We start from the raw sequence: 62,870 nt of genomic DNA, 5'->3' as shown, positions 1-62,870 counted from the left end.
TGACACTGTCTAACCATCTCATCCTTTGCCGTCCCCGTCTTCTTTGACCTTCAATCTTTCCCAGCATCAGGGTCTTTTCCAGTGAGTGCTCCCTTCTCATTTGGTGGCCAAAGTATTTGAGCTTCAGTTTCATTATCTGGCCTTCCAGGGAACAGTCAGGGTTGATTTCTTTTAGGATTGACTGATTTGATCTTTTTGCAGTCCAAGGGACTCTCAAGAGTCTTCTCCAGCACCATAGTTCAAAAGAATCTATTCTTCGGCGCTCGGCCTTCCTTATAGTCCAGCTCTCGCAGCCATACATGACTACTGGGAATACCATTGCTTTGACCATGCGGACTTTTGTTGGCAGGGTGATGTCTCTACTTTTTATCATGCTGTTTAGGTTCGCCATCACTTTCCTCCCAAGGAGCAGGCGTCTTTTAATTTCATGGCTGCAGTCACAGTCTGTGGTGATTTGGGATCCCAGGAACGTGAAGTCTGTCACTACTTCCACGACTTCCCCTTCTATTTGCCAAGGAGTGATGGGACCGGATGCCATGATCTTAGTTTTTTTGATGTTGAGCTTCAAGCTCACTTTTGCGGTCTCCTCTTTTACCCTGAGCAAGAGGCTCTTTAGGTCCTCTTCACTTTCTGCCATTAGAGTGGTATCATCTGCATATCTGAGGTTGTTGATCTTTTCCCCAGCAATCTTTGTACTGCTCCAACCTGCATTGTATATCTGGTCAGACAAGTCAACAGCTAAAATGGACTGAGGGTCAGTGTGGAAAGGAGGCGGGGGCGGGCACCAAGATTGGTCAGTGTTTAGGGCAGCAGCAAATCCGCCACTGCCTGTAAACTGAGTTAGTGTGAGCTAGCTCACAGTTCTTTTAGGGATGTACTAAAAGGAAGGACGGGATTGCCCATTGGAAACAGTGGGAGACGCTTAGACCCATTGGAAATAATGGGAGCCAGGAATGCCAATTGACTTGCATTGGCTCCATTGGATAACATTAGAGTACAAGTACAGTTGTCCTCAGTACAGTCCAATCTCCTCAGAGTCTAATGGGGCTTTTACCCAATTTAAGTATACATAGGATTGCCACCCAGCCTCCCCTGTGTTAAGTGCAGGGTGCACCCCACCTTAAAGGGAAGGACTTCAGTCAAACAGACTCGAGGCCCATCATGGTTCTAAAGAGAGAAAGACCCTACAAATTGAAACAGGAGCAGGGGAAGGGAGGCAGATCACAAGATCTCTTTTTGAAGGAACCGAAATAAACGAATGGAAATGCAAGCCCAGAAGTCACAGGGTTTTCTGATTCGGAAACATTAACTTGAGACCAGGAGAAAGTGCATCCACGCATCCTTTAAACGTATATCCTTTTTTCAGCTGGGGTATGCTTCCTATACAATTCAAAAAACGTACACCTTTCCTATTGCCATACTATGACGGGGAAGGCAAGTATTTGGTATATGCTCAAAGACATGGACTGGGGAAGAGTGGCTTTCCTTCTGTGCACAATATTTTGTCATTTTGCTTGGGTGCATTAAAAATGTATTTACACTGATTTCAGATTTTGTGTAGGCCAGGACTCCTGTTTGCAAATTTCCCCCCTTCCATGGGCCTGTGTTGCAAAGGCAGGTGGACCCTTTCAGCAACTGCCAGCAATGCACCTGTGCCCTCTTTGGTGTACTGGTTAGGAGTGCGGAGTCTAGTCTGGGGGAACCGGGTTTGATTCCCCACTCCTCCACATGCAGCTGCTGGTGTGACCTTGGGCCAGTCACAAGTTCTTTCAGAGCTGTTCTCTCAAGAGCAGTTCTCTCAAGAGCTCTCTCAGCCCCACCTACCTCACAGAATCACAGAATGTTAGAGTTGCAGGTCATCCAGTCCAACCCCCTGCACTCTGCAGGAGCATAGCCGAAAGATAGCCCTACAACATACCCGAAATATGGTCATCCAGCCTCTGCTTGAAAACCCTACAGACACCAGGTGTCTGTTGTGGGGAGGGGAAGGAAAAGACTATAAACCACTCTGAGACTCCTTTGGGTACTAAAGGGCGGGGTATAACTCCAAACTCTTCTCCTTCACTCCTCCCCCAGATATGCCATGGCTGAGTCCTAATGTTAACAATCTATTCTGGAGGTCAGCTACAGAAAGTGTGAAATGCATGCTTTGAAATTCCAGTTAAACACATGGAACTGCCTTATGAGTCAGACCCTCAGGTCTATCGGAGTCAATCAAGTTTACTTTGGCTGGCAATGGCTCCAAAGGGTCTCAGGCCAAGTTCTTTTATGTCACCAACTACTTGATCCTATTCCCTGGAGATGCAAGGAACTGAACAGGAGATTTTTTCTTATATATATTAAACTGTTTAACATAAGAACATCAGAGAAGCCAATGTTGGTTCAGGCAATGGCCCATCCAGTCCAACACTCTGTGTCACACAGTGGCCAAAATTCCAGGTGCCATCAAGAGATCCAGCAGTGGGGCCAGGACAGTAGGAGCCCCCTCCCACTGTTGCCCCCCCCCCAAGCACCAAGAACACTGAGTATCCCTTGCCCCAGCCCGAGAGTTCCTATCTATACCTTGTGGCTAATAGCCACTGATGGACCTCTGCTCCATGTTTATTGAAGAGTAAAGTACTTCATCTTTCACACAAAGAGTGGATGCTCTGTCACTGAGTCATGTGGCCCTTCTCCTGTTAAACAGATGCGTGAAAAGCACTCCCTGTGGGATGCTCACAAGGCCTCCACACATTTCAGGGCCCAGCAGCTCCTTGCATTCTGAAGAGACGCTGAGGCCTTTGCACAAAATTTAGCCACATTCTTCCACTTTCCCCCCCCCCACTCTAACCTTCACTCCGAACTGGCTCTGGTTATCCTGAACACTGTCTGTCCGTCTCCCTCTCTCCCACACTCCTGTGCTCTCACATTAAAACTCTGGTTGTAAGCAGGAGTGGGAAAGGTCTCATTCATCTCCAGTATTCTGGAATATTGCTGGGGGGGGCACACAATCTGCCACACATATTAAGTGGGTTACAGCAAGAGATGGTTCCTTCCAAGCACCCGCAACTTCGAAAGGAGTCTGACACTTGCCAAAGGCATAATACAGCCCGGGGAACAATCTCACCCTGACATCTCACAGCATATGGCCCTTCAGCACCTCCACACGAAAACTGCCTTATACTGGGATCAGACCCTTGGTTCATCAAGGTCAGTATTGTCTACTCAGGCTGGCAGCAGCTCTCTCCAGGATCTCAGGCTGAGGTCTTTCACATCACCTCCTGCCTGATCTTTTAACTGGAGATGCTGGGGATGGAACCTGGGACCAGAAGTCATTTCGGGGGGGATCGCGGGGGAACGCAGTTCCCCCGGGTGAGGGGCGGGGCACATGGCGAAGCCCTGCCCCTGCTTCCGGCCGCCCCGCTTCCGGCCCTCATTCAACCAGGAGGAGGCAGGAGAAGAGGGAGGGTAAGTTGCTTCCTCCCCGCCTCTCCCCACCCCTGCCTGCCTGGAGCCAGGGAGGGCCTTGGCGGGGCTTCCTCGCACTTCCTCCGGCCTTGCAGGTCCACTGCCGGGCCCCTGATGTCAGGGGGTGTGGCATATGCTAATGACCCCTGCCTGGGACCTTCTGCGTGCCAAGCAGATGGTTCTGCCACTGAGCCACAGCCCCTTCCTTTTCAATTTGCTCTATTATTGCTTGTCATGATCATTACCCCCTCTTCTTCCCCAAAAGTCCTTGCAACTCATTCTCCTTCATCCTTTCATCATCCATTCCCCTACAACCCTCTCCCATGTGCCCCCATACTGAGTCTCTGGTGCGTTACATCGTCACCACGAGAGAGCAAACAGACTTCATTATGAGATATAACGGAACATGCCAGCGTATTTGTTCTCAAGTAAGGAGTTCGCTTTTATTTAAGATGAGTACAAAAGAAACAGGATTAAAGTTATTCCGTTGGCGCTTACATAAAATTGTTTATGGCAAAATACCTCTGTTTTAGTTGATACTTTAAAAAAAACCACACCCTTAAAAGGTCCTTATCTTTGATAAGCATAGACACGTCTCGTACGCAACCAAATCGGCTGCCATGTCGACACACAAATTAAAAACCAGAACTCAACTTTGCAAATACGTTGGTGGAATGGTGTGTACAAAAGGAGCGTGTAATTGTTGTCTTAAGAAAACCTATTCTAATTCAAGTAGTCTTGCTGTTTGAATTCAGCAAACAAGGTACTAGAAATCTAAGCTGCAATACTGGAGGGGGGAGGGGGGACACTGAAGCCTCTGCTTCATTTCAAGAAAATGATTGACAGCTAAGCAGGCATCTAAAATTACTACCAGGACTTTGACTGAAATCTTTTAACACTCTGTAAGAGAATCGCAGGTCGTGGTCCTGGAACAGATATTTTACTACATGCTAGCAAACAGACATCTCCCGAAAGAGAACCAGGGCCAGAATTTTCAAGCTCTTCAAGGAATACAGAACACAGGGCAGCTTCCCCATTTTTCAGTGTTGAAAATGTGCAGTGTCAAATGAATTCTTGTTCGGACCAGAGGGAAAGCTGAACAGGAAAAAAAAATCTTCCCAATTTCTAAGATGGTGTAACAAAAAGTCTTAGCAATCCCCTAGAAAAAACACTGAAAACGTACACGACTTGTTTCTTAACTGCTTCCGGATTTGCTTCGCTATGAACTCGCACAAAGGTGCAGTAATGTTAGTGGTACTGATAAGGGAAAGAAAGGGTTTGTTCAAGACACTAAGCCACTCCCTATAGTATTTTTAGGAGCAGAAATTGGAGGCTTAGAGTTAGATGTTTCAAAGGTAATTTGCGCATGCTCGTGGGGAGGGGGAGGAGAATAAGTTAATATTTTGTGCCCACTTACAAGAGGTCCCGTACTTGCAAAATTCAAGTGAAGGAGGTATATTCATATTACAAAGGTATTTGGCTGAATTATAAGGCAATCGAAGGGGGAGATGCGCTTTTCTACAGTGAGCTGTACAAGGATGACACCCAGGGACATGATTGTTTTTACAGACCACAGACTTAGTGCCTGCAGCACACCAACTATGTAATCTCTTTATTAAAATGTAAAGAAATGCCTTGAAAAGAGAAAGGTGTGAACTTGTATCCTTCACCTTTATAGAACTTGTTCTGAAACTCCACCCTGTAAAGAAGACAAAATAAAAAAAGACACATTAGAAATCAAGGGAATCATCCGTGCACACCCTTTCTCCGCCAAAACTACAATGCAAACAGACTAAATCTTATTTAGTACAAATAAGATTATTAGTACAAGCCATTCTGCAATAAACTTCAAATGGACGAGAGGAGAATACTGTAACTTGCTTTGGGCCCTCACTGGGAAGAAAAGAAGGGTGTCAATGAAATAAACGAACAGAATCTACACCATGCGGAAATGTTTCAAACAACCTTTTTTTAATTTGCTGCAGAAAGAGTATTTTTATTACAAAACATTAATCGTTTTTCTTTTTAAGAGATTGCATGAAAGACCCCAAACGTTTTTGTCACAAGCCACCCCCTTTTTTTTAATGATTATAAAAACACAAAGAAATACATACCAGTGAAGTCGAATCGCATGTAGAAAGGCTGAAAGACCCTCCATGACTAAAAGGATGAATATTGTTAAAACCATAAAGATGGCTGAAAGGGGGACCAGGGTGAGGATCCCGTAAGAGGCATCCACGCGAAGGCCGATCCGCAGGACCATGGCCCACAGCACTTCGGATAACTCTGGGGAGGGAAAGGGTTCAGAATACTCACTTTAGTGAATGTTAAGCAGTCCGTCTGCTTTGTCGTTAGTTTTTATGCTATGGAAGCACATGGTGTATTATCGTATTTTTTAAAAAAAATTCAAAAGCCAAAGCCATGTCATACCAATCAAAACAACCCAGCACAGCATGCAAGCTTTCGCACTCTTCAGAATTCTTCAACAGGGCAAAATGGGGGAGGGGAGCGCCTCTCAGGGAGTCTAACGGGGGATGAAGCTGGGAAAGAAAGAAATGAAGCTAAAACTGATGGAGCAGAGGTCCATCAGTGGCTATTAGTCACAAGGTATAGATAGGGACTCTGGGGCAAGTGATGCTCTGTCTTCTTGGTGCTTGGGGGGGGGGTCAACAGTGGGAGGGCTTCTAATGTCCTGGCCCCACTGGTGGACCTCCTGATGGCACTGGTATTTTTGGCCACTGTGTGACAGAGTGTTGGACTGGATGGGCCTTTGGCCTGATCCAACATTGGCGTCTCTTATGTTCTTATGAAGCAACCAGGATCACGGGTCATCATAATAAAGAACAACTTCCCATCTGTCCCCTATTTAGGGTGTACCAAAAATCAGCAAATACAGATGATTACAAAGTATCTCAAGTAATATTTTTTTCGGCTTTTATATTGTTTTTTCTATATTTCTTATAAATTATACACCGTTATATTAATTATCATATAAACATTAACATCATATATCCAAACATCTAAGTATCGTCTTTTTTATATATCACAGAAGATACTGCACAACCCCTTTATTAATACCCGTCCTCCTTAATTGTACAAATGTTTTAAGAGGGAGGACTCCTTTAAGTCCATTTTGAATGAGTGCTCATTCTTCCTCCAACTGAGGTCCAGATATCCTCCCGTTTCAGGGTCTTCCTCGGGGAGTTCAACAGATATTTCCAAGCACAAGATTGCCAAATACTAACATAAAAGGCAGCGAAAACAGAACAGGTTACAATACTAGCAGTCTCATGATGAACAGAGACTCAAGAAAGTGAACGGTCCTTACCCAAGAAATGTTATGCTAGTATTTGGCACTAATTCAAAATAGACTTAAAGGAGTCCTCCCTCTTAAAGGGGGGGCTTAAACAAAACAAATTACTTGAGATACTTTGTAATCGTCTGTAGCACGGTATTTGCTGATCTTTGGTATTTCCTACTTGCCGTGGGTCCTATTTTGGTTTTGTGAACTGCCCTATTTAGGATGGCCGCCTCTAGGCCCTGGAAATTCCTGGAGATTTGGGGGGTGGAGCCTGGGGCAGGCAGGGTTTGGGGAGGGGAGGGACCCCAGCAGGGCACAGGGCCGCCGCGTCCGCCTTCCAACACACACATTTTCTTCGGGGGGATTGAGCTTTATAGCCTGGAGGCCAGCTGGAATTCCTGGAGATTTCCAGCTACCACCCGGAGGTTGGCAACTCTGCCCCTGGTGCATATAAGACAGCACAGCAAAAGTCGGGGAAACGTCATGCCTGGGCAACAAAGCATGGCAAAGCAAAACCATCCCCACTGACTTTGCATCCCACACTTTCCACTGCTATAACTGGACACTGGGCAGTGGGTCCCGCTTAGAGATGTAAAATTTCCAGAAATTTTGAAGCTTGGGAAAAAAACGTTTTTTTCCCAGTTTTTTCCGGGGGGAAATGGAAATTTTCGGAAAAATTGAAAAAAATGCTACATTAGCATTTCTTTTGTCTTTTCTAGATTGAAAGTCATTCTGTTACTTTAGGAACATAAAATATGACTATGGACATTTTTACTTGGCATGAAATTATCACAACTAGCATATTAAAAATATAGTGTATCCAGACAGTTATTACAAACAGAATACCCGCCCACATGCAAAAACAAAACTGAAACCTTTTTCTTTTCTCGTGACAATCGCACCTCCTAAAGGAAGAAATGCATCTTGTTCTTGCATTGGAGAGTTCAGTTTGTAAACTAGGACTTGCTTGTCCTCAGTGCACGGAAATTACATCAATCTGATACCATATATATATATATTAGAAATGATTTGGAAAATATTTGAACACCTTGTCTTAAAATATTTTATCCATCATGTTAAAATAAAACGTTCCATAGTCAATTTATTTTCTTTTTTCAATTTTTCCAATTTTTCGGAAAAAAACAAAAAAAGGCTTCAGGAAAAAAATGGTTTTTTTCCGAATTTTTCCGTTTTTTTTCCAGGCCTTCACATCTCCCTAAGCGAGTCTCTGATTGGCCAATAAATTTGATAAGACTCCACTGACCAAACCTGTCAATCTCTCCTTATTTTAAAATGAGTACGCCTCACCCTCTTCCTAAAGTTTTGCATTGGGTGGCCATGGCTTTTGGTCCAGAAAAGTGCCTGTGCCTTTAATGAAAAATTGGGGAAAGAAGCTCTCTGGCTCATGGGTCCCTAAGCTTGTTGAGCCCGCAGGCCCCTTTGGAATAATAACACAGCATGGCAGGCGCAGCAACAAAGTGGCTGCAGCAGGAGTAGGAGCCAAGCCACAAAACGGCTGCCTACCTTCAGTCACACAGTGACGATCCGTGGGCAGTGGTGGCAGCTGATGCCACAGCAACATTTTTTAAAAAACTGGCACAGCCAATCTCCAGTGGCCAGTCAGAAACCTCGCTGGCAAAAGCCCCAACTGGCCCTGCCCACCTTCTGAAAATCGTTGGCAGGTTCCAGGAAAGGGAAATGATACCTGAGGGACTGCCTTTCCCCACACATACCCCAGAGAGCACTACGGTCTGGGGCACAACACCGGCTAGTGATTCCAGGCCCCCAAAGAGGCCAGGCTCACCACTACCAGGGCTAGGGCCTTTTCGGTGGCGGCTCCTACCTGGTGGAATGAGCTCCCAGAGGAGATCAGGGCCCTGCGGGACCTTGTACAGTTCCACAGGGCCTGCAAGACAGAGCTCTTCCGCCGGGCTTTTAGTTAGGAGCTGCCCACCACTACCACCAACTATTATTGTTAGTAACACCGGGGTAGTCAGTTGGCCCATATGGAGATCGAGCCACAGTAACGTACGAGACAGATACGGCTGAACTGGGACTTGTGTCCATCTACAGGATGCCATCTTCAATGTGATTGGAAGATCATTTCTATGTTGAGCACTTTAATTGTAATGATATGGTTGTTTTATCTTATTTTATCTGGTTTTATAGGTTTTATGTACTCTGGCACACAGTGCCTTTAAATGTAAGCCGCCCTGAGCCCGTTCGCGGGGAGGGCAGAGAGAAACCCAAAATAAATAAATAAATAAATAAATAAAATTTAGTTACGTAAGTTTGGATGTCCCACCCGGTTGATTGTACTGACTTATTCCGTGTAATCTACCTTGAGTCCCAGTATGAAAGGTGGACTATAGAGAACATTAATAAATATTAGTGGATAAATATAAGAACATAAGAGAAGCCAATGTTGGGTCAGGCCAATGGCCCATCTAGTCCAACACTCTGTGTCACACAGTGGCCAAAAACACCAGGTGCCATCAGGAGGTCCAGCAGTGTGGCCAGGACACTAGAAGCCCTCCCACTCTTGCCCCCCCCCCAAGAATCCAGAGCATCACTTGCCCCAGACCGAGAGTTCCCATCTATAAAAAGGTAAAGGTTCCCTTGCTCGAAAGCCAGTCGAATCCGACTCTAGGGTTGCGGTGCTCATCTCCGTTTCAAAGCCGAAGAGCCAGCGCTGCCCGTAGACGTTTCTGTGGTCATGTGGCCGGCATGACTAAACACCAAGGCGCATGGAACGCTGTTACCTTCCCACCGAAGTGGTCCCTATTTATCTACTTGCAATTTCTTGCTTTCAAACTGCTAGGTTGGCAGGAGCTGGAACTAGAGACGGGAGCTCACTCCGTCATGCAGCACACTCGGGTCTCGAACAGCTGAACTACCCGACCTTCCACAGCCTGCAGTTCAGCGTCTTAACCACTTGAGCCACCGCAGCTCCTCCCCATCTATACCCTGTGGCTAATAGCCACCGATGGACCTCTGTTCGATAAAGAATATTGAGGGACGGTATAAAATGGAAGGAATGCTCCCTTCCTCAACCACATGTGCACTGCTGTAAGTAAAGGGTGAAACCACTCATTTCCACAGCAGTCAATGCGGAAGGAGGCTGGTGCTTTCGAACAGAGTAAGTCTTAGATTACTTTGTGCATTCGACAATCGGCAGAAAATGTTTCTTAAAAGTCAGGGCTCTTTTTGTAGAAAAAGCCCAGCAGGAACTCATTAGCATATTAGGCCACACCCAACAGCAGAAACTCACTAGCATATTAGGCCACACCCCTGACAGCACAGCTCATTAGCACATTAGGCCGCGCCCCCATGTTACCAGAAGTGTGGTCATCCACTCACACCCACCTTTTGCTTCTTATTCTGTTTACCTTGTTTGTTGTCAAAACCCAGGGGCTTTTTTGTAGCAGGAACTCCTTTGCATGTTAGGCCACACACCCCTAATGTAGCCAGTCCTAATGAGTTTCTGCTGTTGGGTGTGGCCTGTTATACTAATGAGTTCCTGCTGGGCGTGGCCAACTGGGGAGCCAGCCGGAACTCCGTTCCTGTGCGTTCCTGCCCCAAAATAGCCCTGCTTAAAAGACTCCACCCACCCCCAAACAAAGCTCACGGTCTTATGGGGGGGATACTTACGAGCGTGTGCCAGACTGAGAGCCCAGAGCCTGAGATACGAAGCAGTGTTGGAGACGCAGCCTAGACAGTACTCGATGGTATGGATAGCTTGATCCATGAACACATCTATAAAGATAAACTAAAACAAGGTAATGTGTTAAGTGAGCATCGATCCGGAGGTGTTAGCCGTGTTAGTCTGTTGCTGCAAAGTAGTAAAAAGCCCAGCAGCCCCTTTTAGACTAACACACTTGATTGTAGCATAAGCTTTCGAGAAACACAGCTCTCTTCGTCAGATGAGACTTCATACCCTCCATGCCGTTTTATACAGCAACGACACAAAATCGTTTTCTACAGCAACAAAACCAAACCATCAGGGCTTAGGATCATGGACAAGAAATCGTCGGCTATTGGCCTTACCACTGAATCCATCAAGGAGCTGGGCTTGCTGAAGCAGCAATTACAATTTAGAAAAACAGATCAGGCAGATGGATTAGAAGAGTTCTGTTCTTCATGCTCAACAACTTTGTTCTTCACAGGGTTTTTTAAAAAAAATATTTCCCCCTGATTCTCTTCCCTCCTATGCTTATCATCTGACCTCACCTGGTCTATTTAGGGCTTTTACTCTTGCTAGAACCAACGCCCATTCAACAGTGGTTATGAGAGGCTGCTTTGTCCATCTTCCCTACTCTGAGAGGATTTGCTCTTGCTCCCTTGGGTAAAACAGATTCAACCACATATTTTATTGGAATGCCCTCTTATCCTCTAATCTGCCAGTTTATTCTACTGCAGCTGGTGAATTTCAATGGCTTTAATCCAAGCAGGGTGGTCCCCTTCCTAGTCTCCGATCACCTACTCTCAGATCAAAATCCCGATATAACCTTGGATGTTGCATAAAATTTTTAATCTTTTTGTCTTCTGAGAAATAGAGAGAGATTATAAATGAAATTTCAGATGGTTACACTCAGGGGTCATTTCCTGCAGGAGCGCACAGGAACGGAGCTCCAGCAGTAAAGAGCCTAGCGGGCGGGCACATGCGACAAGCCCCGCCCCCTGCTCCCAGCAGCCCTGGGCCACGAGAAGCAGCCCTCCTTCTTTCCTTCTCTCCCTTTCCCTCCTTATTCCCTTCTCTCCCTCTTTCTTTAGGTACCAGCTCTCCCTCCTCTGTGAGGGCAGATCTGCCCGTTCCCCTCCCCCCCACAGCTAGCAATCCAAAACAGTCCAGTGGAGCCTGACACACCTCTTGGTGGGCTGGATGGTGCAATTCTAGGACCCGATGCTCTTGGTATTATCACTTGCTTGCAGGGGTCATTTTCTGCAAGAGCGCACAGGAGCGGAGTTCCGGCAGTAAAGAGCCAGGGGGCGGGCACATGCAACAAGCCCCACCCCCTGCTCCCAGCAGCCCTCAGTCAGAGCAAGAAGCAGCCAGGTAGGTTGCAGAGCTCCCCCCGGCCCAAAACAGTCCAGTGGCACCTTTAAGACCAAGTTTTATTCAGGTACAAGCTCTCCCTCCTCTGCAAGGACCCCCCCACAAATAGCTAGCAATCCAAAACAGTCCAGTGGAGCCTGAGTGGTGGGTGTTGCCTTCTGACACACTTCCGGTGATGTCGGGGGTGTGGGGCATATGCAAATGAGTTATGCTAATGAGTTATGCTAATGAGCTCCTGCACCTCTTTTTCTACGAAAGGACCCCTGGTTACACTGCTCAAGGCATTGCATTATAGAGCTTTTACTGGACAAAGGAAAGGAAAACGAGAGTGAGGATACACAGGGAAAAGACTGTGCATTCAGGTCGACTGAGAATTTAAGAGCTGTCCTGCCAGATCACAGTGATGATTCATTTAGTCCAGAGTTTTGTTAGAAGTGGAGGACTTGGGCGCTGTCTCCTGCCTCAGACTTGAGAAGATGGCAGCAAAGAGTTTACATAGATAGAGAGGTCAGGACACACAGAGCATCCTTTACTTCCTGCTACCTGATCCTTTCCTTTGAAGTAGGATGCTACTCTTAGGGGCAACTCCCTCTGCTTCCGCTCTCTCACTCTCTTCTCTCTCGCACGGACACAAAAGAAGGTGCTTGATCTCCATCTCGCACCCTGGAGGCTGGACATGCATCCAGGATCCAATATCACCTAGCTAGTTAGAATAGGTCATCTATATCTATCTCTTACTTGCACTCTCAAGCATGTATCTCCTTTAATAAATGTTACTTATTAGTTTTAGAACTGACTGCTGACTCCGTGTGACTTTGTAAGTCTGTTGCCACCCCAAGCCCCAAGCTCTGCTGTGTTTAAGCCTTTGAGCCCTCTGCTATTTTTCCATGTTCCCTGGCAGTACCTAGTCCAGAGAATCCAACACGTTTAACAAGTCACACCGTAGAATTCACAGAATCATAGAATGTTAAGAGTTGGAAGGGATCTTGCAGGTCATCTAGACCAACCCCCTGCACTCTGCAGGAGCATAGCCGAAAGATAGCCCTACAACATACCCAAAAGATGGTCGTCCAGCCTCAGCTTGAAAAGGCCCAGTGAAGGAGCATCCACCCCCTCCCGAGGCAGTCTGTTCCACTGCTCAACCACTATTACAGTTTGGAAGTTTCTCCTGATATTCAGCCGTATCAACTCCCGTGTAATTTCCACCCATTAGATCTAGTCTTGCAATCCGGAACAAGAGAGAATAGATCTGCTCCATCTTCTACATGACAACCCTTCAAATATTTGAAGACTGCAATCATGTCCCCTCTAAGCCTTCTCTTTCCCAGGCTAAACATACCCAACTCTTTCAGCCTTTCCTCATAAGACTTGGATTCCAACCCTCTCACCATCCTGGTTGCCCTCTTCTGGACACGCTCGAGCTTGTCAACATCCTTCCTATAATGTGGTGCCCCAAACTGGACACAGTACTCCAGGTGAGGCCTGACCACAGCAGAATAGAGCAGAACTACCACCTCCCTTGATCTAGACACAATGCTTCTGTCAATGCATCCTTAGCTTCTGTTAATGCATCCTGAGATTGCCTTAGCTTTCTTCCCAGTCATATCGCACTGCAGGAGTAGACGCACTCCATGTAGATGCAGAGCCATTTACGAGCACTCATTGGGTACAATTTTTCAACCCACCATGAATCCATCCAACGATTGCACCATCCAGCTCACCAAGAGTTGCAGACTAACATGCCACCCTCTGAAACAACCTTTACAATACGACTCCTTTGACGTCCATTCAAACTACAGGCAGCTGCAGCAAAAACAAATGCTACCCTTCCCTGCCCTTACCTCCTCCTTCTCCTCCTTTTTGTGCCTGTTGTCCAAAGAGCTGGCTCCCTCTTCAATATCGTGAGTCCTCAACAGAGACAGCTCTTCTTCGCTTTCTTTTCGAACTAACTGGTAACCGTTCTGGAGGGCAGAAGGTTAAGAAATGACCCTTAAGTGTCTGGTAAGTGGCAGTCAAGTCGTTGCTCTGTTTATCTTGGCTTGCACTGCAAAACTTAGCCTCTCACGAGGGCTGTGTGAAGGTAGATCGCAGTGGGCACTAAGACGCAATCAACCCAGCGTGGAAATGCTCCCGAGTACGATGCACTCGTGATACAAGAATGTACGGTGGTTAGTGCCCGGTTAGGGCTAATAAACCTAAGCTCAAATCCCTGCTCAAGTCACAGAGCTCACCGGGTGACGTTCAGCCGGGTACTCGAAGACAGGGCATGCTGTGAGATAAAACAGAAAGAATCACATGTGCTGCCCTCACAGGAAGGATAAGGGGAAAATGTAGCACATGGTCTTCCCCCTAAGGAATATAGGTAAAGGTAAAGCTTTCCCTTGCTCGAAAGCCAGTTGAATCCGACTCTAGGGATGCGGTGATCATTTCCGTTTCTAAGCTGAAGAACCAGCGCTGTCCAAAGACGTTTCCGTGGTCATGCGGCTGGCATGACTAGACGCCAAGGCGCACGGAACGCTGTTACCTTCCCACCGAAGCGGTACCTATTTATCTACTTGCAATTTCTTGCTTTCAAACTGCTAGGTTGGCAGGGGCCAGAGACGGGAGCTCACTCCGTCATGCGGCACTCGGGTCTCGAACTGCTGAACTACCAACTTTCCAGTCTGCAGTTCCGCATCTTAACCACTTGAGCCACTGCAGCCCAATCAAAAACTTATATATGATATACAAAGCACAATTTGTTCAAACTCTCCAGCTCTTATACCTGTGTGCTAACGTTGGCGTCTCTCAAACATCAGATGGGCAGGAGATGCTTTAGCTTGTGAATTAAAAATTGCTCCTCTCATACCTCTAAAGGTTTGGTCTTAAAATATGCAGGAGTAGGGCCCCTCCCCCAGAGGAGGCAATGATGCCCTTTCTGCATGAGTCTCCAACAGTGTTCCCTCTAAGCTGAGTTAGTGTGAGCTAGCTCAAAGTTTTTTAGCCTTTGGCTCACACTTTTTTTGTCTTAGCTTAGGAAGGATGGCTCCAGAGCAAACTAATTTATGCCGTAGCCAGATCGCTCGCTCACAACTTTAATGACCATAGCTCAGAAAGTAGAATTTTTGCTCACAGGACTCACAGCTTAGAGGGAGCATTGGTCTCCAAGCATCTTTAAAATAACAACTTTATGACAAGACGTATCTATAAATTTTAAAAACCTGAGCATATGAGTTTGTGATCAAGTATTCATGAACTTCCTTTGCTCTCAAGAGTAGGTCCAATGCAGTTTAGAAAGAAATATACTGGAATACATAATGATTGCCTTGAGGGACGGCCAATCAGCAAGCTGCACAGCCAGATGGCGAAGTGGGAGGGCTGTGGTGCCTTGACCGTCACAAACGCCAGCCAAATGCCACCCTGCAGAGCATGTGGCTCCTGGCCACAGGAAGGACCAACTGTTCCTAGGCTCAATTCATTTTGGAAGGCTGTATATCCGTCCAAATCAGTTTGCCTATGTGGTGAGTACAGCCCTCTTGGGACAAACTGTGTCTACGGACGCTTTGCGCCTGCCTCAACGATCGCTGAAAAAACGTATTACTATGCAGTAATACCTGATTTCCGGCTTACAGAACCATCCTGCAAGGCTACTGAGGCTTCAAGCTGTGGTGTCTTTCCTTTTAAAGGTGATCTGTTTCTGCCTGTTGACTGGTGACTGCAGAATTTGGCCAAGGAACGTAAGCGCTGGTTTTTAAAGGAGATTTCCAGCCAACCCGGGACCCAACTGCTACTGCTCGTTTCGTTCCGATACGTACTCTGTATGGCCCAAATCCTTTGCGTCCGTGGTTCAACCAGTATAAATAAAGCGGTTTTCCAAAAAGCAGCACAGGAACGGAAAGCATGGCAATGGCGAGTAGAAGTCTCTGTACAATCAGCTGTTCCAGAAAGGCAGGAAGGGGGAAATGAAAGAAAAACTTTTACCATTCGTTTCCTGCAAACGATACAATCCCCCCCTTCCCCCCCCCAAAAAAAGGACATGTTCATTAGGGAGGTGTCCCCTCTGCTTTTCCTCCCTAGACCCAATGGGTGGAATTAAAATATATCGGCACACAGTCATCTCAAGATACACAGTTTTTTTAGACATGTGTGGATTCTTAGCAGAACAGGGACCCTGCATAACTGGCTAACGTATTAGCCTGATTATCCTGACTTTGCTGTTTCAATACATGGAATAATGAAAAAAAGAAAAAGAACTGTGACAATTTAGCGCTTGGTAATATATTCATAAATCATAATATACAATAACAGAAAATAAGTAATATATATAGTGAACGTAGACGGTGGTCTCCGGAATGGTGTGCCGTTTCGACAATGATCTTCTTCTGAACGAGGGTGTGTACAAAAACTGTCTTTCAACTATTCATTTCTCTTGGTGATGTATTGGAAATACACTGCTGATTCACTTCATCATGATGAGGCTATGCTTACAGCTATGTTCTTCAATGGGCTATAATTGCTGAATGAAGACAGTTTTTGTACACACCCTCGTTCAGAAGAAGATCATTGTCGAAACGGCACACCATTCCGGAGACCACCGTCTACATTCACGATATATATTACTTATTTTCTGTTATTGTATATTATGATTTATGAATATATTACCAAGCGCTAAATTGTCACAGTTCTTTTTCCTTTTTTCATTGGTCTTATTACTGTGCCCATTCTTGTAACTATTCTCTTAATACATGGAATAAACATGAAGCTGACTGGAGCACTACTGGATTTACTGTATTTTGAAAAGCAAGAAAGAGGACGTCTTTCCCGGCTGACTACTTTAAACAAGCGACCCCTACGACAAATCTCATTTTAAGCACCCCTACTATTTAAGCTGTGAGAATCGCTACTAACTAGCAGGGCTGCCAGCCTTGCAGTCTTTGAGAATGGCAGGAGCACTCCGTCCATGAACCTTAGCTGCACAATGTGTCTTTTGTAGGACCAGCAATAAGCATCAACAGAACACAATTGAAAGCTTCCCCTCCCCCCCTTTGGAAGACTTCGTGCAAGTAGAAGCAGGCTGGCAATTCCGGAAACTCCCGCTGGGGCTTGACTTTTTAAAATATTGATGCGAAACTGACTCGTAGTTGTTAAACTGAATGAATTAAATACATGTACCTGATAAGGATGTAATAATAGCACACTGTGCAATTTATAGTATGATAATTACAAATAGAACACATTAATTTATAAAAGTTTCTTGCAGTATACGTTTATTTGTTACTAGACTCTCCTAACATTGCAGCTCGGGTTGCTACAGCCTCCAGGTGGGGCCTGGGGATCTCCCGCTTTTACAACTGATCTCCGGCTGACAGAGATCAGCTCCCCTGGAGAAAATGGCTGCTTTGGAGGGTGGACTCTGTGGCATTGGGCCATGCTGAGGCCCCTCCCCTCCCCAAACCCCGCCCTCTCCCGGATCCACCCCCAAAAGTCTCCAGGTGTTTTCCAACCAAGACTTGGCAACCCTACTAACTAGGAATATTTCTAAACTTCCAACCCAAAAAGAGGACATTTCCATCAGTTTTTTAAAAAGAACCCAGAAGAGGAGAGATACCAAAAAAGAGGACATCTGGTAACCCCAAGCAGTGCTGTATGAATGAGTGCTTCGTCCCCACTTCATTTCTCACTCTCTGCCGCCACAAATATCAGCCTTGTGCAAGAAGTTCCTTCCTACTGTCCCACCAAGCGCCCACGCCTGCCTTGGCCTTAGCTTCCCACCTATGGAACGCCGGCCTTTTCTGGATCCAGGCATGCTGTTCCATCCTCGGAAGACCAAGCAGCTGGGATGAGTCTCTAATCCCACTACTTCCAAAGACCATCTTCTACTTCTCCTGGCACCAGATTAAGGCGCTCATTCACCTCTTCCCAGAATTCAACAGTCATTTGGAACAGCGAGTCTGAAGCAAGTGCCAACCTCCCAGGGAGAGACTGTCTCGTCGAGGGCCAGCTCCTCGGACTGCAGAGGAGTGATGGCTTCATCACGGGAAGAGTCACTGCCATCTGCTCTACTTTACGTGCTAGTTTGCTAATAGTTTGGTGTGGTGGTTAAGTGCGTGGACTCTAATCTGGGAGAACCGGGTTTGATCCCCCACTCCTCCACTTGCGGCTGCTGGTGTGACCTTGGGTCAGTCAGAAGTTCTGATAAGAGCTGTTCTTGAAAGAGCAGTTTCTGTCAGAGCTCTCTCAGCCCCGCCCACCTCACAGGGTGTCTGTCGTGGGGAGGGGGAGGGAAAGGAGTTTGTAAGCCGCTCTGGGACTCCACATGAAGGGCGGGGTATAAATCCAAACTCCTCCTCCTCCTCCTCTTCTCAAATGTCTAGCCAGATGTTGTGAAAGAACAGATGCAACCAGAGGTCACCTTCAGCTGGATGGCCCAGGCTAGCCCGATCTCGTCAGATCTTGGAAGCTAAGCGGGGTCGGCCCTGGCTAGGACTTGGATGGGAGACTGCCGAGGAGGTCCGGGGGTCGCTATGCAGAGGCAGGCAAAGTTCACCTCTGTTCACGTCTTGTCTGGGAAATACTACAGGGTCGCCATAAGTGAGCTGCAAACTGACGGCATTTTCCACCACCAACAACCAGAGCTTTGGGGTACGATCCAGCCAAAATTAGACCCTTTTAAGAGGAGAGACCTCAGCACTCGTTTAATTCTCCCGCTGAAATGAAGCCAAAGCGCTGCACTTTCCACTTTGGGAAATCCTGAACGATAAGGTGAACGATAAGGACCGAGATGGGCAAAAGGAAGGAACTCTGTCCGAGAACGTCGTCTTTCAGACCGTAACGGTTACCAACCTGTCCTTGGAAAAAAAGGTGCTTTTCTTCGTGGGCGGGAAACAAGAACATGTTAATGAAGTGGATCAGAATGCTTGGAGCGGGCTCCGGGTCGCTGGCGGTACAAGCCAGCCATTTGAAGACGATCAGAAATCCAAGGTACCCAAAGATGGACAGCAGGAACAGCAGTTGAGGGATGAAAACCAAATAGATATTGTACTTCTGCTTGAAGTACCTGATTGGGGGGGAAAGAAAGGAAAAGTTTGAAGGCTTTTTTGCTTTAGCCAAAGCAGAAATCCATTCCACGCATTTACTAATTTAAGGTACCGGCTATCACATACAAAGCCCTTCACGGCCTTGGCCCCCTCCTAATGGCGGGACGGCCTCTCTCTCTCTCTGATCTACCACAACAACTTGGCTCATGCCAGCAGAGACATCTGGAGGCACCAGCCTTCAAATTGACAAAACCAGCAGCTGCCCATCCACGTGGTTTCTCCGTTGTGGCTCCAGCCCTGTGGGATGGCTGGGAAAGCTCCCAGCCTCCTGGCTTTCCACAACCTGTGCAAAGCTGAGGTATTCAAAAAGGCTTTTTTTGCACGGGTTAATTCGGGTTCGATGGTACAAAATGGATTGCTACTTGGATAAATGATGGTACTGGTCTCTACTGCTGTGTCTAGGCTACTGTAAGTAGGAACCTATTCATGTAATTTCTGTACCGCTTAATGTGGTGAAGAACTTATGCTAGGCTTCAGTTCTTTTTGCTGGTTCCAGCCTTCTAACATCCTAATGCAGGGGTGTCAAACATGCGGCCCGGGGGCCAGATCAGGCCCCCGGAGGGCTTCTATCAGGCCCGCAGTGGAACTGGCTGTCTTCTGCTTCTTCTTCCAGTTTGGCTGCTGCTGCATCATCGTAGGTTTGTAGCTCACAGATACACACCTGAACATCATACTCAAGATTGCAACAGCACAGACATTTTGATGCAATAATTCAGAGCCAGAGGTGTCAGATCTCTGACACTGTTAAATAAACAAAATATTGCAAGAGTGCTACTGTTTGAAGCATGTTCTTATTTTAAGTAAAAAAAAAACCTTTGTGTTTGTGTCCTTTATAAAGTTTATATCTCCGCTATCTGGCATTACATTTTATGACACACGTGGCCTGGACCAACAAGGTCTCATTTATGTCAGACCCGGCCCTCGTAACAAATGAGTTTGGCGCCCCTGTCCTAAGGCATTGGCTATTGAATGTCCCATTCTGTTGACTGTCCTGACTCACTATGTGTGATCCACCCTGAGTCTCTGTAAAAAAGGTCGACTATAAATAACAATTTTTATTTAAAAAAATGCCACTTCCACACCATTCCAATGGGAGCAAGGCCAACCTATTAACCATAGGAGCAGCTGTCCATCACAAACATTCCTCCCAAAAGTGCTGCTAATTCCGTGCCTAGAAGAATCCCCAGCACAAAGTTCCCAGCACAAAGCCTATAGAAGGAAATCGGGAGGTGGAGAAAGCCCAGATCTAGGCCAGGCTTTGATTGGGTGTTAAGGTAGGCCAAGACTAACCAGAAAAAAGAAAGCTGGTTTAAAAATTGTATCACAAGCCCTGATTCCTTTAGCCACCAAGACAAATAACTTCTGTGGAAACCAAGGAAACCTGCAGCTCATAATTCCAAAGCAGCAGACAAACTCTTGGTGCTTGGGGGGGCAACAGTGGGAGGGTGTTTGGAGCCCGGCCTCGATAGTGGGCCTCCTGATGGCCCCTGGGTTTTGCCCACAGGGTAACACAGAGTGTTGGACTGGATGGGCCACTGGCCTGATCCAACATGACTCCTCTTACGTTGATCGAGGTTTATAAGATTATGCATGGGATAGAGCAGGTTGAGAAAGAAGTACTTTTCTCCCTTTTGCACAATATAAGAACCCATGAAATTGCTGAGCTGTCGGGTTAGAACAGATAAAAGAAAGTACTTCTTCACCCAAAGAGTGACCAACACATGGAATTCACTGCCACAGGAGGTGGTGGCAGCTACAAGCATGGACAGCTTCAAGAGGGAACTGGATAAACATATGGAGCAGAAGTCCATCAGTGGCTATTAGCCACAAAGTATAGATAGGAACTCACATGCTGGGGCAGTTGTGTGAGTGCTTTTTGTGGCTGGGGGGGGGGGCAACGGTGAGAGGGCTTCTAGAGTTCTGGCCCCGCTGGTGGACCTCCTGACGGCACCTGGGTTTTGGCCACTGTGTGACACAGCGTGTTGGACTGGATGGGCTATTGGCCTGATCCAACATGGCTTCTCTTATGTTCTTATGTCTGGGGCAGTGATGCTGTTTATTCTTGGTGCTTGGGGGGCAACAGTGGGAGGGCTTCTGGAGTTCTGTCCCTGCTGGTGGGCCTCCTGATGGCCCCTGGTATTTTTGGCCACTGTGCGACACAGAGTGTTGGACTGGATGGGCCTTTGGCCTGATCCAGCATGGCTTCTCTTATGTTATGTCTGGGACAGTGATGCTCTGTCTTCTTGGTGCTGGGGGGGGGGCAACAGTGGGAGGGCTTCTGGAGTTCTGGCCCCGCTGGTGGACCTCCTGATGGGACCTGGGTTTTGACCACTGTGTGACACAGAGTGTTGGACGGGATGGGCCACTGGGCTGATTTCGCAGATCTTGGATGCTAAGCAAGGCCAGCCCTGATCAGTATTTGGAAGGGAGACCAGCAAGGAAGCGAAGGGTCGTGAGGTGGGGGCAGACGGTGGCAAACCACCTCTCAATGTTTCTTGCCTCGAAAACATGACCAGGAGGTGCCATAAATCAGCTGCAGTTTGATGGCAAAAAAACGACTCCTGTTAATTTTTTTGCCACAACAGACTAACAAGTATTTTATTCTTGTATAAGCTTTTGTGCACTAGAGCCCGCTGTGTAGGTTTGTCTTCTTAGTACCGTCTCATAAATTTCTAGCAAGAAGCAACTACGTGTGTCTGACAACAGGCCCCTAGTTCACAGAAGATCAGGATTAGAAAGACCAGGCTCAGTGATCAAATAGATCCCAGTTTCTCTTACCGGGGTGGGGGAGCGGGAAGCCAAGAACCTGCTCAACAAACCTTTAAGCACTCTCCTCAAGTGAAATTTGCAGCCTTCGCTACGTTTCTCCTACAGCAATTGCAAGACATTCCCACCTCAAACAAAGAGAGAAGGCATACAAATCATTGCTGCAACCGTATGGGCCCCGCTTCCATACTTACAAGTGGTTAAATCCCCCCAAGACCACTCCAAAAGTCATATGGATCACTCCAAGAATGATAGACATTTTCATTTTGAAGGAATTTAGGAAACTGAGCCGATTGCTTGCCAGACTCCAGATCTGGAAGGGGAAAAACACATACAGACATTCACAGTGATCTCTTTGTCTTGGACAACGATCCTGAAGGCGGTCTTGCTCAAATTTTAACTGTAGGCAAGAATTTGAAGACGGCAGCGGCTCCTTCACTCTGTGGCAAGCAAGGAACTCTGTGCAGCTTTCCCACAAACACTCTGCAGCAGAGATACTCAAACCTAGTTGAGCCTGCAGAATTTTTTTTTTAATTCAGTTTATGAATTTCTGTAATGAACAATAATACAGATTATTGACCTTATTTTCCATCAATCTATTATATTATTCACCCCCAAAATTATTAATTAATAGAAAGTGTTCTCAAACTAATCCACTAACTCCTGTTATACCTAATTACAAACCAAGAACTACTTCCTATTCTTCTGTATTGACAATTTATGCCAATTAAGGCTAACTTGAACTACTTCCTATTCTGAGTCTTAATCGTATAACACCCATTAAAATAGAATTCCATCCAGTTTCCTGAGTTCTTCTTCCATATTCACATTAATTACAATTCATATAGCAACATAATAAATTACACTGAACATTCTTCCGTTTACTGTTCCATATGACCAGTGTTCCCTCTAAGCTGAATTAGTGTGAGCTAGCTCACCGTTTTTTAGCCTCCGGCTCACACATTTTGGTTTCAGCTCAGGAAAGGATGGCTCCAGAGCAAACTGATTTATGCACTAGCCGAATCGCTCGCTCGCTCGCTCACAACTTTAACGCCAGCCCAGCAGCTCACAAAGTAGAGTGTTTGCTCACAAGACTCCGCAGCTTAGAGGGAGCACTGCATACGACCAGTCTAATTTCTTCGTCAGCTTCACCTAAATAAGAAAACCAAATGGGGCTGCCTCTCATTCCTAGAGCCGAGAAACTCGGCGGGGAGGAACTCAGCCTTCCCTCCTGCTGTGAGAGGATTTACCGGCATGATCAATTTTGAGAAAGGGTCTGCCATGATGGGACAGGGGTTATTCACAAAACCTTTGGAGGATCCATCCTGCTATCGTGAGGCAGTGGTGCAGTGGTTAAGAGTGCTGGACTAGTATCTGGGAGACACGGGTTTGAACCCCCACTCACGCCATAGAAGCTCGCTGGGTGACCTTGTGCCAGTCATACTCTTTCAGCCTAACCTACCTCACAGGGCTGTTGTGGGGAAAAAAACGGAGAAGAGGAAAACAGGTTAAGGGAACTGCTTTGGGTCCCCATTGAGGAGAAAGGAAGGGCACGAATGAAGTAAACAAATATTTCTGAACAGGTTAATCAATTAATTATCGAATGGCATTGTGTACGGTATAGGCAGGAGATCCAAGACTGTCAGGCAGCCTTAAGTTCTAACTCTCTTAGCATTATGCACCACTAGGTGGTGAGCTAGATTTTTTCAGGGAGAGGCTGAGAGAGCTGTGACTGACCCAAGGTCACCCAGCTGGCTTCATGTGGAGGAGTGCGAAATCGAACCCGGCTCTCCAGATTAGAGTCTGCTGCCCTTAACCCCTACATCCACACTGGCTCTCTTCTGAGCTGGAATTCCCTGCAAACACAAAGGTGATGCCTCCTGGGGTCTTCTGTTCCAGTGAAGTGGAAGAAAGCCAAGACAAGCTCCTTGCTTTGGGGGGGAAAGGTTCTTTGGGGAAGAAGCAAGCAGGCGCTGCCAGAACACACGTCAGCGGGCACCATGATGGGGGATCACTGCTCTAGAGCCTCTCCTATGGAGCAGAAGCATTTGGCACCCTCAGCTGTACCCCTGAAATCACAGAAAGGCAAATCTGGCTGCACTGGAGGCAGCAAGGAGAGAGTCTAAAGTGAAGCCTCCCTGGGGGGGAACTGTAAATCCACAAGGGGGGACACAGCAACTTTAAAGTAAGCGCTTTACCTTTTTCTCTCACCGCTGGTGGGAAGGACACAAGGTGCAGAGAAAAAAGAGATCTCAGGGACAGCTGTCGCCAAAATCAGCTATCTCTAAGGGCAAGGAAATCCAGAACTTAAAGCCCAATAGACATACACTCAACAAGCTGACCGATGTCTGGTAGCCCTGTCATAAGTCTGAAATGTGGAGGGGGTGCTCTCCCGTTTTCTGTCTCAGCTCTCCCTGGCTCACCAACTGTTTGCTATCTTATGCTTGACCTTGTAGATGCTCCAGCTGCAGTTTTACTCGGCTGGGAAGGTTAACGGCTTTTTGCTTTGCCTGATTGCTTTGCCCGCCCGCGCGAGATGTATCCATTGGCTCATGCTTACCGGTGGGATGTTTGATTCTACTATAAGTCAGAGGCCCTTGTATAGGCGGCCATTCCTGACACAAGCTGTAGACGTGTCTCTAGTACTGGATTTACCAATAAACAGTTCTCTTCTCATGAAGCCCTGTGTTGTGTAACCTGACTAAGGACCCTGACAACCAATTGCCATGTGCACAGCTCTACGGTCTACAATTAAGTGTCACAGAATGGCCAGGTCTATTTTCAGGCCCCGTGTTCTTTCCGATATGTTCTGAACTTTCCTTTTTGTGATACAGTTTTAAAAACTTAAGGGACGGTTATTTGGAACAATCACAAAGGAGTAAATCAAAGCTCCCACGACAGGAAAAAAGTTCCAGGAACACAGCTTACCCACCTTCCCCCAAATTCATTGCGTGAAAATATGGCCTACAGAAGAGGGCTGCAGCAAGAAGGGTGAACTGAGTAAGGATGTCTCCCCCCCCCCATGGTATACTGTTTTGAAGGGTCTTCTCAGTCCTCCGCTGCAGCATTTTGCAGGCACAGGAGGCTGCTGGGGGGCAGGAAGGAAAGAACCCACTTCCGCAAGCTCATTTGGTTCATTGGGACCTCAAAGACGACCCCCCCCCACACTCTCCTTTACGGGCTTGTTGTCATCAAAGACGGAGCTGTCCGGACAGAACACTCACCGGGTCTATCCCAAAAGGATATGCTCCTCTGAACACTCCGGCCACGGCTGAATTCAGCATCAAATGCTGATTCTTCAAATCCTCAGGTCTACAAAACAAGCAAAAGCCACAAACAGGACTTGAGAGAGGTTGGCAGCACTTTGGGCACAAAACTTTTTGTCTCGTTTTATGTTCCTCAAGTAGTTGTTTTCCCACTAAAGCATTCAATGCGACTTAGATGACCATGTAAAACTGAAATTAAAAAATAAAATAGAATAAATAGAAAGAACACAGAAGAGTCTGACAAATATCTGTCCAGCCACCGACAGCTTTCGAGAAGAGGCTGGACGGATATCGGTCAGAGATGCTTTAGGCTGGTCTTGCCTTGGGCAGGGGGTTGGGACTAGAGGGTCTGTATGGCCCCTCCCAACCCTGTGATTCAATATCGGAATCGATATGCAATAGCACGGTAAAGAGGTGAAGTTTAAAGGGGGGGGATCATCTGGATTCAGGGAGAAGACTCTCGAGAACAGGGGTGTCTTCGCCTCTCAGTGGAAACTAAATAAGAAGCTAAATAGCTTGGCAGATCCCACTCGCAGGGGAGTGACACAGGGCGAGCACAACAGAGAAGGGCCCGGCTCTGTGGTCTCAGACCTCGCCTCGGTACATCTATTTTTATTTATTTAAAACATTGATCAGCTGCCTTGCTACCTTATAGGAAGGCTCAAGGTGGCTCACGATGCAAATAATGCACAAAAGCCACTAGTGACAACCAATGTTCCCTCTAAGCTGTGGAGTCTTGTGAGCAAAAATTCTACTTTGCGAGCCACTGGCATTAAAGTGGCGAGCGAGCGATTTGGCTACTGCATCAATTAGTTTGCTCTTCTGGAGCCATCCTTCCTGAGGTGAGACAAAAATGTGTGAGCTGGAGGCTAAAAAACGGTGAGCTAGCTCACACTAACTCAACTTAGAGGGAACACTGGTTACAACTGGTAATTTAAAACGGCCAGAAGGCAGAAGAACAATCATGTGCTGTCATGAAGGAGAGGCTATAGAGAAAGGCTGGTTTAAGAGGATGGGAAGGTCAATACGAGAGAAGACATACACGGAGTGCCCTTTTTAATACAGCCCCGTAGAGCACTGAGGTCCACCAATCAACACCTTTTGGTGGTCCCCGGCCCCAGGGACGTCCGGCTTGCCTCGACCAGGGCCAGGGCTTTCTCGGCCCAGGCCCCTGCCTGGTGGAATGAGCTCCTGTATGAGATCAGGGCCCTGCAGGATTTATTACAATTCCACAGGGCCTGCAAGACGGAGCTCTTCCACCGGTCTTTCGGTTGAGGCAGCGGACATTCCCCCCCCTTGGGCCCCCTCCATCTGTAGCCTGGGTCCTTGGGATTCTAAATTTAAAGATCTGTATAATAAAAACTGATTTTAACATCATCAGCCACTGAAGCATCTGGCTTTTATTAGAGTGGTACGGTACTTATGTGTTGTTAACGTCATGTTATTTTACGGTGTGTTTTAAAATGGTTTTAACTGCATCGTACTTTTACTGTTGGAACCCGCCCTGAGCCCATCAAGGAGAGGGCGGGATACAAATCCAGTAAAATAAATAAATAAATAAATAAAACAGGAGACTAGAACCATATACTCCTATTTTGCTTCGCCACCAGTGGTGACCAGGCTAAGCAAAAGCCACGATCCTGGATCACTATTTTGACTAGCTACCATTTTGTTCTGATAAAGCACAGCTAATATAGGAGAAGCCATGTAGGATCAGGCCAATAGCCCATCCAATCCAACACTCTGTGTCACACAGTGGCCAAAACCCAGGTGCCATCAGGAGGTCCACCAGCAAGGCCAGAACTCCTGAAGCCCTCCCACTCTTGCTCCCCAAGCACCAAGAATACCGAGCATCACTGCTCCAGACATAGTGTTCCATAGTGGGCAGGGTGGGAGGGGGGCTCTTGGTAGTGGGTGATTCGATCCTTAGGCAGGTAGACAGCTGGGTGGCGAACCCGTGTACTGACCGTATGGTGACTTGCCTGCCTGGTGCGAAGGTAGCGGACATTACGCGTGTTTTAGATAGGCTGGTAGATAGTGCTGGGGAGGAGCCAGTGGTCGTGGTGCATGTCGGCACCAACGATGTGGGGAAATGCAGTCGTGAGGTCCTGGAGGAGAAATTTAGGATGCTGGGCAGGAAACTTAGGTCCAGGACCTCCAAGGTAGCCTTCTCAGAAGTGCTACCTGTTCCACGCGCAGGGCCGGAGAGACAGGCAGAGATCAGGAGTCTCAATGCGTGGATGAGACGATGGTGTAGGGGGGAAGGGTTCAGGTTTGTTAGGCACTGGGATACTTTTTGGAACAAGAGGGAGCTGTACAGGCGAGACAGTCTCCACTTGTCCCGAGAAGGAACCAGGCTGCTGGCACTTAAAATCAAAAAGGTGGCAGAGCAGCTTTTAAACTGAATATTGGGGGAAAGCCGACAGGAGATGAAAAGTCTCTGGTTCGGGTTGGCTCATCTGAGAGAGGTGAGGGGGTACCGGTTGCTTTTCTACAGGGAGGTGGATTGAAATTGTCCACAGAGGCCATGGCTGGTGACATGGACTGCCGGACAACGACTCGAGATAGCAAGAGGAAGGATGCAGGCTTAACTTGTAAGGGAAATTACAGCTGTTTCTATACAAATGCTAGAAGTGTCCGAGGTAAAATCGGGGAGTTGGAGTGCTTGGTGAGGGAGGGAAAAATAGACATTGTGGGTATTTCTGAAACTTGGTGGGATGAGGAAAATCAGTGGGACACAGTGATTCCCGGTTATATATTATATCGGAAGGATAGGGGGGGAAGGGTTGGAGGTGGGGTAGCTCTGTATGTCAGAGAGGGTATAAAGTCTAGAAAGATTGAGAGGCTAAGTGAATTGGATTCGCTTCTGGAAGTTCTATGGGTTGAAATAGGGGGGCCAAAAGGAAACTTAACACTGGGAGTTTGTTATCGCCCACCAGATCAAAAGATAGAGGAGGATTATAAAATGATGAATGCCTTAAAGATAGCAACTAGACAAAAACACTGTGTAATAATAGGTGATTTTAACTACCCACACATTGATTGGGTCAATATGTGTTCTAGCCGGGAAAAAGAGATTGAGTTTCTAGACACTCTAAATGACTGTGCTATGGAGCAGATGGTCACGGAACCTACCAGGGGAGAGGCGATCCTTGATTTGGTCCTAAGTAACACTCAAGACCTGGTGAGAGATGTAAAAGTGATTGCACCGCTTGGAAACAGTGATCATAATGTTGTTGAGTTCATCATTTGTACAAATAGAGAATTGGCCAAAAAGACTCACACAACCATTTTTAACTTTAAAAGGGGTAATTTCTCTGATATGAGGGGACACGTGGGGAGGAAACTGAAAGGAAAAGTAGAAAGGGTCAAAACAATTGGGGAAGCTTGGGATCTATTTAAAACTACGATCCTAGAAGCTCAAAAAATATATATTCCGCAGGTTAGGAAAGGCACAAACAGGTATAGGAAAAAGCCTGCATGGTTAACAAACAGAGTAATGGAGGCTGTAAAAAGTAAAAAGAATTCCTTTAAGCAGTGGAAAGCTAGTCACAGTGAGGCTGATAAAACGGAACACAGGCTATGGCAAATAAAATGCAAGTCTGAGGTCAGGCAGGCAAAAAGGGAATATGAGGAGCATATAGCAAAAAACGTAAAAACCAACAATAAAACTTTCTTCAAATACATTAGAAACAGGAAACCAGCCAGGGAGGCAGTGGGGCCCTTGGACGACCAAGGGGTAAAAGGAGTATTGAAGGATGATAGGGAAATGGCTGAGAAGCTAAATGCATTTTTTGCCTCCGTCTTCACTGTGGAAGATGAGAAGTGCTTGCCCACTCCAGAACCACTGATTTCAGGAGGGGTGTTGAAAGACCTGAGTCAGATTGAGGTGACGAGAGAGGAGGTCCTAAAACTGATAGACAACTTAAAAACTGAAAAATCACCAGGCCCAGATGGCATACATCCGAGAGTTCTGAAAGAACTCAAATGTGAACTTGTAGATCTCCTGACAAAGATATGTAATCTTTCCTTAAAATCTGCCTCCATTCCTGAGGATTGGAAGGTAGCTAATGTCACTCCCATCTTTAAAAAGGGTTCCAGAGGAGATCCGGGAAATTACAGGCCAGTCAGTCTGACGTCGATACCGGGTAAATTGGTGGAAACCATTATTAAGGAAAGAATTAGTAGGCACATAGATGAACAAAACCTATTGAGGCAGACTCAGCACGGTTTCTGTAAGGGAAGATCTTGTCTCACTAACCTGTTAGTGTTCTTTGAGGGGGTGAACAAACATGTGGACAAGGGGGATCCAATAGATATTATTTACCTTGACTTCCAGAAAGCTTTTGATAAAGTTCCTCATCAAAGGCTCCTAAGTAAGCTCAAAAATCATGGGATAGAAGGACAAGTCCTTTTATGGATCAAAAACTGGCTAGTTCATAGAAAACAGAGAGTGAGTGTAGGTGGGCAATTTTCTCAGTGGAGGGTGGTAAGCAGTGGGGTACCGCAGGGATCAGTACTTGGTCCACTGCTTTTTAACTTGTTCATTAATGATTTGGAGATGGGAGTAAGCAGTGAAGTGGCTAAATTTGCGGATGATACAAAGTTGTTCAGGGTGGTGAAAACCAGTGAGGATTGTGAGGCACTCCAAGGGGATCTGTCAAGGATGGGCGAGTGGGCGTCAACATGGCAAATGGGGTTCAATGTGGCCAAGTGCAAGGTGATGCACATTGGAGCCAAAAATCCTAAATATAAATACACATTGATGGGGTCTGAACTGGCAGAGACTGAGCAAGAGAGAGATCTTGGAGTTGTAGTGGATAACTCACTGAAAATGTCGAGACAGTGTGTGACTGCAATAAAGAAGGCCAATGCTATGCTGGGGATTATTAGGAAGGGTATTGAAAACAGATCAGCCAATATAATAATGCCCCTATATAAATCAATGGTGAGACCTCATTTGGAATACTGTGTGCAGTTCTGGGCACCACACCTTAAAAAGGATATTATAGCTTTGGAAAAAGTGCAGAAAAGGGCAACTCGAATGATAAAAGGGTTGGAACACTTTCCCTATGAGGAAAGGTTAAAGCGCTTAGGGCTCTTTAGCTTGGAGAAAAGACGACTGAGGGGTGACATGATCGAGGTTTATAAGATTATGCATGGGAAAGAGCAGGTAAAGAAAGAGGTACTTTTCTCCCTTTCTCACAATACAAGAACTCGTGGGCACTCCATGAAACTGCAGAGCGGTCGGGTTAGAACGGATAAAAGGAAGTACTTCTTCACCCAAAGAGTGATTAACACTTGGAATTCACTGCCACAGGAAGTGGTGGGTGCTACAAGCATGGACGGCTTCAAAAGGGAATTAGATAAGCATATGGAGCAGAGGTCCATCAGTGGATATTAGCCACAAGGTATAGCTAGGGGCTCTGGGGCAAGTGATGCTCTGTCTTCTTGATGCTTGGGGGGGGTCAACAGTGGGAGGGCTTCTAATGTCCTAGCCCCACTGGTGGACCTCCTGATGGCACTGGTATTTCTGGCCACTGTGTGACACAGAGTGTTGGACTGGATGGGCCTTTGGCCTGATCCAACATTGGCGTCTCTTATGTTCTCTTATACTTTGTGGCTAATAGCCACTGATGGACCTCTGCTCCATATTCTGAAAGTACACCGTTCCACTAATGCACATTGTGTTTCACAATGGCAGTCAAAGTTTATTTTCCAGTAAGCCAGTCTTGATTTTGCAGGCATTCAGATGATATCTTGCAAAGGGACTGAAATAACGAATGAATCATTGGAACGGCAAGTATACAGTAAGTGTATACGCACACCAGGGCAAAGGTACAGAGCTCTGTACAGACGTACAGTCAATGGCTTCCTATCTAAAGACCGCGAGCTGCTTCGATGCCACTTTGGACCAAGCCAGGGCCACTTACTTCCACACACTCTGTTCGAACATTTGCGAAACGTTCCAGCGGGAGCCGAAGATATTCAAAGACTTTGAAAAACAGTCGTTGTATATCAAGCCGCTGTACACCGAAAACAAGCCCATCAGCAAGATGATGTATCGTCCTTCGAAGAACATTTTCATGATCTGCAAACAGGAAAGCGCAGGACCAGTCAGGGTCAGGTGAACTTTAAAGATAAGAACATTCAATTACCAACTCAATACCTAAGCTTCGCGTTCATTTCCAATTAACAACAGACCGATGTTTAATGTGTAGTTAGCTGTTGTAGATTTTCCGGGTTGTATGGCTGTGGTCTTGGCATTGCAGGACCTGATGTTTCACAAGTACTGTCATGAAAAAAGGATTCCGGATGCAACCTTGTTTCGAAATCTTTTTCAACCCTCTCTGTTGTGTCAGTCAATGTATCATATCACAAAAAAGGACAATTTCACACGATTATCACGTACCCAAAGGGCTCAGTGTCTGGTGTGTAACGATCCACATAAACGGGTTCCCAACTAGATAATATTAACAAAGGTGATAACTCAAATGTAACTACTGTCTTATGAATAATGTGTATTATTGATTCCACGGCTGTATACAGAGTCTGGAGCCACACTGCTTATGAAGACGTTTACAATGTCTTTATAACTGTTTATACATTGATTTGTACTAGATGGCTCCTTCGATGTTATGAGCCAGGTTTCATGTATGATTTTTTGCTTAGGTTTGTGTTGTAACATTGATTGTTAAATTTATTGTCCTTAAGACGTTTGATGGTATTGTTAATAAAGTTTCTATTTTAGAGCAGTTTAGGGCTACACAGCGTTTATACTCCCTTCTACGGATCTCAAAAGCTAAGCAGGGTCAGCCCTGGTCCACATTTAGATGGGAGACCACCAAGGAAGTCCAGGGTTGCTATGCAGAGGAAGACGATGGCAAACCACCTCTGAATGTCTCTTGCCTTGAAAACTCTATGGAGTCACCATAAGCTGGCTGTGACTTGACAGCGCCTTCCACCACCAAAAGCACCCCAAAAACTATATGTATTTCACGACAAAAGTATGTTGGTTTGGGAGGGGGAGTGGCTCAGTGAAAGAGCCTCTGCTTGGCATGCAGAAGGTCCCAGGTTCAATCCCCGGCATCTCCAGCTAAAAGGCTCAGGCAGTAGGTGATGCTAAAGACCTCAGCCTGAGATGCTGGAGAGCCGCTGCCAGTCTGAGTAGACAGGACTAACCTTGACGGACCAACGGCCTGATTCAGTATAAAGCAGCTTCACGTGTTCATGTGTCTTCTCCAGTATTTATCATTTGTGTGTGTCTGTCTCTGTGTGCACACCTCTGCTACTGATTTCTGTTCTTCAACTCTTCTCGTCTGTCTGTCCTGAATTCTACTTGCAACTGAATTTCTGTGGGCAAGCCCGAGTTCCAATACCAAGAAAAATCTCCCCACACACACTTTTTCCCAATACGGGTCATGCACCCCCACTGCAAGTCTACTTCTCCACTATTCACACTACTTCTCCAACACAGGCCAAGGGACTGGGTGCCAAGACACTCCCTTTCCCTATTCTAAAGGTTTCCCTTGTTCGAAAGCCAGTTGAATCCAACTCTAGGGATGCGGTGCTCATCTCCATTTCCAAGCCGAAGAGCCAGCGCTGTCCAAAGACGTTCACATGGCCATGTGGCCGACATGACTAAGACGCCGAGGAGCATGGAATGCTGTTGCTTTCCCACCAAAGTGGTACCTATTTATCTACTTGCAATTTCTTGCTTTCAAACTGCTCGGTTGGCAGGAGCTGGGACCAGAGACGGGAGCTCACTCCGTCTTGCGGCACTTGGGTCTCGAACGGCTGAACTACCGACCTTCCGATCTGCAGTTCAGCGTCTTAACCACTTGAGCCACTGCAGCCCTACTTCCGTACTCTACAGCCTCGCAAACAAACTCTGCAGGGGGGAGGGGAAAGCAAGAGTCCCACTTGCAGGAAGCCCAGAAAGAGAAATATTCATTGTAAATCAAGAGCACGCCTTCCTCACCTCGTCCTGTGATCGCATCAGTCGTGGGTGTTTTTCAAACGTGACCAGGAACAGACCAAACAGGAACATTAGTAAGCCATGGCCACAGTCTCCAAACATCACCGCAAATATAAACGGGAAGGTGATTATGGTGAACAGAGCTTCAAAATGAGAGAGAGAGAGAGAGAGAGAGAAAAGAATCAAAGCAACTGTTTTGATATGCGCTACATCAGAATTCGACAGGAGGTGACCTTTATTATTTAAGATGGGTCACTGTCAGTGTTCCCCCTAAGCTGAGTTAGTGTGAGCTAGCTTGCCGGTTTTTTTACCCTCCAGCTCACACATTTTTGTCTTAGATCAGGAAGGATGGCTCCAGAGCAAACTAATTTATGCAGTAACCAAACTGCTCGCTCACAACTTTAATGCCAGTAGCTCACCGAGTAGAATTTTTATTTATTTATTTATTTTTGCTCACAAGACTCCACGGCTTAGAGGGAGCATTGGTCACTGTGTTAGTCCGTCTGTAGCACTAGGAAAAAGGCAGGGTCCAGGAGCACCTGAAAGACTAACAAAATTTGCAGCGGGGGAGGAGCTTTCGTGAGTCACTGCCTACGCCTTCAGATACAGCTAGAACGGCCTCACATTCTAGCTCGAGGGTATCAAACACAGTGCCCGGGGGCCGGAATAGGCCCGTCCAGGGCTTTTATGCTGCCAGTGAGCAGCTAATGCAAGGGAGGGAACAGGAGACTGCTTGGGGGGGGGGGAGTGGGTGGAGCCACTCCTATTGTGCCATGGCAGAACAATCTCGTCTGCAGCAGTCGTCAAGCACCATGGGAGTGTCTGCCCAGTGCTGCGCCGCTGGCTCTCCAGTCTGCACATGTGAGTTTTCCTTTGCACTGGAGCCTTGCAGTGAGGATACACAAACTGTCCTTTATACAGTTTATATTTCGGGTACCTGGCATTATGTTTATGGCACACAGGGCCCGGCCCAACAAAGTGAAATTTATCTCAGATCCGGCCCTTGTTACAAATGACTTTGAAACCTCTGTTCTGGCTGTATCTGAAGAAGTGAGCATTGACTCATGAAAGCTCCTCCCCTGCCACAAATTTTGTTGGTCTTTAAGGTGCTCCTGGACTATTGCTCTTCATGAAAGATCATGCCCTGCCACAAATTGTTGTTAGTCTTCAAGGTGATCCTGGACTCTCTGTTATTTAAGTCAGTGACAAAGTGCTTTTGTTTTTGGCTCAATGCAGCCCAGTTTCTAAGGGACACAAGCAGGCTTTAGGGCAAGGTGGTTTCCTACAGCAGGTGACTGTGTAGCCTCCCTCTCCCTCCTCCTCACAGAAACTTCTCTCGGAGTTGCTCAGTACAGGCTCCAGCCAAGTGACTGATAACGGCGGAAATGCTCGGTGGAAGAGACACACAGTTGGGAAACGTGTGCAGATGTGCGAACAGATGAACCACGCAGAGGGGGATGTGCATCAGTGCCGGTGTGTGGTCTTCAGAGCAGCCAGCTCAGACTTAAAGTGCCGATGCCTCTCCTCCACTGTAAAAACTGTTTCAAAGTTATTTGCGGTGCAGGCTGCATGCATGCTTGAGGTCACGTGTGCTGAAAGACCTGAGCCGGCCGCATTCTCGCTACTCCAAGTCTGCCTCTGAAGCAAGACCATCCTGACTCGCTCTCGCTTACCCTCATACCGGCAACCTTCAGCACAAGCTGGTCCTCCCCAATTCCACTCCTCACTTGGCAGACTGGGGACCTCTCCCCTGCCTCCCCACTTTCTGTTTGTGTAATGCGAACACTAGAACTTTGGTGCCAGGAGTCCAGTTTGGTGCAGTGGTTAAGTGCGCGGACACTTAATCTGGGAGAACTGGGTTTGATTCCCCACTCCTCCACTTCCACCTTAGGCAAGCCATAGTTCTGTCAGAGCTGTTCTTGAAAAATAGCAGTTTCTGTCAGAGCTCTCTCAGCCCCACCTACCTCGCAGGGTGTCTGTTGTGGGGAGGAGAAGGGAAAGGAGTTTGTAAGCCGCTTTGAGACTCCTTTGGGTAGTGAAGGGCGGGGTATGAATCCAATCTCTTCTTCTTCTTCTTCTCTTCTTCTTTTTGCTTTAGGGTACACCAGGGTGGCCAAGGTGCGAGGCTGAGGTTAGGGAGACAGCGGTTCAAATCCACACAGGACCACAAAGCACATCAGACGACCTTGGGCTAGTCATTCTCTCAGCCTAGTTAACCCTCGCAGGGTTGATTGTGAGGATAAAACAGAAGGGGGTTGGGGAGAACTATGAGAAGTGACCTCCAGTCTTTGGAGAAAGGGTAGTATAAAATATTGTAATAAAATATGTAACAGCAGTGCTGAACAAGAACAAGAAGAGGAAGGGAAGAGACTGGATTTATACCCTGCCCTTCACTACTCAAAGGAGTCTCAGAGCAGCTTATGATCCCTTTCCCTTCCCCTCCCCACAACAGACACCCTGTGAGGTAGGTGGGGCTGAGAGAGCTCTCATGAGAACTGCCCTTGAGAGAACAGCTCTGAAAGAATTTATGACTGACCCAAGGTCACACACACAAATAAAGATACTTTTGTAATGCATCAAAGTTTCTGGAAAAGGCTATTTTAGGCATTTTAAAAGGAGGGAGGAACCAGGTAGGGGGTTCCAGGTAAACCCTGCTTCGCAATAAATACTTGTCTACACGCAACAGCACCTACCTGGATTGACTTCCCGGTAGTTCCCAATCCCATACGCATCAACAATGTTTTGGAACCCCACAGTAAACTTATTGGTGCGTATCAAAGTTGGAGGCGTCTCCGTCGTCGGTATCGTGTTGATGAATGACGGAACGGATGCTCCACTTTCCCTCTGATTTCGGAATGAATGACAACATAGATTAGTGTTTGCAAATTGGGAAAATAACCGTTGCCTTTTAACCTTCTGTCATCCAAACGGTGATCCCAAGCAGAAACTGCATATGTACACTATATAAGAAAAGCACTATCTCTACACCTTGGCTGTGCAACGCACAGATTAGAATGCTAAGTGTATATGCCCCTGTGGAAATAGGGAAACCATCACAGTTGTAGCATGATGTAGTGATGGCCACAGGAGTAAACAGCTTTAAAAAGGCTAGGTCTATCAATGGCTACTAGCCATGGTGACTGAGGGGAACCTCCACATTCAGAGGCACTAATCCTCTGAATCCCAGCGCCAAGAGGAAAAATCAAGGGAAGACCTCAGCCTCTATGCCCTGCTGTTGGCCATCCAGGGGAACTGGCTGGCCACTGTGTAGGACAGGATGCTGGACTAGATGGACCCCTGGTCTCACCCAGCAGAGGTCTTCTAATTCTTCTCGGGGGAAGGCTTCAGCCTCTCTGCCCTGTTGTTGGCCCTTCAGAGGAACTGGTTGGCTGCTGAGTGAGACAGGATGCTGGACTAGATGGACCAGTGGTTTGATCCAGCAGGGCTCTTCTGATATTCTTCTCAGTGAAAGGCCTCGGCCTCTATGCCCTGTTTTTGGCCCTACAGAGGAACTGGTTGGCCTCTGTGTGAGACAGGATGCTGCACTAGATGGACCACTGGTCTGATCCAGCGGGGCTCTTCTCATGTTCCTATGAAGGCCTCGGCCTCTATGCCCTGTTGTTGGCCCTCCAGAGGAACTAGTTGGCCACTGTGTGAGGCAGGATGCTGGACTAGATGGACCACTGGTCTGATCCGATGGCAGGGCTCTTCTTATGTTTCCAGTTCTCCACTTAACATGCATTCCCAGTTTCTGCACAGCAGTACAGTCAACCCTCTCAGTTAACCCTCTTTCAGCTATGCTATTCTTCCACTTCAACTGTAACTACCCATGTGAGTCACTCAGCACTTCCTTTACTGCTACTGTAAATATACCCAACATTAACACAACACTAAATCCTAGAGCAGTGATGGCGAATCTTTTAGAGACCGAGTGCCCAAACTGCGACCCAAAACCCACTTATTTATCGCAAAGTGCCAACACGGCAATTTAACCTGAATACTGAGGTTTTACTTTAGAAAAAAACAACTCATACATTAACTTAAGATGATCCGAACAAAGTAAGGAAAGCAATCCCAAAATCTTTCATTTACTTAAAATTATTTGGCAGAGAATTTGACACTTTAATGATGGTCTGGGCCTGGCTGAGGCGATGGCACGCATGCCCACTGAGAGGGCTCTGAGTGCCACCTCTGGCACCCGTGCCATAGGTTCACCACCACTGTCCTAGAACTTTACTCTGTGTCCACACAGCTGCCCTGCAACCTAATTAATTGACTTACAGATCCTTCCTCGAGGGCTCGGCGCATGTTAGGCAGATCAGCGACTGGGCACCAAACCTCGGCAATGAGGCATTTGTTGGTAACATCGAAGCTGCAGAGGTTAAGCACGTGATAAATGGCTTTCATCTTCTTCACTTGGACATCCCAGGTGTAGATGGATTCAGACGCTTTGCACAGAACTTGCCGTAAGTAATCTTCAGTTTTATGCAGCACCTTTGGGGGGTTTCGTTGGTTGAAAAAGTGAAATGAGGTTTTTAAAAGGATTTAAAATGTGGGCCACACCCACACCTGGGAATAGCCCACTAGATGTCGTTACAGAAAGCTCCCACGCTCACTCTCTTCCGCAAAAGGTTCAATGTGGAATTGTTCCAATGAGCCTTTGGCAGATGTAACTAATGGAATGCAGAGTGCTGGACTTGATGGGCCATTGGCCCGGTCCAACATTGGCTTCTCTTATGTTCGTATGTTTCCAATAGGCTGCTAGTGGGGATATTTGTTGCAGGACTCGCAGGTTTAACTTGATTTACGTATTTCATCTATGTTTTGTATTTTTATACTTTGCAAGCTGCCTTGAGCATTTTAGAAAGGTGGGATATAGATATTTTTTTAAAAATCACACACATGGCAAAAAGGCATTGTCTCTCAGCCAGCCGACAAGATGCCGTAGGAACACGACTGACCCAGCCTGCAGATGAAGCCCAGCTAGCTGCAATGTGTGTGTAATTAATGCTGCATGTTTGTCTTCCCTATCCCCACAAATATTGTTAGTCCAACTGTCCCAAGAGTAACTGTAAATCGCTCTGAGCCCGCAGGTATGTGGGAAAGAGCGATCAATAAATTGAAAGCATTATTGTTGTTGTTGTTATTATTATTATTATTATTATTATTAAGGGAAAATTTACAGCAACTAGCCACATGAGATTCTCGCATTATTTGTATACTAGCCAGGTCTTGCATTCTAACTAGGTCTTGTATCAGAGATGGGCAAACGATGGCCTCGAAAGTAGTTTCACCTAGCCCCTGGAAAATGGTTTCACAAGGTAAGAAGATAGCCATTCCACTCTTTAATGTTACATTTCATTTGCATTTAATACATGCATACACACACATATACGCAGACAATGTCTGAGCAGATGTGGCCCAGATGTGAAGAAGTGACCACTTCCATCCCAAGAATACAGAGCATGAACATCCCTGGCTTACATGAATGCCCATTTTGATTAGAAAAGTTCCCAGCACAATCAGGAGGAGCCCTTTCCCTCTGACAGACTGACAGTCAGAATAAAGTTTACAGGCACAGTCTCCTGTGAGAGTGGACGCTCCGTGGCTTCTCCAGCTGAAAAATAAGGAACAGCTACAAACTTCCTACTCACAATGTGCAGATCTTGAATACGAACTTGGAGTCCTTCCATAACTGTTTGGTGGTCCTCAGGCGTGTTAGGATAAGGGTAGATGTGACAGTGGTAGCTGGCAAAAAATACATTATTTTATTATTTTTTTAAATGTTATTTATAGTCTACCTTTTCTCACAGAGACTCAAGGCGGGTTACACAGAGTGAGCCAGTACAATCACAAAAAAGGAGACATTCAATAACCGTAAGTATTCACACGACACGTTAAGTGGTACAGAAATTACATAACGGGATCCTATAAACAGCTTTAAAGGGGGATTAAATAGATTCATGAAGGAATCTATCAGCCATGGGGACTGAAGGGAAACTCCACATTCAGAGACAGGCAATCTCTGAACCCTAGAGCCCGGAGGCAACATCAGGGGAAGGCCTCGGCCTCTCTGCCCTGTCGTTGGCCCTCCAGAGGAACTGGTTGGCCTCTGTGTGAGACAGGATGCTGGACTGGATGGACCACTGGTCTGATCCAGCAGGGCTCTTCTGATGTTCTTATGAAGGCCACAGCCTCTATTCCATGTTGTTGGCCCTCCAGAGGAACTGGTTGGCCTCTGTGTGAGACAGGATGCCAGGCTGGATGGACCACTGGTCTGATCCAGCAGGGCTCTTCTGCTGTTCTTAAGAAGGCCACAGCTTTTATGCCCTGCTGTTGGACCTCCAGAGGAACTGGTTGGCCACTGTGTGAGACAGGATGCTGGACTGGATGGACCACTGGTCTGATCCAGCAGGGCTCTTCTCATGTTCTTATCAGGGGAATGCCTTGGTCTCTATGCCCTGTTGTTGGCCATCCAGAGGAAGTGGTTGGCTGCTGTGTGAGACAGGATGCTGGACTAGACAGACTACTGGTCATATCCAGCAGGGCTCTTCTTATCTTCTTACTTACAATAAGCTAGCACAGCAGTATAGACCACAGTTCCTGGTCATTTATCCAAGCATGTTTGTAAAACCATTTTGTGCAGTGGAACCCTATTACTTGTGCAGAAAAGCCCCCCATGAACAGTTCAGTTTTGCGTAGTTTGCGGAAGGCCAGGACAGCGGAAGCTTTGTTTATTTTATTTATTTATATTTAAATTTGTATCCCGCTCTCCCCCGAAGGGCTCTGAGCGGCTTACATGTTCCAATTCATACAATCCTAAACCTAGGGCCACATACACGTAGGGGACGTGAGAAGCCTACCAGGCACCCTTTCTGTGTAGCGGATCTTCGTTGTTACTGCCTTGCGGGAGGTACTCCGGCGGCTTCCCTGACCTCCTCGCACAGGCCGTTCCACAAGGCGGGAGCCACAACAGAAAAACGTCCGTGTAGGGCAGTTATTGATTTTGGAAAAAAGCAAGGGAAATAAACGCAGTGCTGCAAAGCTAGGGGTTGGATCACACAGAGTCCCCGGATGCAGGATGCTCCCACATTGGAAGAAAGCACCTCTCTGTTAGTGCAATGAGCCCACAGGACGGGTTAGTGGAATCTGAAGAATGCCCTGGAAACAAATGAACAAACCCTGCTGGATATAGGGCCCAGAAAGGCTGGTGCAAAGGTTTCCAGACTGCACTCTGAGGTGTCCTGGAGGGCCAGTGTTTCCTCACGATGACCAGGAATGCTAGACAAATATGAAATGTTACCACTGCCAACTTTCCCTTTCTATATATATTTAAAGAGGGGTGCTGTAGCGTGCACGCTCAGCTCATTCAGGACAACAGAGAGGCCTACAAACCCATGGCCCATACTAATCTGAGTGTGCGGTCTCAAACACACACACACGCACCCAAGTCTTCTGCATTAGGGAATTCCATAGGAGATTTAAGTCAGCATCGATAGCATTCCTGGGGAGAAGAAATGTCTGAAAAACCGGCGAAGGAGAGAATCTGTATTTTTACTGCTGGTGGATCGGATCTGGAGCTGACAGGGGGACTCGAATTAAAGTCTCCATTTATGCACCTTGACCGGTCACAACACAGTGCAACAATGTTTAGCAGTTGCTGCTTAGAGAAAACCCCAAAAGGGGGGGAAAGATTATTCAAGTCACACAAAGAAACCCCGGCAGTTTGATCAGACACACATCTAACCCCAGAACACCAGTGGCTCTCTTCCTCTCGCTCTCTGAAAGCACAGAACCTGAAATGCCTCAATGAAGTACGGACCAGCTCTTCATTTCCCACGTGCACTGTCCACAGTATAAAAAGGTCTAGTCTGCATTTCCTTTAAAGGGCAAAGAGAGACTTGCCTCTGGTTTCCAGGAAGTGTGGCAACGCAGCCAGTGCCTGGAGGAAATCTAAAACCATGTGCACAGATCATTCGCTGAGCTTAAAAAGAAAGCATCAGACAGTTTCTAAGCATTTCAGCTGAGAACGCCATCTCAGCAGCATGTTGTGGGCTTTTCCACACCTTTGGCAGCAAACCCATCTTAGAGACTGTGTGTACACTTGACGGAGACCAGAAGCCAAGCCAGCAGTCTGATTAACATTTGTGTGTGTGTGTGTATTTGCATTTGTGTGTGTGTGTGTGTGTGCCCATGCCTGGAAGTCATGGTGACCTCTGGCAACTCCTACTGGGGCATGGAGGACATTCAGAGAAGTGGTCTGATAGCCAGCCTCCCAGCCCTAGTATTCTCTGAAGGTCTCCCATCCAAATACTTGCCAGGATCGGCCCTGCTTAGCTTCCAAGATCTGACAAGATTGGGCTTGCCTGGGCTACCCAGGTCAGGTCTGATGAACATATCGATATGAAACACTGCTGGATTGCAACTGATAATGAAGCTCAAGACCTGGACTGAATCAAGACCTTGGTTTCCTGTCTCATTAGTAATGCTGATTTCTCCACACCTACTACCCCTCAGCATATCACACCTAATCCACTCTGCATATCACACCTAATCCAATCATGCCTGCTATTGTCATTCACTGGCTATTCTCATTTGCCTGCTAATGTCATTCGGCATCTGAAATCACTTCACTTCCCAATATGAAGGGCAGATGGATTCACATTCTAGCTGTATCTGAAGAAGTCAGCAGCGACTCATGAAAGCTCACACCCTGCCACAAATTTGGTTAGTCTTTAAGGCACTCCTGGGCTCTTGCTCTTTTCTACTGATTTGAAACACGTGGTTAGGTTTTGTATTATCCACACATTACATCTGTGGGGTGTGCAGCTAATATTTCAAGGGTGTATCTAAAAATGTAATGTGTGAATTGGCTCTCAGGATCAGTAGGACACAGGGAGTCTCACACAAGGCGCATTCCCTAGAATGGAATCAGTTGAACATAAACTGTTTTACTGTCGTTTTTATCAGGAAGTCCGGGTAAATATAATTTCCCCTCTGATTAATAATTATCCAGGATGTTGATATCTTAAAGAAGCTTTTAATGGATGCTAATCAACAGGTCGCCAATTAGCTGCACTGAATTTTTTTCAGGTGCTTGTAAAATTCGTTGTGAAATTTTATGTATGGATTTTAAATTTTAGAGATTTCCAACTATTGGTAATTAGTTGAACCAATTTTATTTTCCAATGCTTTCATTGTATAGCTTTGTTTCTAATTTGTACTGGTTGTTGATTGATTGATGATGATGAATGAGTGGAAGGTGCACACCATCAACACTGCTTGTGTAACTACCAGACGACATTGTTAAGAATTTTTTAATCTTTAACACGGCAGCAAAATCTCTGTAAAGCTAAAGACACAGAACATGAATAAGTATGAAATCTATGACTAAATACATGACAACCCTTACCAGTCGCATATCTTCTTAACTTTTTGGCCTATCTGTTCACCCCAGTAAGATATTAAGAAACATATCCACCTGGTAGGTTCTCCCTGAAAAGTGAACATAAATTGTCAGTGTTTAACTATGATTTAAGAAGAAGAAGAAGAGAAGAAGAGATTGGATTTATACCCCGCCCTTCACTACCCAAGGGAGTCTCAGAGCGGCTTACAAACTCCTTTCCCTTCCCCTCCCCACAACAGACACCCTGTGAGGTAGGTGGGGGCTGAGAGAGCTCTGACAGAAACTGCTCTTTTTCAAGAACAGCTGTGCCAGAACTATGGCTTGCCCAAGGTCATCCAGCAGGTGCAAGTGGAGAAGTGGGGAATCAAACCCGGTTCTCCCAGATTAGAGTCCACGCACTTAACCACTACACCAAACTGGCTTTATTTACAACTCCACTACTGATTCTACCAACATCTAATCAATCAACTGCTCATATGTAGTTGATACATGTTGTTTTAAAGGATTTTCTTAAAGCTTGTTTTCTTTTTTTAATGTTATTGATAGTTCGCCTTTCTCACAGGCACTCAAGGTAGATTACACAGAGCAAGTCAGAATGGGACATTCAATAGAAACGCATTAGGATTTTTTATGTCTGGAACCACCAGAAAGAACTGAAGCATAGCAAAATAATTCATGTGAGAGATGAGTGTTGACGCATAGAAAAAAAAGAGGGCAGGTCTTTTGTACATTGTAGAGACATGTCACTCACGTACACTCACACACACATTTTATACACAGGCTTGGGGCACGACTTGGTTTAAGTGTCTAAGCTAAGCCCCGCCCCCTGAACATGTACACTGGCAGACAACAAACAAACCTTATGGTCACCATCCAAAGGAGGCAAGGGAAGTTCCCTTAACTGTGATTTGGCCTTTGTGGATTTAACACTAATGAGAGTTAGATATGCAAATCCTTGTATCGTGGTTTCATACTCTGGTTTCAGTTAATATTTAGCCATGGTTAGGAGGAGGAGGAGGAGATTGGATTTATACCCCACCCTTCACTCGAAGTCTAGAGTGGATTACAAACTCCTTTCCCTCCCCCTCCCCACAACAGGCACCCTGTGAGGTAGGTGGGGCTGAGAGAGCTCTGACAGAACTGTCCTTGAGAGAAAAGGTCTGACAGAACTGTGGCTTGCCCAAGGTCACCCAGCAGGTGCAAGTGGAGGAGTGGGGGATCCAACCCGGTTCTCCCAGATTAGAGTGCGCGCACTTAACCACTACGCCAAACTCCAATGCAAAGCTTCACCATAATAAAAGAAAACCAACCACAGTTAACCATTAGACCAGCCCCACTGATGGCACCTGGTATTTTTGGCCACTGTGTGACAGAGTGTTGAACTGGATGGGCCACTGGCTTCTCTTATGTTCTTCCAAGTGTGCAGCCATCAGTCGTTATTTAAGTAAAGGTAAAGGTTCCCTTGCTCGAAAGCCAGTCAAGTCCGACTCTAGGGTTGCGGTGCTCATCTCCGTTTCAAAGCCGAAGAGCCAGCGCTGTCCGAAGACGCTTCCATGGTCATGTGGCCAGCATGACTAAACACCAAGGCGCACGAAACACAGTTTCCTTCCCACCGAAGCGGTACCTATTTATCTACTTGCAATTTCTTGCTTTCGAACTGCTAGGTTGGCAGGAGCTGGAACTAGAGACGGGAGCTCACTCCGTCATGCGGCAACTCAGGTCTCGAACTGCTGAACTACTGACCTTCCACAGCCTGCAGTTCAGCGTCTTAACCACTTGAGCCACCACAGCTCCTGTTATTTAAGTAGGGAGGGCTAAATACCTCTCAGAACCACTTTGCATTATTCAACTGTCACGGTTACTCACTGTATCTGGATCGTCAAGACACTCGTCCAGCTCGGAATAAGAAAGGATCGTGTATCCTTTGCAGACTCTCCACAGCATCTTCTCAAAGGCTTCGATTTTTGTTCGGTGAATTAAGCCAGATACAAAGCTACATGAAGGAAGCCAAAATATAATACAGGTGGAAACCTGAAATGTGACTAGGTAAGCACTTGGATTCTTGTCGAACAAGGAACTCCCTCACCAAGCTCACGCAGTCCTCATAATGATTTATTTACTATGTTTGTAAGATAAACTTGAACTGGGTGAACTATTTGCAAGCTAAAATAGTTTGAAGCCACTGATATGCATCAGTGCTACACTGACAAAGCCATTCAACGGTCAGATCTGAGTCCAGTAACACTTTAGAGGCCAACAACAGTTTCAGGGTATCAGCTCTCAAGAGCCGAAGCGTCCTTCGTCAGACGGCTCTTGAACGCTGATACCCTGAAACTCCGGTTGGTTTCTAAGGTGCTACTACTGGACTCAAATCTAACTTTTCTATTGCAGACCGACACAGCTATCCTCTGAAACTAAGGCCATTCAAATCACTCAAATTGGACTCACTGGACTAAAATGATCCCAGCATTTATAGAAGACTTTTAAAAACATTATTCTCCCCTCCTCCCATTTAATAGCACCGCAGTTAGGAAAAAGCATTACCAGTTAATAAACAAGCAGCAAGAACTCATGGAACTTAATTTAAACAAGATGGGTCGTCGTCTTAGTCTGTCTGCAGCAGCAGAAAAGAGCCAGAGTCCAGCAGCACCTTAAAATCTAAAAAAAAGTGCGGCAGGGTAGGAGCTTTCGTGAGTCACTGCTCACTGCTTTGTATCTGAAGAAGTGAGCAGTGAGTCACGAAAGCTCCTCCCCTGCCACACTTTTTTTTAGACTTTAAGGTGCTGCTGGACTCTAGCCCTCTTCTACTGTTACAGGCAGACTAACATGGCAACCCGTCTTGATCTGTGTATAGGATAGATTACTGTAACATTACTTGTGGGACTCTCCTTGGAAATTGTTTGGAACTTGTAATTGGTTCACGATGCAGCAGCTGCATTTTTGTTTTGCTGAGTAGCTGAGGAATTTCAGACAGGCGATATATTCCGGAAGAGGAACGGTTCCCAAACGTTTTCTGGTCTGTCATTTCAGACAGAACCGTTTGAGAACTGGTTCCCTTCCGGAATATATTTGTCATTTCATACACAGTCGCTTCTGTCCCGTTTAGGAAATGGGGCTGAAGCGTTTTACCTGTCAACCGCTTCGAAGTACTCCTCAGTTTTCTCTCCCAATTCCGATGCGCTTCTTCCCGCCGTTTATCGCCCGCGTGGGCGATGTCCGGATTTTTTTAAACGTTTGCTTCATAGCGTTATAGCGCTATAACGCAATAGCATTATATCAATCCCATTGAAATGCATGGAGTGTTTTTTTTCAATACTGCTATAGCGCTATAGCGCTCTAAAGCGAACGTTTAAAAGACAAAAGCCGGAGATCGCCCGCAGGGGCGAAAAACGTTGGGGAAAAAGCGGTGCAGTCTGAACAAAGGTCTGGGAGCAGGCTATAACACTCTGGCTAAAAATTCATTACAACCCGAAGGGTTTAATAACTTTTAGCCTCAGACCCTTACCCTGCTTGGTCCACACAAATTCAGATTGGCCTATTCCCAGAAGATCTCTTCTATGGAAGCTTATACAAGGCAAGAACAGCTGTCGCACAGAGGCTTCGTGATATTGAATCACAAAATGAAGTAGCTTTGCTACCCAAGAACTTCAGAAATATAAAATCTTGGCCTAATTTTAGTTGCCCCTTATTTAGTTAACATTACCTACGAACCCTATAGATGGGCCTTTTCCAGAGCCTGTTTTGAGGCACTCCCTTCCACTGTACTGCAAGGTAAATTCACTCGAGTCCCAATGCATGAACGTATATGCCCATGCATGGCTAATATGGTGGGATCAATTACTCATGTCCTCCTGTTCTGCAGATTCTATCAGGAGGAACGAGACCATTTTATACTACCCCTTCTGTCTAGATTTAGCCCTTTGCAGTCTTATCTTGACTTTAGGCCAGAAGTCCTTTGTAAATTCCTCTTAGAAGACGTTCAGAGCTCAGTGACTTACGCTGTGGCAAAATTTTGTTGCTTAGCTATTAGGAAACGTAAACTTATTTTAGCCGAAAAACTTGTAGGATTCTCTTATGAACATTATTTCATTTTACTAATTTTATTAATTTTTTCCTGTTAATGTTTTTATACTATTCCCGTGTTATTCGTGTTTTAATCCTTCTTGTATCAGAATACTGGCTCTTGCTGCAATAATTAGATTGGAACGGTGCTCCTGGACTCTTGCTCTTTTCTGAATTTAAACAGTTAAATGTGTCACTTATCTGTACTGAGATGCTGTTCATTTGAAGCCCTAAAACTTTCCGGCAAGATAACCTATACCCGTGCACGTACGCAAACATATGCACAGTCTCTCTCAATAAAATAGGATTTAAACAGATCCCTTTTCTCAAATGAAGGATAAGAAAACGAATATTGTGTATTCTGAGAAGCTACCCCTTTTTTAAAAACCAGGAGGAGGTCCGACCTTTTCCTTCATCAAAATGCCAAATGCAAACAAACAGCCAAACATACAATAGTGCACCGTGCCGATTCCCAGACACGCACAACAGTACCATCCTGCTTCATGCGTGATCAGTACCTACCCCAATTTAGCACCGAGCCGGTGCATGCAGTTGTAGTCCAGCAAAGGATCGTTTTCGAGAGATGGGAATTCTTCATAATTGGTCTGCAAACAGGACTCGAACTAAAAGGCGGGGTAAAAGGAACAGCATTTTCAGAACGCTTCGATCACAGCAGAATACTGGGAATAAACTAAATCTAGTGCTACTGCATTGGCCAGCATTCGGACATAATCAGCACAACTGGGAGGAAACTTTTCCCGTAGGCACAGTGAAGAATTCACTGCTCTCCTGTTCTCCTGGCTGGAGATTGGGAACCCAAATGTATATACGTACTGAGAGCCCGAGATGGAATCTGTTTACTGCTTAATGACGCAGTTATTTGGCCTTGGCAGAGTTGCGAGAGAGAGAGAGAGATAGCAGACAGCTGCCTGTACGCACATACACACAGATTCCTTAGTTCATGTCTCATGACAGGATGCTGTAATGTATGAAAGGGAGGGGGAAAGGAGGAGACGGATTTTCAATAAATATAGCTGGTGAGTGAGAGGATTGATTTCATTCAAGGATGCATTCATTCAGTCAGCTTTCTGCAGAAGCTGTTTGTGTCGTGTCTTCTTTGAACCCCGGCAAACTACATTTTCCTGTACATCTGAAGCAGAAAAGCACCTGGGATATTAAAACTTCTCTAGCTTAGAACAAAAGGGAGCAGAGGTGGCACCATCCAGACCACTCTGCGCAGACAAAGAGAGGGAGCGTGGAGTAGCGGTTAAGTATCTGGAAGAGCCACAGAATCCCCACTCATGCCATGGAAACTCATTGGGAGACTTGGGGCCAGTCACACTCTCTTAGCCTAACCTACCGCACAGGACTGATGTGAGGATAAGGAGGAGGAGGAGATTGGATTTCTACCCCGCCCTTCACTACCCAAAGGAATCTCAGAGCGGCTTACAATCTCCTTCCCCTTCCCCTCCCCACAACAGACACCCTGTGAGGCAGGTGGGGCTGAGAGAGCTCTCTCGAGAACTGCTCCTGAGAGAACAGCTCTGACAGAACTTGTGACTGACCCAAGGTCACACCAGCAGCTGCATGTGGAGGAGTGGGGAACCAAACCCAGTTCTCCCAGATTAGAGTCCGCGCTCCTAACCACTGCACCAAACTGTCTTAAATAAATAAATAATGTACCAGAAGTAGGGGAGTATCTGGCTACCCTTTGCTCCTGCTATGTCCATTTGGGAACCTGCAACTCTGGGACTAATGCTTTGCAACTGGGAGGAAGATGGAGAATAATTAGGCACCTTCCACCACAAATAGTAGCTACGTATCGAAGGCCGATGCCTTTGGAATTTAATACCATATTCACAAGATTACAGGCCACTTCATTCCATCCCAAGCCAAAACAAGGCTACCGCAGTATAGAAAGCACAAACAGGCACCCACAGTTAATTGAGAATTTATAAACCTATTACTAGCAGGACTCAAATTAAAAATAACCCGAAGGACGGCTTCCGGTCTGGCTCCCGCGAAAGGCAGACGCATCCTCGGGTCGCTCCCGAGGGCGCCTTGCCCGCCCACGGTGGAGGAGGGAATCCGCGCAAGCGGAGACCCGAACGAGCCCCTCAAATGAGAGGAGCTCGGATCCGGGGCGCTTTAGGGCGTTCTAGGGGGGAGTCTCTCTTTCGGTCGAAAGATCGGAGATTGAGACTCTCGCCATGCCCTGCCCCTTTGGACCTTGCTGCGTGAGCGACCCCGTTCTATGGGGTTTAGCGGAACCACCGGGCGTCACCGAGTGATGAAGCGAATATCCGAAAAAAAATGGAAAAGAAAAGACTGGCGTAACTGTGAGTTGTCAAAATACAGAGAAAATGAACTAAGAACGTTTCCCCCCCCCCCTTCAGCGGAAAATGAGGAGGTTAATCCTCTATAAGCGAGAAAGAAAAAAAAGAAAAGAGGGGGGGAATGGACTGAGCGAATAGTGATGTTTTCCTTTGATGTACTTGAAAATAAGCAAGAGGTTTTGTTTCCCTGGAGCGCATTTTAAAAACTTTACTAAAAATAAAAAAACAAGATGTCGGAGCTGGGTAAAGACAAGCGGAGGAGAAGGGAGGGACTTCCGTCTGGGCGTTTGTGTCAACGTGAGTGCCGGCTGTTTAATATTTGGACTGTGTATAGCTATGAATCCAACGGGGATTGTGAAGGAAAAGAAAAGTTTGAATTGTGACAGCGAAAAGTGCCTCATGAGCGCTTATAAAAGTCAACAATTGAAGAGGAGAATCCAGCGAAGAGATTGGGAGCGGATAAAAGCGAAATTGAAATTAATACCATTCTCAAAGCTGGAGATCTCCGGGCATGGCATGAAAGGAAGACGACTTATAGCACAGGAACTGAAAGAGTTAACAGCGACCCGAAGGAGGAGGGGAAGAAGCCGGAGGGAGAGAAAAACAGAGGAAGCCCCTCCCGTCACTGAGAGTGGAAAAGTAACCAGCACGTAAAAGAAGCGGTTTTGAATGTGCCCTGAAGAGACTTTTTAACAGAAATTCAAAGGAACATTACTAACATACTAACACAGAAAGTAACTGGAATGGAAAAAAGATGTTTGACAACAAGCAGAAGAAGCCTTTGATGATTGGACATTACTAACAGTTTAATCTAACAGTTAATAGATCACTCAGCTTTCTCTTCGTCCCACTATATACCTTCCCTATTTTTCTTTTTAAGCGAAACTCCTCCCCTTTTTAGGGGAGTCAATAAAATCTTTATACAAAAAAAAAAAAAAATAACCCGAAGGACCTCAAAGACAAAAAACAGAATGAACTGATTGAACCAAACACAACAGAAAGCTGAATCTTGCGAACAGCCACTCTCCCCTCCAGAACCGCGTGGCCGCAGTTCTTACAGCGAGCAAAGCCGTGAAACTTTGATTTCCAGTTGTTGTTTCAGTGTCTGTCCCTTTTACTGTTTCACCTGTTCCTGGGTATTAGTTGCATGTCTTCGTAATTTTAATTCGGTCACTGTAACTATTTGGCTTTCTTTTGTATGTACGCTCTGGAGCCTTTAAGTGGAAAATTTATTTTATTTATTTGTTCAAATTTATACCCCGCCCTGCCAGCCTAGGCCAGCTCAGGGCGGGTTACGTAAAATCAGCAAAACCATTTAGTAATATAATAAGACATTTAAAACAAGATTAAAACAATTACAATTCCCCAAGAAGTGCTAGATTCAGTAATGAAGTTCCTGATGGCTACCATCACTATAAGTGGCATATAAATTCTTAAACGAATAAAGCCACAGTGCAAAAACCCTGAGTTTGCGCACTTGTTGAAGAACACCAGCAACGTCTGGCAGGGTCAGTTCAAGGTCTCCGTAACACAACTCCCTTTCCAGGAACCCTGGGAACCAGCAAGTACGAGACGGTTCACTGGTAGCTGGCCAGCAGCCTACAGCTAAACCCCCCCCCCCAATTTAAAGCGTTACAAACAGGACAGAGCCGTGAACACACAGTACCTCGGTTCTTCTGACAAAGGACCGCGTCACACGGAGCATGTGGGTGTATTCCGTCAGCTCCAGCAGGTTCTTCCTCAGCTTCTCTTTGTTTTTCGTCACTTCTCTCAACTCCGCCTCCAGCTTTTGCAGTTGCTCCTACAGCAAAGGAAGACGGCAGGGTCTCATGGTCCTGGCTTCTAACCTGGCGCTGTACTTTGGGCATATCACTTCCTTACAAGGAAGTGCCAGACAGCATTCGACAGCTAACCCTTGGATTCAAACCGTTATTTGCCCACAATATAATAAGGACTGTAGCTTCCCCCTCTCCTGGCTTTCAACAGGCTATGCAAAACTGAACTATTCAGGAGGGCTTTTCTGTTCAGGTGCACTGCACAAAATGGTTTTACAAACTTGCTTGGATAAACGATTATCGATTATAGGAACTCTGGGGCAAGGGATGCTCTGTATTCTTGGTGCTTGGGGGGGGGCAACAGTGGGAGGGCTTCTAGTGTCCTGGCCCCACTGCTGGACCTCCTGATGGCACCTGGTATTTTTGGCCACTGTGTGACAGTATTAGACTGGATGGGCCATTGGCCTGATCCAACATTGGCTTCTCTTATGTTCTTATGATTAAGGACTGCAGTCTACACTGCTGCATATAGCTTATGGTAAGCAAGATCCTATTTATGTGATTTCTGTGCCGCTTAACATGCCATGTGAATACATGTGCTGGGCTTCAGTTCTTTCTGGTAGTTCCAGACTTCTAAAATAGTAGTGCCTGGGTTTCTGAATGTCCCATTTTGTACACTGTACTGACTTGCTCTAGTCCAGGGCTGTCAAACTAATTTGTTATGAGGGCCGGATCTGACATAAATGAGACCTTGTTGGGCCAGGCCACATGTGTCATAAAATGTCATGCCAGGTTGCGGAGATATAAACTTTATAAAGGACACAAACACAAAGGGTTTTTTTTACTTAAAATCAGGGGTCATTTCATAGAAAAAGAGGTGCAGGAGCCCATTAGCATAACTCATTAGCATAACTTGTTTGCATATGCCACACCCCCTGACATCACCGGAAGTGTTTCAGAAGGCAACACCCACAGCTCAGCCTCCACTGGACTGTTTTGGATTGCTAGCTATGGGGAGGGGGACATGCAGATCTGTCCCCACAGAGGAGGAAGAGCTTGTACCTGAACAAACCTTGGTCTTAAAGGTGCCACTGTATTGTCTTGGACCGGGGGCCGGGGGGAGCTCTGCAGCTTACTTGGCTGCTTCTTGCTCTGCCTGAGGGCTGCTGGGAGCAGGGGGTGGGGCTTGTTGCATGTGCCCGCCCCCTGGGCTTTTTACTGCCGGAGCTCCGCTCCTGTGCGCTCCTGCAGGAAATGACCCCTGCTTAAAATAAAAACATGCTTAAAACATTAGCACTCTTGCAATTTTTTGTTTATTTAACAGTGTCTGATAACTGACACCTCTTGCTCTGAATTATTACTTCAAAATGTCTGTGCTGTTGCAATCAGGTGTGTATCTGTAAGCTGCAAACCTACAATGATGCAGCAGCAGCAGCAGAACTGGAGGAAGAAGCAGAAGCCAGCCAGTTCTACTGCGAGCCTGATAGAAGCCCTCCGGGGGGGCCTGATCCAGCCCCTGGGCCACATGTTTGACACCCCTGCTCTAGTCCCTCTGAGAAAGACGGACTACGAATAATATAAACACAAATAAAAGACAACTGCAATGCACCTATCTCTACACTATGCTCGCAACTAAAGATCTATTTGCTCCGCTGGTCAACCCTGAAGGCCTGACTCAGCTATGAAGACCACAAGGGTAGCTGCCATTTCTCAGCCTAACCTGCCTCATGGGGGTTGCTGTGAGACGCACACACTAACTTTAAGATTCCTAAGGGGAGAGAAGAACTGCAGGACACAGACCCTACAAGTTCTCTAGATTACCCGCCAAATACATGCTTCAGTTTCCAAATAGTCCTGTCCCCCCAAAGTTACCTGCATCTCCAACATCTGCTTAAGCAGAGGGGCAGGAGGCGTCATTTCTCCTTCAGGAAGAAGAATGTCTGCCTTCTTAATTTCTTGGACCAGGTAGCCTGGAAAAAGCATAGTAAAGAACTTTAAAAAAAAGAAAAGAATTCTAGCTCAAGGGACACATTTCTATGAAATGACAACAAGAACCAGATAAGAACAAAGGCCCATCTGATCCAGCATGTTGTTTCACACAACGGCTACGCAGATCCCCTGGGAGACCCATTCTTTTTTTTTTTTAACATTCTATTTATATACCGCTCCTAACCCCGAAGGGTCTCTGAGCGGTTTACATAGGGGTTCAAATTCAATTTTTATCCTACCTAAGGCCACATAGTACAAAGGGGGCGGGGCTTCCTACCAGCACCCAGGCAGCAGGGTTGCCGATCTTGTTGGCTTTCTTCCAGCGACCTCGAGTGTCGAATTCTCCGGTGCCCTGGAGCAGGTCTCCCAGTCGGCGGCTTCCTTTCGGCAGGCCATCTTGATGTGGCGTCGTGTTGGCTGCAGCTTCAGCTACATCCAATCGGCTCCGCCGCGCCGCACTGATCACATCATCACGCCTCACATGGTTCCGCCTCTTCCGCCGCTCAATGCTGTGCTCGCTGGTCATCCGAGTCGTTCGCCACCATTCCGCCACTCCGCCGATGCCACCAATTCTCCCGCTGCATACTCCACAAGGAGGAGGGCGCCCCCTGCCACCTAGGGCACGTACCCATTTTATCTACTTGCATTTTAATGCTTTCGAACCGCTGGGTGGACGGGAGTTCAAATTCCCATTAGGCCGTGAAGGTGATGGGACAGTTTTCTATTTCAGAGCTGCTGTGGGGGTGAAAGGGAGGAGGGGAGAGCTGTGCACACTGTCCCAAGCTCCTTAGAGGAGGACAGGAGAAAGGTTTGAAGAGACGAAGCTTCCTTATACGGAACTAGACCTTTTGCTCCATCAAGATCAACACTGTCTGCTCAGACTGGCAACGGCTCCCCAGGGTCTCAAGCAGAGGTCTATCACATTACCTGTTGCCTAGTCCTTTAACTAGAGATGCTGGGGATTGAACCTGGAGTCTTCGGCATGCCAAGCAGATGCTATACCACTGAGCCACAGCCCTTCCTAACTGACTGATAGATGGTGTCATCTTCATCATGAGTGACACATTGAGGTGTGTGTATGATTTTAGCCTCAAAAGGGCATATGGGAGAGGGGATCTGAGCCCTCCTCCCCCTTATCGCCCCACCAGTCAGGCACTTCTTTTCCAATCCGCTCACTCTCAATATCAGAGCCAGGGTGAAGGAATTGAAGAGGGATTGAAGAGAGGTTTGGCTAGCAAGGGTTCAGCATTTTGTCTCTCAGGCTCTGCCAGGAGTATTTTAGCCGTAAGAGGATAAGGAAGTATTTATCTACACTTTATCGCCATAGATTACACACCCCTCCCAGGGCGGAAGGTCTTGTTTACTGACTCCTGCTGCAGTAACAGTTTGTCCTGGAAAGAGGCACGGGCAATCAACACACTGCAGTGCTTTTGGCAGAGCTGCGGTGTCCAAGAGTTTCCAGTCACGTGGGACATCGACAGGAACTACTCCAGAGTACTACTCAACTACTCCAGAGGCAAGAGAGATGGTGGACCTCCTGATGGCACCTGGTATTTCTGGCCACTGTGTGATACAGAGTGTTGCACTGGATGGGCCTTTGGCCTGATCCAACATTGGCATCTCTTATGTTCTTATGAATCCAGTCCAGAAGCTTCAATTAGGAGATGGCGGGATGTAAACTTTTTGTAGTAATTAATGTGAATTCAGGTCAGATTTCTTGAAGGGTGGAAAACTGCAGAGAGGCAAGGCAGGACCTGAGTCACCTGCGGTTTGGTGGATCGAGCCCTGGCTCTCTGGTTTAAATCGTATTCCAGCCGTGCGCTTACTGAGCAATCTCGCCAAAGTTGCTCTCCCACTGGCTCAGAACCAGGCTGGAAGGCAGGGGAAAGACATACTTTTTTCCTTCTGCTGAAATTCTCAGAGTGGGGAAAATGTCCTACACCCAACAGCCCTGAGGCGGATAAAGCCCCATTGTCTTGCAGTTCAGCACAGGAGGAAGCAGGGGAAACACACACGTACCTAGTATCCTTTCCATTTCTTCACACTTCTTCACTTCACCCACATACTTCCTTTGGAACACACTGGTGCTTGGATTGAGCTGAAAGAGAAGGAAACGTGTTATTCGTCCTAGCTCCGGTTCCTTTCCATTCAGCTTAACAGGAGTTATTCTAGAGACAGAAATTCTGTTCCAGCTGGAACCAGAACAAGAATCTTATGACACACACACACACCGAGACCAACAAGTATTTCTTCTAGCATAAACTTTTGTGGATGAGAGCACTGTTCCCTCTAAGATGAGTTCGTGTGAGCTAGGTCACAGGTTTTTTAGCCTCCAGCTCACACATTTTTGTCTTAGCCCAGGAAGGATGGCTCCAGAGCAAACTAATTTATGCAGTAGCCAAATCGCTGGCTCACAACTTTAATGCCAGTAGCTCACAAAGTAGAATTTTTGCTCACCAGACTCCACAGCGTAGAGGGAGCACTGGATGACAGCCCACTTTGTCAGATGCAGAGCTGGGTGGTGCACAAGAACAAGTGAGGCATCCCGATTCTGATACTGGCCCCTCACTCCTCCTGCCAAGAGAAATACTTCTTCCTGCGCTTGGGAATTTATAAATTTAAGAGCGACTCTGAGAGTGCTCACTGGTTGAAGAAGAAGAGAAGAGATTGGATTTATACCCCACCCTTCACCTTTGGGTGTCTCAGGGCAGCTTACAAACTCCTTTCCCTTCCCCTCCCCACAACAGACACCTTGTGAGGTAGATAGGGCTGAGAGAGCTCTGACAGAAACTGCTCTTTTTCAAGAACAGCTCTTATCAGAACTATGGCTTGCCCAAGGTCATCCAGCCAGGTGCAAGTGGAGGAGTGGGGAATCAAACCCGGTTCTCCCAGATTAGAGTCCGCGCACTTAGCCGCTACACCAAAGGCACAAATGGTTGCTTTTCTTTTGTGAACAGCAAGCACTCACCTCCACAGTATTAGGAACTACTCTGGAAACGGCTCTGTTTCAAAACTAGATTGTAACATGGCATTGGGGGAGAGGGGTTTCTGTCCACAGAACAAGCTCACAGTCGACGTGGGCAAATGGAACAAAATGTATGAGATCTTGATTTTGGCAGTAAAATCAAGACATGTGTGTGAGGGAAAGGTTTAAAACATCTTAAACTTAGATTTAGCTGTCATTTGAAAATTGCTCGGTTAAACACCGAGCAAACAGAGTTTTCTGAAATATGAATTTAAAAGTGGGAGCTGTCCAATTCCCCACTATTAGCAAACCTGTGTGCGTAACTGTTGGCTACACACGTTGAACAGTGCACGTATTTGTGGTATTAAAGCTCCAGAAAACACCTGTTTATTTTATCATTTTTATTTTCTTCTTCCTACAATATTCCTATATTGGATTAGAACTGACATGAACACCTATATTTCAGTATCCTAATCCACTACACCACACTAATTCTAACATCCTCTAAGCCCCTGGTTAAGCAACAAATAAAATAAGGACAAAGTTTGAGTCCAGTGGCACCTTTTAGACCAACAAAGTTTAATTCTGGGTATAAGCTTTGGTGGGCATCGGATGAAGTGTGCATGCACACGAAAGCTTATACCCAGAATTAAACTTTGTTGGTCTAAAAGGTGCCACTGGACTCAAACTTTGTTCTATTGCTTAGACCAACACTGCCACCCACCTGAAAATAAAAATATAGTAAAAGTACCTCCATACCCACATTTTAAGGGATACATCCATCATTAGGACAAAAATGGATAAATTTAAGATGTTGGTTTGGATTCACAGGTGCATGGAGCTAACTGGCTAGTAGCTCAGATCCCAACCAGCACCTAAAAATCAGCCTGTGCAATTACAATTCTGATCTTATCAGAATTACTGTTGACATTAATAAGGTTTACTCTTACGCAGAGAATGCTTGGAAGTACAGCCTTAAAGTACAACACTAAAAACCACATTGAATTATTCATTTGAGAAAACAGAAGCTGTAGCCCGAAGACCTGGCTCTAAGCAGAAGATGTGGAAACGAGGGGACACAGCCAACCTAGTTTGTTCAGAAACTATAATTAAAGCCTTTACGACTAGCAGTCATAAAGGTCTAAGTGCCAGCATACTGATCAAGGATCACCAGCCGCATTTAATGGAATTTTTGTTTTAAAGTCGTCTTCTGGTACTTGCACATCCAGAGCACACAGAATGATCACATTCAAGATAGTTTTCAAAACTATCAGTGCTAAAAAGTTTTTTTCGTTTCCATTTTCATATCCTTAAAAAGTTTCCAAATTCAATTCGAGGAGCTGGTTATTGCAAAGTCTGGGACTCGCGTATCTATAGAATTGCCGCTGTCGAAGTGCTCCTCTGAAACAGGCTTTGCTCACTTGAGCGAAGCCTTCTGAAGGAGCCATCCTGCAGCTGCCCATACCCCAGGCATTCTCTGTTGGGTCTCCAGGCTGGTGACATGGCCTGCTGGATGAGGTCAGGAAGCATCCAGTTCTCCTAGCATTTCGCAGAATGTGCGAAACAAAACAGTTTGGGAGAGCATGTATATATTTATAAAGTGTATGGGGATACAGAGGCGTGAGCCTGATGGCCCAGGCTAGCCAGACCTCATAAGATCTCAGATGATAAGCAGGATCAATCCTGGTTAGTTCTTGGATGGGAGTCACCCAAGGAAGTTCAGGGTCGCTCAGCAGAGGGAGGTGACAAAAACTACCTCTGTTCATCTCTTGCCTTGAAAACTGTATGGGGTTGCCATAGGTAAAGGTTTCCCTTTCTCGAAAGCCAGTCAAAATCCTACTATAGGGATACGGTGCTCATCTCCGTTTCAAAGCTGAAGAGCCAGTGCTGTCCGAAGACTTCTCCGTGGTCATGTGATCGGCATGCCTAGACACTGAGGCACACGGAACGCTGTTACCTTCCCACCGCAGCGGTACCTATTTACCTACTTGCAATTTCTTGCTTTCGAACTGCTAGGTTGGCAGGAGCTGGGGCCAGAGACAGGAGATCACTCCGTCATGTGGCACTCGGGTCTCGAACAGCTGAACCACCGACCTTCCAGTCTGCAGCTCAGCATCTTAGCCACTTGAGCCACCGCAGCCCTGGGGTCGCTATAAATTGGGTGCAATTTGATGGAACTTTCCACCACCATCACACAGGAATATGGTGGAACTCAACTGTGCCGGAGTGGTAATATAAAGGTAATAGGGCTGTACTTCCCCGCCTTTCCCTCCCCACTGCACTTTTTATTGGCTATATTATGCTGTCTTTATTTCATTGTTCACTAATCCAGTTTATTTTATGCATTATACTACTTTTATACCATTGTCCTTTAGTTATGAAATGCAGATTTATTGCGCTGTTTATTGTATGCATTGCAAATAACAAGAAAAGTGCATAACTCTTTCTCAAAAGGATCAATAGTACAATCTTCATGCATGTTTACTCTGAAGTAACTATCACCGTGTTCGATGGAGCTTACTTCCAAGCAGGCGCAGCATCATGCCCAAAGAGGCTCCACCAATGGTCTTGTGGCCCCCTTGCCTCTGTGTGACACCCTCAAAGGAGGACAGTAAGAGTTACATCGCATTAGCAGATCTGGAGGTACTGAGAAAGAAACTGCTGCTCCATCTGGTCGAGGATCCTGTTTCATACAGCAGCAAACCAGTTGTCCTGGAGAGCACAGTGGCCCTGATGCTGCCTCCAAGTACTTGGCACTCATTGGTTCCTGCCTTTGTAGATGGAGGCTCCTTTCGGTCACCATAGCTAGTACCATAAACCTCTTCTCCACAAACCTAGCCCCTTTTAAAGCTATCACGACACCCATTAGCTGTGAATCCCACAGTTTAATTACTTGTTAAGTAAAGCAGTGTTCCCTTTACCTGTCCTGCACCTATTTTCCATCAACTTCATCAGGTGCCACAGATTATAGTATGGGAGATTCATCTATCCTCTGTCATGTCTCCCCTCCTCTGCCTTTTTTCCAGATTGAAAAATCCCAGACCCTCCAGCCTTTCCTCAGGGGAACGGTCCTCCAACTTCTCAGTCATCTTGGTTGCCCTCTTTTGTTTTGTTTTTCCCCCAGCTCTGTGACATCCTTTTTGAAAAACAGTGACCAGAACTGCACTCAGCATTCCAAATGAGGCCACCCCTCGAAAGACGGGTCTTTACCATCTTATCTGAGCTGTGACGCTTTTCACACATCAGCCGCCAGCCATCTGGTTTATAGAAATTAAGCAAATGTGTACATATAAACACCCATGTCCCAGCTCTGACTCGCCGCTCCTCTCACCCTTATTCCCAGTAAGCCAAAGGTCTTTCACTCTCTGAAATGACTCCACCCATTCTTTCTTCCTTGGGCCTGAACTACACTGGCAGAACATCTGCATAACTCCTCCTTCCTGACTTCTTTCCAATCTTGCCTTGAAAACCAAACTTTTCCTTCTACCTACCAGTCTAGCCCATTTTCATCCAACGGGTCCTAGAATCATAGAATCAGAGCTGGAAGGGGCCATACAGACCATCTAGTCCAACACCCTGCCCAATGCAGGACCAGCCTAGAGCATCTCTGGCAAATATTCATCCAGCCTTTGCTTGAAAGCTGCCACTGAAGGGGAGCTCACCACCTCCCTAGGCAGCTGATTCCACCTTGGAACCACTCTGACAGTGAAAAAGTTTTTCCTAATATCCAGCCGATACCTTTCTCCATGTAATTTAAACCCGTTGCTTTGGGTCCTGTCCTCTGCTGCCAACTGGAACAGCTCCTTGCCCTCCTCCAAATGACAGCCTGTCATATATTTAAAGAGAGCAATCATGCCCCCCCTCAAATCTCCTCTTCTCCAAACTAAACATTCCCAAGGCCCTTAACCTTTCCTCGTAGGGCTCAGTCTCCAGACCCCTGATCATCCTCGTCGCTCTCTTCTGCGCCCTCTCGATTTTGCCCACATCCTTTTTGAAGTGAGGCCTCCAGAACTGCACACAGGACTCAAGGTGCGGCCTGACCAAGGCAGTATACAGAGAGGCTATGACCTCCTGCAATGTTGATGCTATGGTCCTTTTAATACCACCCAAGACTGAATTAGCCTTTTTTGCCACCGCATCACACTGACTGCTCATATTTCTCATATTTGGTTTACAGTCCACTCTTACCCCAAGATCTCTTTCGCATACACTACTCCCTAGAAATGTATTCCCCATCCAGTATTTGTGCTTGACATTTTGTGGCCCAGATTTACATCTATGCATTTATCTTTGTTGAATTGCATCCTGTTCGCAACTGCCCACGTCTCCGGAGTATTCAGGTCTTGTTGAATTTAAACTCTAACTTAACTTTCAATTTCTATACCGCTCTATCCTCGAGGTTCTGAGAGGCTCTGAACTCTACCTTCTTGGGTGTTTGCTACTCCTCCCAATTTGGTATCATCAGCCCATTTAATGTGCTGAGGGCAGCATACAGAGCTATCCCTCCCATTTTATCCTCACAGGCAGTGTAAGATTCGTTAGAAAGAATAAAATATCAGTCTAGTCTCTCTCAGACCCTAGTCCAACACTCTAAGCACTAAAACACACTGGCCCTCCTTGTGACCTCTGGCTCACCATCTTAATCCCTATGCATCAACCCACATTAAGAAAGGGCGTACTGGCAGGGCTACAACTCAGGAACTCCGCAGCTTGAATCTCCCCTTGGCCACAAATGCATTGGGGAGCTTTGCAAGAACTACCCTCTCTCAGTTTTAATCCACCACTGCCCCCTCACTGATGCAGCTTAAAAAGTCTCGAGTCTCATTGAGAAAAGGGGGTGCTGTCAAATACTAAATGGAAAATGCTGTCAAATAAATAGGCTACAGGAAGGAGGAGATTGGATTTATACCCCGTCCTTCACTCTGAACCTCAGAATGGCTTACAATCTCCTTCCCTTCCTCACCCCCACAACAGACACCCTGTGAGGTAGGTGGGGCTGAGAGCTCTGAGTGAGAACTACTCTTGAGAGAGCTTGTGACTGACCCAAAGTAACACCAGCAGCTGCATGCAGAGGAGTGGGGGATCAAACCCGGTTCTCCCAGATTAGAGACCGCGCTCCTAACCACTATACCAAACTGGCACATGAACAGCACTGAACCCTTGAAAGCACCGCCCAAGGGCAAAGACACGTTGTCATTCACGCTCCCCCTCTGCAGTCTGTTTACACTTGTACGATCCTTGGGGCAGAGAACCAGGCTCGGGCTTCCCACACACACACATACATCTGCTTGCACAATCAACAATTAAGTGCTTTGACATGGTGGTGCCCTGTGAACGGCCACCAGCTCGACCCCCCCCCCAGAGTGCTAAACACGAGTTTAGCAGCCACGTAACGTCTGAACGGTGGCTCAGAGGTTAAGATGCTGAGCTGCAGACTGGAAGGTCTGTAGCTTGGCCGTTCAAGACCCGAGTGTGCCGCATGACAGAGTGAGCTCCCGTCTCTGGCCCCAGCTCCTGCCAACCTCGCAGTCCGAAAGCAAGAAATTGCAAGTAGATAAATAGGTACCGCTTCGGTGGGAAGGTAACAGCATTCCGTGCGCCTCGGCATCTAGTCATGCCGGCCACATGACCACGGAGAAACCTTCGGACAGCGCTGGCTCTTCGGCTTGGAATAGAAGATGAGCCTCAGAATGGCTTACAATCTCCTTCCCTTCCTCACCCCCACAACAGACACCCTGTGAGGTAGGTGGGGCTGAGAGCTCTGAGTGAGAACTACTCTTGAGAGAGTTTGTGACTGACCCAAAGTCACACCAGCAGCTGCATGCGGAGGAGTGAGGGATCAAACCCGGTTCCCAGAGTCGGATTAGACTGGCTTTCCGACTCATCCCCAGAGTCGGATTAGACTGGCTTTCGAGCAAGGGAGACCTTTACCTTCATCTATAACGTCTGGGCAGGAACGCAGACCCTGACTGACAGAAACACCCCCCCCCCCAACACACACACACACACACTCACGTCTCTGAAGTGGGCCAGGCCGCGCTCGCCCAGGGCGCTGAGGCACTCGTAGGCCGAGCCCGCCTGGAGGAAGAGCTGGGCCAGGCACATCGTCTCGCTGCGGAACAGGGAGCCCATGGCCCGGCGGGGAGGGAGGGAGGGAGGGGGCGGCGGCTTCCCCCCTCCTCTGCTCTGGTCACCGCCTTGTCGTCGCCCGGCTCCTCTGGCGCCACCCCCGGGGGCTGCTGCTGCTGCTGGCGGGGTCTTCCCTGCCGGGGTCCATGGGCAGAACCGGCCACCGACACACACACACACACTGCCCAGCCGCTCGGAGCTTCTCCTCAGGAGCCCGACGAGCCGGAAAGAAGCGGCCACCCAACCAGACCATAGAGATTGCGGCCGGAAGTGCCTTTGGAGCGACGCGACGCCGCGGGCACCGGGCACTTCCGGCCTCCAACTGTTTCCTCTCGGGCCTCGCCAGATAGGAGGGTGTCGCCATGGAGACGCTGAAGGGCAAGTGGCCAATCAGCGGCTTCCGATTCTACCGGAAGGCATCCCTTCGCCTCTCGCTCTGCCTGTGTGATGGTGCGAGCGCACCCCTGGGGAGAGGCGGAGGCGAGGTTTCCCTGGCTTTCTCCCTCCTCCACCCCGGATCGTTTTATATTAATGCCGAGCTTTGGCTTTGAAATGCATGTTCAAGTTCTCTAGGAATGGGAGGTCCACGTTGCAATAAAGCAATCGATATGATGTTAGCAGCCAGATTCAGGTGGGTCCACTGATGGACCTCTGCTCCGTATGTTTATCCAATTCCTTCTTGAAGTTTTCTTCCATGCTTGTAGCTGCCACCACCTCCTGGCCTCCCCTGCTCGTACTGCCCCACTTAATAGCCCCACAATGCTAAAGAGATCTTCACAGCATCTTCTGGTGAATTGGATGCCTTACTGACCATCTGGCCGGCCCCCATGCAGGAGGCAATCTGGACTACCACAAACCGGCCTGCCATCATATTTCGATTTATATTCTATAAACCGGATTTATATTGTATAAACTGGATTTATATTCTATATGTTAATATTGTTTTTAATTGTGAAATGACCTGTTGTGACCAGTGTTCCCTCTAAGCTGAGTTAGTGTGAGCTAGCTCACAGTTTTTTAGCCTCCAGCTCACATATTTTTGTCTTAGCTCAGGAAGGATGACTCCAAAGCAAACTAGTGTATGCAGTAGCCAAATCGCTCGCTCACGACTTTAATGCCAGTAGCTCACAAAGTAGAATTTTTGCTCACAAGACTCCACAGCTTAGAGGGAACATTGACCCGCCCTGAGCCTGCTAGTGGGGGAGGGCGAGATAGAAATAAGATAAATACATAAAAGTCAGATACATTCAGTAGTCTGACACCAGCCTGTCCAATGGAGCAAGATACTAGGAAGAAAGCACCCCATTAGGAGGTAATA

General features: G+C 46.7%; 1 protein-coding gene across 1 annotated transcript; it reads right to left on the bottom strand.

Moving 5' to 3' along the window:
* Positions 1 to 4,518: 4,518 nt before the first annotated feature.
* Positions 4,519 to 61,780, bottom strand: ATP6V0A2 (ATPase, H+ transporting, lysosomal V0 subunit a2). The gene is made up of 20 exons (XM_015419300.1): positions 61,439 to 61,780; positions 54,478 to 54,556; positions 52,342 to 52,439; positions 50,361 to 50,495; positions 46,881 to 46,981; positions 44,163 to 44,289; positions 42,303 to 42,385; positions 38,545 to 38,638; positions 37,172 to 37,384; positions 35,584 to 35,734; positions 32,894 to 33,033; positions 30,846 to 31,003; positions 24,871 to 24,958; positions 21,841 to 21,959; positions 18,627 to 18,840; positions 15,599 to 15,718; positions 13,646 to 13,765; positions 10,400 to 10,517; positions 5,562 to 5,733; positions 4,519 to 5,146 (listed from the first exon to the last, which is right to left on the bottom strand). The coding sequence occupies exons 1-20, from the start codon at positions 61,553 to 61,555 to the stop codon at positions 5,047 to 5,049; spliced, it is 2,547 nt and encodes an 848-aa protein (XP_015274786.1). The 5' UTR covers positions 61,556 to 61,780; the 3' UTR covers positions 4,519 to 5,046.
* Between the last annotated feature and the right edge of the window lie 1,090 nt (positions 61,781 to 62,870).

This window comes from Gekko japonicus, unplaced genomic scaffold (assembly GCF_001447785.1).
Source record: "Gekko japonicus isolate JY-2015 unplaced genomic scaffold, Gekko_japonicus_V1.1 scaffold181, whole genome shotgun sequence".
Taxonomy (NCBI): Eukaryota; Metazoa; Chordata; class Lepidosauria; order Squamata; family Gekkonidae; genus Gekko; species Gekko japonicus.
The sequence above is the reverse complement of the archived record's forward strand: the minus strand, read 5'-3'. Positions and strand labels throughout refer to the sequence as shown.

Coding starts and splice junctions, on each gene's coding strand:
- ATP6V0A2 (XM_015419300.1), bottom strand. CDS start 61,555: ATGGGCTCCCTGTTCCGCAGCGAGACGATGTGCCTGGCCCAGCTCTTC. Junction 44,290..46,880: donor CGGCTCGGTGCTAAATTGGG/GTAGGTACTGAT, acceptor TCCTTCATGTAG/CTTTGTATCTGGCTTAATTC. Junction 33,034..35,583: donor CTACCGGGAAGTCAATCCAG/GTAGGTGCTGTT, acceptor CTCATTTTGAAG/CTCTGTTCACCATAATCACC.